The 72,089-nt window shown below is 37.8% G+C and overlaps 2 protein-coding genes across 2 annotated transcripts; one reads left to right on the top strand and one right to left on the bottom strand.

Moving 5' to 3' along the window:
- Positions 1-1,331: 1,331 nt before the first annotated feature.
- LOC114095979 (sperm motility kinase 2B-like) lies at positions 1,332-2,846 on the bottom strand. Its single transcript, XM_027939411.2, has one exon. The coding sequence runs from the start codon at positions 2,844-2,846 to the stop codon at positions 1,332-1,334; it is 1,515 nt and encodes a 504-aa protein (XP_027795212.2).
- Positions 2,847-30,868: 28,022 nt separating this feature from the next.
- On the top strand, positions 30,869-71,840 carry Oprm1 (opioid receptor mu 1). Its single transcript, XM_027939475.3, has 4 exons — positions 30,869-31,255; positions 67,676-68,028; positions 68,803-69,323; positions 71,796-71,840. Exons 1-4 carry the CDS (start codon positions 30,966-30,968, stop codon positions 71,838-71,840), a joined length of 1,209 nt encoding a protein of 402 aa, XP_027795276.2. The 5' UTR covers positions 30,869-30,965.
- Positions 71,841-72,089: the final 249 nt, after the last annotated feature.

Genomic DNA, 72,089 nt, shown 5'->3' with positions numbered 1-72,089 from the left:
TCTGTGCCACTGCTACGTCACGCAGGGCACTGGAGGTCTGCGCAGCTCTGCCTTCCCCCTCCTCTTCCAGCTCTTTATGGCCCTGTGTTGGAGAAGGTGGGGAAGCTGCTTTTGCCAGGGCCCACGTGGGGAGGCCCTGGACTCCTCATGGCCTTGGCTAAGCTCCTTTCTCTGTGTCAGTGTCAAGCTCTGCATTGTGCTGGGGGCACTGAGTCTGGCCACGGTCACCTATGAGAGTGTTGAGCATCTGGAGACCAGGAGCCTGGCCCAGACCCTCGCTGCCAGATGGCCCAGCCAAGCAGAGGAAGGAGAGGTAGGGACAGCGATGTGAGAGCAATGGGCAGGGGTGGGGGCGTCCAATACCCAGGATCAAAGGGGCCACTGAGGAGCCAGCTGAGCACCTGGGTGGCAGGTCTCCTGAGGCCCGCAGAGGTGTCTGCACGTGCACACAGCGACTTTAGGACTTGCTACCTGTCCTGATGCTTATCTACCAGAGGCCCTCTAGTCACCAAGGAAGTGACCAGGCATGCCGTGGACCACTGGAGTCATCAAGAATGCTTCCCAATGGGGCAGTGACAGAGGACCCCGCCATGCCAGGTGGGCACACACGTGCCTGGGTGCACCGTCCCTTGCATCTCTTCTTCCCGGCACTGGCAATGCTTTAACACCGTCCTCCTTTGTCCCTGTGCTGAGTCCCTTCATCCCTGCCCAGGACCCCTCAGGCAGGCCCGCCCTGCCCGGGGTCCCATCTCCCTTCCCTGCACACAGTATCATGAAGATGATGCCATAGAACACTGAGGTGGCCCAGGCCTTCTCAGAGGTGGGAGAATGCCACCCACCCTGTGGACAATGCTCAGGTAGTGACTCCTCCTGGCCAAGGTCACCAAGTAAAAGTCATGTCTACACTGGCTCAAGGGGAGAGACTCCCTCTACACAGGGACAAGGAGAGCCAATCTGTCGAACGAACTCAAAGCACATGAATGCTTAATACTGATTCAAGGACAGTGAGTCCCTATCTACACTGCAGAGGGAGGCACAGAGGTCCAGGCCTTGGAGAGGATGGCTGATGGGCCCCTGCCCTCAGCCTGAGGCCCTACCTTTCTTTTCATCAGCCTACAATTTAATCTTTGGAACAAAAGGTTAGGATCCAATTTGAAACCAATTTATTAAGAAACATCTGAAAAGAATTGTGGGAGAGGAGAGAGGGGCAGGGCGAAGTGTCCCAGGCAGAAGAGCCTCTGAGGTCTTCCGCAGGTGGGGGCAGAGGAGAGACGGCCGTCCGCTGGCACTGTCTGTCTGTCTGGCTCTCCACTTCCTTGGAGGCAGGCCGTCTATGGGTGTGGCACGTCGCTTCTCTGTGACATTGGAGCCATTTTATTGCTGACACGTGGCACACAGCAGCAGCACAGGGCTCGGACACAGGCAGCGATCCTGCTCCTCACCTGTTTCCAGCCATTGGTGTGGCCAGGGCCTTGCCTCGGGGCTGTGTCCAGGGAGGAGGAGCTGCTGTGTGCCCTGGACCACCAGACGAGGACCCTGGAGGGCTTGGGCCTGGGGAAGCCAGAGTCAGACTGGGAGCAGCTGCGGAGAGTGGGGGCCCCTGCAGGCGGGCAGCGCAGAGGAATGGCAGGCAGGCTGCCACCCCTGATGTCCCTGTGCCCTGGCTGTTGGGCGTCCTCGGGCAGCAGATACTCAGAGGGCAAGGGGAAGGTGCGCAGGGCAGGCTGGCTGGCGCTCCTCTGTGGGAGGACAGGGACATTGGAGAGATTCTCGGGGCGCTGGCGAGGCCTAAGCCACTGAGGCACAGGCTGCCCCTGGAAGGTGCTCCCTACCCCCTGGCCTTGCTGGTGCTTCAGGATGAGGTATGTCGCCATCACCACATCGAACTTCCTCTTGGCCAGAGACACCCAGGTTTGGTAGGGATCAAAACCCAGGTCGAACAGCATGGTCAGGATGGCGGGGTCTGGGCGTGTGGGCAGGGCCTGGCTGGAAGGATGGGGTGCACACGGCTCACCCTGCCGCAGCCAGGGGTGCTGCAGGATCTGCTTCACTGTGGGTCGCTTCTTGGGGTTCAGGACCAGGATCTGGCGGATGAGCCTTCGTGCTTTGACCGGAACAGAGCTGGGCACCTGGAACCTGGCCTGAATGATCCTCATCAGCAACTCCTGAGGGGTGTCCCCCGTGAATGGGTGGCTCCCCGTCAACATACAGTAGAGACTGACGCCCAGGCTCCAGATGTCCGCTGGGGGGCCCTCATACTCTTGATTCAGGACAATTTCTGGGGCGATGTAAGCCAGAGTACCCCAGAAGTCATTCAGTTTCTGCCCGGCTGTGAACCTGCTGCTGAAGCCGAAGTCGATAAGTTTCGCGTGTCCTCTGGCATCCAGCATGATGTTATCTGGCTTCAAGTCCCTGTGGACGATGCCCTTGTCGTGGCAGTGGCCCAGGGCACACACGATCTGCCTGAAGATTCTGCAGGCCTCCTTCTGCTGCATGCCACCAGGGGGGATGTGCTCAAGTAGCTGTCCCCCACGTGTGTACTCCATCACCATGTACAGCTTTTTCCTGGTCCTCATCACCTGAAACAGTTGGATCACGTTGGGGTGCTCCAGGCTCCTCAACATTAGAGGTTCGGAGAGGTCCGAGATGTCCTGCGTCTCCGTCTTCAGGACCTTCACTGCCACATCTGCCCCTGTGAGGCGATGGCGGGCCAGGTAGACCTGACCAAACTCGCCATGCCCAATGGCCCTCAGGACCTCGTACTGGTCCAGGAAGCCTGGCTCCTGGCAGGAGCCCGGCCCCCACAACGCTACTCTAGACTGACTACTCTTGCTAACCATGGACATCCTGAGCAGGAACACCCACTAAGGATGATAACTGGAAAATAAAATAACAAACCAAAACAATAAATCAAAATCAAAAACCAAAACCAGACAAAACAAAAAACCCAAATAAAAAAAGCAATATCTACAGTCCACAACCACCGACCGCCAACCGCCAAACGCACTATCTGTTGTCCGACAGGTCACCACCAAGAGCTTCCTGTACTTGTGGACAAAACCCAGCCTCAGCCACCCCCTTATATACCGGCTGTTTGAGATTCCTCACAATGGCTCCTTGTGAGGTCAGAGCTAGAAATGGCCCAATCATGGCTGGCCATAGCCCCAGTGGTCCTCTCCCTCTGGGGCCTCCAGAACTTTTTCCATTTTCAGAATAAGAATAGAAAAGGACTCCAGATGTTTTTTTTTTTTTTTGCTCCAGTGGGGTGTGGAGATTGATGTTTGCTTGTTTAGAAATCAACATTTGTACACTAGCTCAATGGACTTGTCATTTCAAGTCTCCAAATTTCTACTGACTTTGGGCTTTGGAAGACCTTGTCCTACCTGCACTCAAGGCATTCAGTTCCTTTCTCTTTGTGGAATTACCGTCAAAAGTGCGGTAGCCCCTCATCCACCTTGTGATACCACAACTGAATGCTCTGTCCCCTGAGACACTCTAGCGCTCAGTCTTCACACCTATGGGGTTGGGAGGGAGGAAGGCGTCCTCATCATTTCCTCAGATGGTCCTCATAAGACCTCCTCTTAGAAGCCCTGGAATGCAAGAGACTTGATAGATTCAAAGTGATAAAGGACAAAACGTGGAAGCCAAGAATCCTACCACAGGCTAAAGTGTCCTTCCCAAAGAAGGAAGAAATGGAGGCGTTCCTGAGGACTGGGTTCCCTCATGCTGCTGGAGCAAAATACCTTAGACTGGGCAATTTATTTGTGGGACTTTACTTCTCCTGGTTCTGTAGACTGGCAAGTTCAAGATCAAAGCACTTTGTTGATGAATCCACACATGATGGGAGGGGCAGAGCATTTAACTGAATCCCTCAATCACCTTTCTTTTACTTTTGGTAGGGGGGACATCCTGGTGATTGAAATCAGGGCCTCACACTTATCAGGAAGTGCTGTACCACTGAGGTACATGCCCACCTCCCCAGAGAAGCGATGGTTTTGGACTCAAGTAGAAAACAAACCTGGAGGTCACACATTATAATCACTCTTATTCCTGGTTTGTCAGTTAGAAAATATGCAGTGCTGCCCCTTTGTCCAAGGAAACCTGGCCAAATGAGTCCTATGGTCTTCACAGTCACATAAATTCATGCATGGATGTCGACTCCCGAATTCCTGATGTCTACCTTGCTGAGCACAAGTGGAACATGGTCAGTGCCAAGCTCGGCACCTTGCTTTGTCTCTATATCACTGATCTTGGTGGCTTCTTCCACCTTGGGATATAGAGCTCCATCTTTATCCTCCATAGTGCACCGTGACCCCTGTGATGGCATCCGCTCTGTTTAGACAATTTCCACCAAAGTCTTTTCGGCAAAAGATTCATAATAAACTTGATTCTCTTCACTGGTGTAAGATACAGAACAGTTGACAGAGACCCCAGATGCACACAGGGGCCATAGCCATCAGCTCTGTCTGTCCAGCCCTTTTTATTTTTCATTTTGGGACAGGGTCTCACTAAGTTACTAAGGGCCTCACTAAGTTGCCGAGACTAGATTTGAACTTGGGATCCTCCTGCCAGAGCCTTCTAAGACCTTGGGATAACAGCCAGGCACCACCACAGCCGGCCAGAACTGTGTCGTAAAGTGGATGAGTTGGTGTTGCTGATGACCTGGTATTTGTTTGTTTATCCAGACATTCGCACTTTTCTCCCTTCATTTGTCCTTTAAGTGGTATCTTCGAGGCTCATATATGTCAGGTTCATTCAGTTCTCTGTGACTGATGCCATACGGCACAATAAATAGAAAATAGGACTTCAACCCAAGAGGAGTTTGTAGCATAGCTGAAGGACGGAGATACCGAGCAATGCGACAGTAAAGCGAAACACTTAGCCACAAAGGCAAAAATTACAACAGCACACATCAGTTTGTGAAAAGGTTTTTTAAAAGTTCACTGCTGCACATTGGAACACCTGGAATGATTACTGGCCCCAAGCATGCACTGCTTCTCACAGGACAATGAAGCATACTTCTGTCTCCACTGTCACTGAAAGGTTATTCCCTGCACATAGTTAGAGATGTTACCAGCTATAGTTATTCCGTTGGTGAACTTCTGAACCAGTTTTTGATCTAAGAATTGCTATCAGCCTGTCTCACCTTAATGAACTCTGGTTACAGAATGTACTTTAACACTTGGCTCATCCCGCAGCCAAACAGGCTCACATGCTTAACACTAATGGTCAGAAAGAGCAGCCAAGTTCTCTTTATCATTGACTTCAGAAAAAAAATCTAATAATCCAGGCTACCTTGCAGACAACCAGGGCAGCCTCTCCTATAGAATATCTGCCTCAAGGTATTTTTTAATATGTCTAAGTAGGAGTCTAAACTACAGAAAGAGAGGAAGGCCCATTTCTAAAGCAGCATAGTCAATGATGTATTGGTTTGGAAACAGACTGATATTGCCCATTGACAGCCAGGTGACATGTTTATTCATTTTTTGAAAGCCAACAAGAAAATCTATCTATCATCTCAGTAGCAGGAAGAACTGTCCTTCCACAGAGCAACTAGTGTCTGTTCTCTGTGAAATACCTAACTGCTTGGGTTATCCTTGGAAGGAAAGGAGGAAAAATAAGCATCATATCCCTAAGCTACTGCCCTATGTTCACCAGAACCTACCTGATTAAAGGGGACATGAGAGTGACCCTAGACTGGAATGTCCATATAAACATTATGTTGAAGGACACTGACTGTTCTCATGTGTGTTGGGAATTAATGCAAGTTAGTCTTATTTGTCAAAAGCTCTTTTCTTGCATGCCAAGTTCCTTGGGAGACCAGTTATACAATGAGATAAAAGCAAGCTGAGCTGAACCCACCCTATAAATCTCCACCAGCAGCAGCACCCTCCCCACCACAGAAACTGGTATGGATCAGAGCACCAGAGAGAGGGAAGTGTTCTTCCAGCCTGCCACCAGCAGACAAAGTGTGATGGAAGAATAGAGGCACTACTGTGGCAAAGCACCTGAAGGCACCCTGTGAAACAGAGGTGTACCTGTGCAGTCCACTGGAAGTGGGGTTTGGGCAGTCTGTCTGTCTGTCACCTCTGGATGTTCCCTGTCAGCATTTCTTAATAAATCCTATGTCTCGCGTCTCATCTCTGAGCATCTTCTTTGGTCTCCTGGCAACCTATCTCACTCACCCTAGCACAACTGGCTTTGGCTAGTACACTACTGCTGCTCCCCTTTCAGCAAGTGTGTCACGTTTTACAGTTGTGAAGTTTTGTGACAACTGGCCTGGGTCACAGAATCCAGGCATGTGGTCGGACATTATTCTGGATGTCTCTATGAAGGTTTTAGATGCAAGTAATGTTTGAATAGGTGAGCTGTGAGTCACGGAGAATGGCAGGCCTCATTCTCAGCTGAAGGACTGAGTAGAACCTTCTCGTAAGAGAGGACACGTTCAAGGACTATGACATTAGCTCTTCCCTGGTCTACTTCCTACTGGGCCACTCTACAGATTTTCCAGCCTCCATAATCAGAGGATCCATATATGTGTAGAGAGAGCAATATTAATCATACTGAATTAACCATTGATAGCTAAAGTCCAATTCAGTATAGAAGACAGGCACAATCCCAAACTCACATGGTAAAACAGGGCAGAAAACTTAACGGGAGCACAGGAAAGGTACACAAAGAGAAAACACAAAACAATAGGACTGGCATGATCCAAATGCATCAAAAACAAAAGAGAAGATGAGTAACAAAGAATCCTCTATCTGAATCAACCAGGAAAAAAAAAATGTGAATAAATATACAAAGCAAAAGTCTTCAAGACACTGGGCTTTTGCTAGAAAAGAACTAAGATTCCTGAGTGAGGCAAGACACATAGTGAGCCTACAATTGCCCCAGGTTGGAGCCTTGGGAGTTCTCAGGCTATCGCACAGGAGAGGGAATCAAGACAGAAAATGTGATTTAAGAGATTAAGAATCCAGGAAAAGAAGTTGACTGGAGTTCACTGACCAGAATACCATAGAGGAAAGGTCTGCATATAAAAGGAATCCTGGAATCTGCTGGTTCTCTCTTGAGAATTCAGCATAGTACTGAACAAAACATGTGTAAGGAAATGGTTGGAGGCTGAGGGAAAAAACACTCAAATCAGTCAGAGGGAACAATACCTGACACTCACGCAGTGCACAAGAATAACACCTGTTCCTACGGGCCAGACTGGGAAATATCGGATTTTATGCGGCATTGGGTAGAAAATTCAGGAGGTTCTCTAACCTGATATTCAAAACCTCACAAAAGTACGTAGTTTGGTATGCACCTTTGGAAAGGGAAATTATGTTCCTACGATTTTATTTATCTTCTTAAAACTTAATCTTTCCTTTCATTGAACTCCTTTATTACTTTTGTTTTACTGCCGTTATTTTCTTTGATGTGTATTATTTTATTCTCCTCCCCACACGCCTGTTTTTTTTTTTTTTTTTTTTTTTTTTTGCTTACTCTGGATTTCATTTATTTTTCTATTTCTAGTATCTTAACGTGATAACCAAAGTCATTAATTTAAGGATCTTTTTCACTTTGGAACTTTAATGCTACAAATTTCCCTCCAACTACTGCTTTAGCTACTGCATGTAAGTTTTTAAGTGTTTTGATTGTTTTCATTCGCTTTGAAATATTTTTCACTTCTACTCATGAATTCTTCTTTTTCTTGTAGGCTATTTAGAAGATCACTAAGGTTCCAGAAATACTTCTTTTGATTATTATTTTCTACTTCAATTCTACTGTATTCAAAAAACTTACCTTGCATGACTCAAACCTTTTAAAATCATTGAGATTTATTTTATGTTCTAGAATATCCTGAACATATCCACATTAACTTATAAAAATATATAATTTGGTCATGTGCAGAGCAGTTTTTATACATGTCAATTAGATGAATGAGAGCATTTAAGTCTTCTACATTATTACTGATTTTCTGTCTACTTGACCTATCAACACTAAGTATTGAAATATTAAGCTGTAATTGTGAATTTGTAGTTCTTTCCATTTTCTTTTAGTGTTTATTCATATATTTTAGGTACTTTGAGTAAATGCATAAATATTTAGGATCACATGCTTTCTTAGTGATGTGGTCCCTATGTTTCATGAAATGGCTCTCTTTATTGATGGCAATGTTATTATTCTAAAATCCACTTTTTTGATATTAAAACAGCCATCTCAGATTTATTTTCATTACCGTTAACATGAAAAACTTTTCCAGCACTTCACTATTAATTATTTTCTGTTTTATTTTTCATATTTCTTTATTTTTTCTTATCCTCTTTTCCTTTGGGGATTCTAGTATATTTATCAGGCTGCTGTAGGATGTAGGATGCTATCTTCATTTTGTTCATTCTTTTTCTCTCTGAATTTCACTTTAAATGGTTTCCATTGCTAAATCTATAAGTTCACTAACTTTCTTTTCTGCAGTATCTAAAATGTTGTTAACCTTATCCAGTGTATTCGATACTTCAGTCCTTGTAGTTTTCATCTCAAGCAATTGATACAGGGACATATTTTTTCCATGTCTCTCCCTAATATTCTCCATCTTTCTCCTCACTTCTTGGGCACATTGATTATAATTACAAAACTATTTTAACATCCTTGTCTGCTAATTATATCATGTGTATTATTTTGCATTGGCTTTGATTGATTTGATTTTTTCTTCATTATTGATCCAATTTTGCCACTCCTTTGGAATAGCTGGTAATGTTCTGTTAGTTTAGGCCAACGTTAAAGAATTCACCTTGTTAGGGCTGGGTTGTGGCTCAGAGGTAGAGTGCTCAACTAGAATGCATGAGGCACAGGGTTCGATCCTCAGCATCACATAAAAATAAAGATATTGTGTCCACCTATAACTAAAAAATTAAAATGAAAATGAAAGAATTTCACCTTGTTAAGAGCTGAATAGTTTTATATTTCTATAAACATCCTTAACCTCTTTTCTGGTATACTCACAAGTTACTTGAAATAGTATGATCCTCCTGGGCTTTGCTTTTAAGCTTTGTTAGGCAGGACCAGGGCACTTCATATTGTACTAAGGTTAATTTTCCCCTCCACTGAGGTGAAAGACTCATATACTTCTCGTAATGTCCCATGAATGACGAGGCCTTCCACACGGGTGGACTAGGAACTATTCTCAACCCTCATTCAAGTACTGCTGGCTCAAATTCTTTCCAGGGGTTCTTCATCTGCCCTCAGACAATTTGCATGCATGTGCTTATCAGTAGGCACCTGAAGACTCAAGGGAGACCCACACAGCTCTCTGTGAGCAGCACTCTCCTCTCTGGCCCTGCCCTGACAACTCCAGCTGCGTTAGCCCTGTGGCCCCTCAGCTCTCTCCTCCATTGGTTCTGTCTGGGTTTTGCCTCCCTGTGTGGCTTCCTGGGAATTCCTGGAGGAAGCTGGGACAATGTTCAGGATCACCCTATGTGCCTCCCATCTGCCAGGAACCATGGTGTTTTGCTGCCTGATGTCCAAAATCTTGAAAACTGCTCACATATACTTTTAGTGTTTTTGTTTGTTTGTTTGTTTTTTAATAAGGGTCTAGTTCCTATGTTTCCATCTCTACTGGAAACAGAAGTTCCTGGATTGAGATTTTAAATTTACAAAATGCTGAACCTGAGTTTTAAAAAAAAGCTAAATTGACATTGTATACTCTGATTCTGGCAAAGTATTTAATTATTTGTAAAAGAAGCTAAATGATTAGTAAGCATGATAAGAATTAGCATTTCCTTGGCATTTTTCTCAATGCACAACAAATGGAAAAGAAGTATTTCTCCACAAGAGCCATCTTAACCTGCCTCTACTTCTATTTCCTAAACTGCTATGATCTATTAATCTTCCATCAGCCACATCAAAGGGAGAACATTTCACCAACATAGGGCCTAGAAAGCCCTTATTTCTTATGAATGTCTTTTTCTGCCCTGAGAACCATATAGAGGATCACTCTGGGAATCAGTGGAGGATCAGAGAATATGAACAGTGCTCAGTTGTGTTTCTTTTTTACTGTTTCTTTATGGACTTCATATTGTACTTGGATTGAACTTCATAGAGGTTCTAATAAATGTAAACCCTGGGAGCTCATAAAGCATGTCCTGAACTCCACAACTGCGTTTGTTCTTTATATTCTTCTGCCCAAAGGAATGCTGGCACACACTGTATCTCAAAACAATTTTCAACTGCATTTAGCTTATGTATTATTTAGTAAATATTTATTGAGCGTGTACTATGTCAAGTCACTGTGTAAGACACCAAGTATATAATGCATGAAAGAAAAAATAGTATTCTCTATGCTAATAAAATATGTAACTTAATGAACACATAGGAAACACACGTGGAAAAATGAGTACGTGTTTAAATACAAATTGTGTTCATTTCTTTCAAGAAATGAGGCTTGAATAAGGGGCTATATTAGACAATAAAACAGACCATCAATTTTGCAAATCTATGGAAGTCCTGTTGAAGATCGTATGTATAAAGTCACCTGCCAAGTATGGAGATTTCTTGGAAAGCTGGGAATGGAGCCACCATTTGACCCAGCTATTCCCCTTCTCGGTCTATTCCCTAAAGACCTAAAAAGAGCATGCTACAGGGACACTGCTACATCGATGTTCATAGCAGCACAATTCACAATAGCTAGACTGTGGAACCAACCTAGATGCCCTTCAATGGATGAATGGATAAAAAAAATGTGGCATTTATACACAATGGAGTATTACTCTGCATTAAAAAATGACAAAATCATAGAATTTACAGGGAAATGGATGGCATTAGAGCAGATTATGCTAAGTGAAGCTAGCCAATCCCTAAAAAACAAATGTCAAATGTCTTCTTTGATATAAGGAGAGTAGCTAAGAACAGAGTAGGGTCGAAGAGCATGAGAAGAAGATTAACATTAAACAGGGATGAGAGGTGGGAGGGAAAGGGAGAGAGAAGGGAAAATGCATGGAAATGGAAGGAGACCCTCAGAGGTATACAAAAGTACATACAAGAGGAAGTGAGGGGAAGGGGAAAAATAATACAAGGGGGACAAACGAATGTCAGTAAAGGGGGCAGAGAGAGAAGAGGGGAGGGGAGGGGAGGGGAGGGGAGGGGAGGGGAGGGGGGATAGTAGAGGATAGGAAAGACAGCAGAATACAACAGACACTAGTATGGCAATATGTAAATCAATGGATGTGTAACTGATGTGATTCTGCAATCTGTATATGGGGTAAAAATGGGAGCTCATAACCCACTTGAATCAAATTGTGAAATATGATATATCAAGAACTATGTAATGTTTTGAACAGCCAACAATAAAAAAAAAAAAAATAAAAAAAAAATAAAGTCACCTGCCAAATGAAAGGAACCAGTCAGAGGAATAGCACAAGGGGGAGTAGGTAGAGATATCTGTTTGTGTTGTGACAATAACACAAGAACTGGTGTTTTGCAGAAAAGAAGAAGAGCTAGATGAGTTTGGAAAGCCACACAGTCCAAGGGTCTGAGAATAACAGTCACTGGACAATCTAAAGCAGGGACCAGCAGTAGGATGCTACGTGTGCTCCAGATGGACACTGCACTGGATGGTAGCTAGAGTGGGAGCAAAGACAATGGCACTGGAGCGCGTGGTGCTGGTGGTGGCAGGAAGGAGGAAGGGTGATGACGATGATTTGGGACAGAGGTTCCTTTATGGATGGATGAGTCGGGATAAGAGGTGGAAGAAGCGGCTCAACTCTTAAGATTCTGATTTGGCAACTAAATGAACAATGGTTTCACTTAGTGAGATAGGAAAGTGCCAAATGAGAAAAAAATGTTTCAGAGATGAAATCAGTTCAGTTTGGTACCTCTGAAGTTCGGGAGGCCCAACTAGGAGTTTTGAAAATAAAGACGTTAACTGGTCAACTGAATAAAGAGAGGGAAACATGAGGTCGAGGAAGGGGTTTGTAAAGGCAGATGATTTTTTAGTTTGCGTTTTAGTTAGCTATTTCACTGCTGTGACTAAAGGACCTGACCAGAACAACTGTACAGGAGGAAAGTTTGATTTAGGGCTCACAGTTTCAGAGATCTCAGTCCATAGACAGCCAGCTCCATCGTGGCAGAAGAGTATAGAAGCAGCTCACATGATGATCAGGAAGCAGAGAGAGAGAAACCACTCATAAGATACAAATATATGCCCCAAAGTCATGCCCCAATTCCCATCTCCTCCTGCCACAGCTTACTACTTCAGTTATCACTCAGTTAATCCCTACCAGGGCATTGATCCACTGACTGGAATAAGACTCTCACAACCCAACCATTTCTCCTCTGAACCTTCTTATATTGTCTCACACATGAGCTCTTGGGGAATACCTCACATCCAAACCATAACAATATTCTTATGTATCTTTCCTCCCATTTCTTCCTGAAGTAGACTTGGATAATTTGCCATGATACAATTTGGGGTTTATAAATAAATAAGAAGGACCAGCCCTTGGATCTTGTCAAGGTTTGGACGTGGGGTGTCCCCCAAAAGGCCATGCATGAGATAGTACAAGAAGGCTCAGAGAAAAAATAATTGGGTTGCAAAAGCTTTAACCCAATCAGTGAACTAATCACCGGATGAAATTAATTGAGTGGTAATTGAAGGAAGATGAGGTATGGTTGGAGGATTTGGGGCATTGGGGGTGTGCCTCCCTTCACCACTGTCTTCCACCATGATGTTCTACCTCACCTTGAGCCCTGAGGAATGGATCCTGCTATATATGGACTGAGACATCTGAAATCACGAGCCTCAAAAAAAACTTTTCCTCCTCTACAATTGTGTTGGTCTGGTCTTTTAGTCACACCCATGAAAAAAACTGACTAAATCATATCCCATCAAAACCTTTCCTGGAAGCTTGGAGCACAGAACTCTGATATCCTCTCACATTGATACAGAAACATCAGTGCACCTAACAAAGCATGGACCAGGAGATGAGGTTGATTTCTTTGTTGTAGAAATCTTTTCTACTGAATTTGCTGAAAGGGCTACTTGGCACTCCTCTCTTGAATATTATAAATTCTACCTGGTCCCTGTGATGGAGGAGCAGGCAAATGAAGAACAATAAGCACAAAAGTAGTAATTACAATTTGGGGAAGTCAAATGATCATTTTCTCAGTGTTGCTATGGAATAAGTGCTATTTACGCCCTATTATAGTTTTATAGAAGTGTGTTCAGAGTTTCTTTGGTTACGTCTCTATTATATCATACATTTGGGAGTTTGAATGACTTATAAAGAAATCTAGGACTCCTAGCTGTAGAAATTAAATTTTTAAGAAAAGAAACAAAGGGCAGAAGAAAAAGATAAGAAAGCTTGAACACATGGAAATTTCCATAAAAGTGTTGTTTTTTCAGTGTAAATATTAACCATCTCATAACTGCACACTTGTTGTGTACATGAATGTGAATTCACACAGGGTCACATATGCAAAGAGTTTAGGTGCAAGTAACTTCAATTAAATTAATGTAAGTCTCAATTATCTGAGTGCTATAAGAAAAGGCAAAAACTACTATGACCATAATAACATTTAAAATGATTTTAAAGTTTCCCCTTTCACTCACATGTAGACTCTTTCTGAATATTTTTTCCTATTCAAAAAAAAAATCATCTTGGCAGCAATCAGAATAAGAAACAAAACAGCCCCATTTGTTTATTTCTTTCACAGATGGACTATGAATACAGATGGCACTATTGAAATCATGTCACAGAAGTGTTTGCAGAGAAGTTGCAGAGGTTTCATTCAAACATGAAAAAATATTCATTCACAACTGAAAAGAATCATACTTGAGAATTGAGATGAGTCAACCTTCCAAAGAATTCAAGAAATGCTTCAAGTCTGAACTAAATAATTTCTTATTGAACTTCCTCTTCCAAATGTAAAAACTAATTCCAATTCTAGCCCATAAATCATGGTATCTAAAGACCTCGAGAACACAAATGAAGGAAACAACTAGTTGCACTTTTAGCAATTAATTTAACAAATAACTGGTGGATGGGACCAACGGAATTGAGTATGTACAACCATTTCTTCAACAAAAGGCTTACTATGAGCTAAATAATGGAAGTATAGCAGACTAGAGGAGTCTTTAATAAGTGGTTTGAACAGCTGACAAACTTCTGAAATAATCTCAAATGGGTAAGACACAGCAGAAATAAGCATTTGTCTTCTAATTATTGTCATGATGAAATTTTTCCATAACATAAATTATTAAGAATTATTTCTCACAAAGGAATAGTAGGTGGATAATCAACCTTTGTTCTGAATGATGCTAGGATGCATCTGTACCCTAAGAGCTGTTGGGCAGTTTTACTGAAAATAAAAACTTTCAGAGTTTCCAGTTGAGTATCACAATGGTCTTTATGGGGCTATCTTATTTTCCAAGCACACTTATTATCTCTCCAAAGGCTCAAAGTGGCAAAGACTCCACATTCCAGCACTCAAGTGTGAGCCCAGACTAGAGTCTCAGACACAAAGGAAGAATTTTAGCTGTGATTGCTCTGTTCTCAATTATATTTTGATCAATTAAAAAACATTTTTCTTGGCTAGAGATGTGGCTTGGTGATGACCACTTCCTAGCAAGTTTGAGACCCTGGGTTCAATCTCTAGTTAATGCATACACGCACACACACACACACACACACACACACACACAGAGAGAGTCAAATGTTTTGTTTTGCTTTGTTTTGCTTTGCTGAGTTTTTGCACAGCAAAGGGAAAAGGAAATAATGTGGAGAGACTACAGAATATGAGAAAAATTTCCATCAGCTACTCCTCCAACAAAGGATTAATATCCAGAATATATTAAAAACTCAAAAAACTCAACACCAAAAAAACCAAGTAACCTGTTCAACAGATAGGAAAATGAACTGACCAACAATTATATGAAAAAAAGAATATTCTATAGCTTTAGCCATCAGAGCTAGAAAATCTAAACCACACTGAGATTCTTTGTCACTCCAGTCATTTTTAATGATCATTAAGAATACAATAATCACTGCAAGAATTCGGGAGAGAGGAACTCTTATATACTCTCAGTGGACATGCAAATTAGTGCAACCACCATGGAGATCACCACATAGGTAACTCAAAAACCTAAAAAGAGATACTTCAATATCCAGCTCTACCATTTCTTGTTATTTTTCCAAAAAGATTAAAGTCAGCATCTTTTAGAGATCTATGCATACCTATAATTCACAAGACAAGTTATGGGATCAGCCTAGATGTACATTGATATATGAATGGATAAAAACTCGTGTACCTGCACAATGGATTTTTAGTCAACCATAAGTAAAAATGAAATTATGCCATTTTCAGGCAAATGATGGGACTGTAGAACATCATGTTAGGCCACACACACAGAAAGAGAAGCTTTCTCTCATATGTGGAAGCTAGTGGAGAGAGAAGAGGGTAAAAGGGATATTATGAATGTAGAAGGGAAACTAATAGGGCAGAAGAAAGAGATGGGGGAAGGGTGGGAGAAGAGACTCAGGGAAGGAATTAGGAAGTGAAATTGATTATACTAAGCTATATGCATGTACCAGCATGCCACAATAAAACTTATTATCCTGTATAATTAATATGCACCAAAAATTCTTTTCTATCTTTACTGTATTAATTCTTAACACCATTTGGGAATAAAAATAAGTTCAATGGAATATTTTCTAAAAGTTAAGGAACTATAGTATCTAAGTTAGTTTGGATTGCTATATCAGAGTAGCATAGATTGGGTGTTTGAAACAACAAAAAACTATTTATCAGAGTTCTGCAACTCAGAAGTCTGACATCAGAGTGCCAACACAGTCAGGTTCTGATGAGGACCCTCTTTCTGGCCTGCAGATGGCCATCTTCTTGATGAATCTTCACATGGAACAGAGCAGGGAAGGAAGCCCTCTTCCATCTTCTAAGGACACTAATATGATATGAGAACTCACCCTCATGACCTAATTTCCTTCAACGACTCCACCTCTAGGTACCATCACACTAGGGGAAAGGTTTCAATGCATACATAGGAACATTCAGTCTATAACATATGAATGAATTTCTTTAGTAATATTTGTTGCTCCAAGTTCTTGATGATTTAGACCTACAAAAGAGAGGAAGAACAGTTTTCAAGTGGACATTAGATGTGAGTCTCAAACATTTTAATTTCCACCTTTTTAATTGAGCCAATAATCAAGAGAGTAATAATAATGAAAGAAGTTATGTTGAAGTACCAATCACTTGCAGTGGAAACCTTCCACAAAGTAATATAGAAAATTCTAAAGAGAATGTAACTTATTGATTTGCCTTTTGTTCTGTGTGACAGAGAGAAAAAATTGTTTGAAAAATTCTATCACCCAAGCACCCAAAAGAATTAACACGTTAGCAGAACATACAGAAAGAATTTGTGAATGTTTTTGTCCAATAAATGTTTATTAAAACAATTTCATACTAGAGAAAATACCTGCCTTGAATATTACAAGGTAGAAGAAAATGAATACACAAGTAAAATTTAATCAATTAAATAGTGATAAATGTTAAATAGTCTTAGTAAAATAAAGTGTTGAGGGTGTGTCTGTTCATTAGTGCTGCTGCATTCAGCACATGTTCATTGCACGTGAGACTGGGAACAGGCAAGAACCTGATTTTGGCTGAGGTTGGCTGGCTGTGGGTTGATCAAGGCTGACCTCAGCTAAGGTGATAGGGCAACTCTGCTCTAACCCACACATCTCAGTCTCCAGCAGGCTCAGCAGGTTCTCGAGGTGTTGGAAAAGGTGTGAGAGTACTTACAGAAACAGCCCAGGGTTCTTGAGACCTCATATTACATCTTGTGCTTTGTCATTTAAAACTCATTCTATTGGTCGAAAGATGGTGATGTTGCTGAACCTAGAGTTAAATAACAGGGCAGTTCACCCTACCCACTGGGAGAGAATGGTACTGTAAAGAGTATAGACACAGGCAAGAATAAGATATAGGGACATGATGCCTCTACCATAGTGTGGATGCTGCTCTAAAAAGAAAGGTCAATTGGATCATTGATCTTTTGATCTAACTGACAACATGTTCAGGGGGGTAAAGGTATGAGCCACAGAGACACATGGGTATTTCAAGTACTAAGACCAAGAGGCAATATGGAGGAAGTGAGGTGGAGGGGTGGGTAGAAAGAAGACTAGAGAGGATAGCTCAAGGTGCAGGTCTTCTAGGACTTTGTAGGTCACTGAAACAACTGAAATTTAAGATGTAAAGACTTCTAACTATGATGAGAAGGAAAGACATGATTTGATGTTTAAGGAATTTCTTACTATGGACAAAATGCTGGGCAGGCTCATGGTTGTCAAGAAAAATGAAGATCAAGAACCATAGAGAAATACATACCAATAATGAATGGAACTAATAAATTCTACATTCAAGATCATAAAGAAAAGAACTGTATCTATATAGTGCCTTAAACAAAATGTTATGATTTTTCAAGGTAAGGTGATTTACAATTTGCTTATGTGGAATTTACCCAGCTAAGCAGAGACTTCATTCCAAGGTACAACCTTGGATATATTACTGCGAGGCTCATTGAGCACAGATGTCCTATTATTTCTGTTGAATATGCATTTCTAAAGAGTGTTATGGAATTTTTAATTTTAAAGTGAAGCATTTTCACTGCCATGCTCAAAATACATAACCACATACAAAAACTAAACTGAAATACCCCAAAATAAAAAATGTTGCCATGAATAATAATAAGGAAGTTGAATAAAGTCACAGGGGATAAAATGTTGACATAAAAAAAGCAATAGCTTGCATGTACATACGTAGAAGTTATAATGGAAAAGAAAACCACATTTATAATATCAAATATATAATAATAATATAAAACTTCTAGGCTAAATTCTAATATGAATAGGCCATATGTTTAAGAGAAAATCTGTGAAACACTTTCAAATGACACAAAAATAAATTCAAACAAATGAAAATATATTCCATGTACTTAGGAAAGGACTAACATTATAAATATATCCACTCTCCCTAAGGCAATTTAGACAGTTAATAACATACCAATGAAAAATTGTGGGGCTTTCTTTTTTTAAAATTATACAAGTCATCCATAAAGTTAATTTGAAAAAAAGCAAAAATATTAAAAAGAAGTGGGAAAATGAATAATTGTGATAGTGTGGAAATACACTAGAAATCTCAACAATGGAATTTTAGACTTATGTAGCAGAAAAAAAATAGAAATTAATTTGTTATGAGTACATGAAACATGTGTAATAGAGAAAGAAAAAGATGGCATCTCAAGTCTGAAAGAAAACAATGAGCTATTTAGTCTGTGGCATGGAGATAACTGGATAGCCAGATGAAAACAAGATAATAATTAATACTATGGCTTTCAATCTACATGAGCATAAATTCCAAAAAGATCAAAAAGTAGATTCCAAAATATTGTAGTCGTGTAAGTTGGCATAGGTAAATTCTTCTATAACCCATGCTATGGTTTGGAGAAGTATCCCTCAAATGTCCATGTGAGATAGCACAACAAACGTGTACACTGCCACTGTGAGAGTGCTCTAACATATAAATAATGGAGAAAGAGGTTGAGTCTGGGGCAGTTTCTCAACTGGAAATCAGGTGACCAGCCAAATAGGCAGAAAAAGATTCTTTGGCAACAACAACAAAAAATACCGATCATTATTAATTATATCTGGAAATACAAATATAGTTGGAGCTTATTTCTTTAATGACTTTGATCTCATTTATATAATCAAATGCAAATATCCCAATACATCTCTTAGTGGAGTGCTTCATTTGACTACTAACCTGATTATGACACAAAACTTGCTTGTTTTCCTCCCTAGCACTTATTACCACCTGACATTACATCACAAACTAATTTTTCTTCTCTCTGTCCTTCTCTCTGCCTGTCTTTCTGTTTCTCTCCCAACTCCCTTCCCTCCCTCCCTTTACAATGTAAGTGCCACTAAAGCAGAGACTTTGTCTTATTGAATTATTTAATCAAGTACCTGATGCTGCAGCCTAGCACATGGCTGATACCCAATCAATATTCATTAAATAAATGAATGTGTGGATATTATTCATTTATCACAGCCAAAACCTACCTCAGAATTGGTATAGTCACAGGTTTGGGCATGTATTATAACCAAGTGATTAGGATGGACTGCATCTCTTCTGGGCGGTTAATGATACTGTTGCCTAGAGGTACCTGAGATCATGGCAGAATCCATGGGCTAAAGGGAATAGTCTCTGGAGAAATTCCTTCCAACTTCTCATAGAGACCCTTTTACACACCTGAGTAGAAGACTTATGATAGCCCAACTGGGTTTTTCCTGGTAGAGCACCCAACTCAGAGTATGAAACAGTCAATTCCAAAGAAAACAAATGACTTATTCATGCTCATAAATTGTGAGATGAAATGAAGGAAAGAAGTCTGAAGGGGTGGTGAAACATCCTCATATCTCTTCCTCAAGTCCCTATTCAGCTATTTCCCCTACGTGTGACTGTTGATGAAATGATTGGGACATTGGTCTCTGAATTAGAAAAATGGGAACAAAAGTATTTTATATTCAACCAAAATTCAAACTAGACCATGTGAGTGAAGGAGTTCAGTTATTATATGACTGGTCTGCTGTCCCTGGTCTTCTTACCACTCAGTTCACTTAATCCACTAAGTCAGATTCTCAGTCAATCAAACAGCAGAAAGTATCTGTGATCACACACCTGTGAGAGAAACCAAACCCCCTACCCTGAAGGGTAATGTGGCTGTCCGTGGCACTCCCCAGGTAAGTTGCAGATAAAAGGTTCACTAACTTCTCCCAACTTTTGATTTTTATCTACTGTCACCCAGGTGTAAACAGAGATTTTTTTTCCTATAAGGAATGTATCTGTAAGTTTAAAGTTCCTTCTCCTTTTATATCATGCCCCAATAATTTGCATTCTTTTTTTCTGTACCAACTTGTTGACAGTGTGGAAGCCTAAAACCTATTTCTAGTTCTAGTAAATAATAATAATAGATGAAGTCTATTTACATTACACCAGGAGAAAGCATTAAATCTTCTCTTGTAAGTAAAATATCTTTCTCTTATCTAATCTGTAGGCCCAGAAATGAGAACTCAACTTCTATAACACCTACATCCTCAGATCAAGGTAACCTTTCTCTTCATGGTTCTACATCCCTGAAAAATAAAGCATTTTCTACTGGGTGAAAAGCCCACCTCCCTTACAACCATGATTAGATTCTGCACTTATGCACCACACCCTCTGCCCCATTAATATCCCTCTTTTCTCTTTCTGAACACAAAATTTTTCTGCCACAGTGTTTTACTCACTATCTCTCAATTTCTCTTAACAGCATCCCCATCTCCTGTGGTCCAGCTTTCAGCTCCCTTCTCTCATATGGATCTTTGCATCTCCTTCATTGGGCTTTGCTGAGCCCAAGTACCTATTCACACATTTAAAAGGGCTTCCTTTGGGCTTTTATCGTCCCTTAAAACATTTGAAAATAATTAAGATTGACATTTTCTCAGGTAATATACCTGAAATATGATAGCAAATGAAATGTTCCCCTTTAAAAAACAGAATAAGCAGCTTAGAACATAAATATTGAAGTGAAAATTGACTTTCAAATTTGTAATTTTGTATGATTATATATTTATAGAAATATTTGATGCTTCAAGAACCAATCTTAAAATCACCCTAAAAATTTTAAAGGCAAAATTTTTAAAGATTTATCTTCAAACTCTTTCTGATTATTTCTTAAATTATTTCTTAAACCCAAAATAAAATCATACATAAACCTGCTTTGAATGACTTTTTAGTATTTCAGGAAATAAATTCTACCCCCAAAGAATGAAGACTTGCAGATAGATTAAAAAAAACATGCCAATAATTTTAAGGAAGCACACCTCCAGATGGTGTTTTCTAGGAATACTAAGGGCTATTATTGATGACTGTAGCCTCCTGCTAGGAAATATGGAAGAGAACACATACCCCTCCTACAGCATATACTCAAGAACATTCCCTTAAAGAGTAAAGTAATACCTGACATACTGCTTGCTTCTGAGCCTCCCCTCTGTATAAATTTACATTTAAGAAGAAAACATTTTGACATACTTCCAAAGAAGTGTAAATTCTGGTGTTTTTGTTTTGTTTTGTTTTGTTTTTTTGCTTGTTAGGTTCTTAATTTGATTAAGGAGAAAAAAAAAGACAAGCATTGTGGAGATACTTGGATTTCAGAACATTATTTATACCCAGAAAATATAAAAGGATTCAAAAGAGGACTATGTTCCTTTAAGAAGCTAAATTCATTATAACAGAGTATTGTCTAGAGTGAGATCGGAAGGGAGCTTCCTTTAATCCAAAGTCTTACTGTTTGCCTGGTCTCTTTTAATAAAAATGAGGAGAAAGAAAAATACAAGCAATAAAAAAAATACTAGATAATATTAACCAAATATATGAACTCAAGTTTGGGGTTTTTTGTTTGTTTATTTTTAAAGCCAAGGATTGAACTTAGGGGCACTGAGCCACATCCCCACCCCTTTTTTATTTGTTTTGTGGCAGGGTCTCCATAAGTTCCTTAGGGTCTCACTAAGTTACTGAGACTAGCTTTGAACTCAGAGTCCTCTTGTCTCAGCCTTTTGATCTGTTGAGATTACAGGCATACACCACAGCACCAGGCTGCATGCAGTTTTCTCACTGGGAAATTCATTTTTTAATAAATATGTGTGTGTGTGTGTGTGTACACATATGAGAATATGTGTATATATCCTTTAGGGAAACTATTATAGACACATAGATAAATAGGTATGTAATATAGATATATATAATATATCATCTCCCTTTTTTACAAATTTTGTGGGGAAAATATTGTGTATATACCTATATATGTGCATTCATATATGTACATATACACATACATATCCATGCATGTACATATGTATATACATATACACATACATCCATGCATGTACATATATATTCATACATGTATCAAATTTATGTGATATCTCTACTGAAAAGAATAAACATTCTAAGAAAATAAAAAGGATCCAGAGTGGAAAACATTAAAATGTGTTTGCTGCTTTCATTGTTCCTATAAGAAAGGGGTCATGGAGCAAACAAAAAGCAAGGCAAAGTTATGCACAGCTGTGTCCACCTGCAAATGGATGCCGATGAGGGCTAGAATATATAATCCAAAGCAATGGGTGGAAATTCCTGCCACAAAGAATCTAAGTTAATTTTTAGGTTATCAAAGGAGTTCAACTCATGTTTATATTCAAACAATAATAAAAATTCTAAATTCCTACATTAGTTTAATTCAATCAAAAGCTCTGTGAGCAAGGGTTTGTATTCCTTGAAATCTTATTTCAAAAAGGTAATCTCATCTAGTATAAGATAAAGGCCCAAAAGGAGCCACTGGGTACAAATGACAGGGGAGAATTCGCTTAAAGTTGATGTCATTGTGATAATGATAATGGAGACAGGTCAGGCTCATAACTAGTTAGTTCTCAGAACTAACTAACCCTTTGAATGCCACCTGGAAGAGAAAAGATTAAGAAATAGTTTTTGTATATGCCAATGTCTGATCCCTATCCTGGGAAGAAATTTTTTGTGTGGATTTCATGCACAGATCACATTCATAAGGATTGTTTCAGAATATGAATTTAAGAAAGGGTCTGAAACTAAAAAGACAAAAGAAAATTATAGGTATGGAAATATTTTAGTATAAAAAATTAGAAGGTAAATGAAAGGTTTATGGATGAGAAAGTATTTTGTCTGATAAAGTAATATTCTTGTGCTAAAGTTCAAGATGAAAGAGGACAAAACTAAGGATGTAAAGAAGTTGTGAATGTTTAAGTAAGTCGCAGAAGGTTTGCAGACTATACATCTCAAAAAGATTGTGGTTGTTATTAAATTGACTATAATTAGCCCAGTCAGTTAAAGTTATTTGAACTTTAATGTACTGATATGAAGCAAAGTCTGAAACATTGATCTGTTCTTATCTATCAAAAAAACTTTCTTGTTTGTTAAGTTTTATTACTTGGGGAAACTATGTTTAAAGGAATTAGGGTTTTAAAGTCTTAAATGATCACTTTGTAATTGGTTAAACAAACAATTTTAAGTTATAACAATATAGTTGATAATCTAAATATATGTGACTAGATATATGTATTTAAAGTTTACTGGCAAGATAACCAAAGTACTCACTTTTATACAAGGTATCTAATATAGAAGTGCCACACTGTGATTTGAAGACCTGTCTTATATTTGTTTGCTTTGATTAAGTCAATTTTTGATCATTAACACTGTTTCCTAAATGTATGAGAGACATAAAGCTACCCTTTGATTTTTGCTAACTCATGGCAGACCTGTGTTTATTGTTACCATCCATACATTATGTATTCTAAATTATACTTTAAAAGTTAAACTTAGTTAAATTTAAAGCTTAGGCTCTCCTAAGCTTACTTTTGCCAACTAGTTGTTCTCCAAACTAAAATTATCTGAGGCAATAGTCTCAGATTTGTATAGAAATAACAACTTTGGTCGGTATTTGTTCATATCATCTGATGTTTTATAGGTGGGTGAAGTAATCTGTTGTCAATAAGTTATATATACAATTTGGTGTTACTCTTCACATTGGAATTGAAATTTAAATGTATCTTTGGAATGTAAATAAGAGAGCCTGATCTGTTTAAAGATGACATTGTAAAACATGGAAGCATTTTGCCACTTTTTCCACACACATGCACAAAAAAATTAAAAGCTCTCTTAGCATTTGTTTGATTCATTTTTTAGATATAATGTTGTATTTTGTTATTCATCAAGAACCCCACATTACCTGAGATCAAACTCTGCCTCCCACCTTATTACATTTTAGAATGGCTCCAAAACAGGCTAGACTTGAGTTCATTTATAGTTGTGTTCAAAAGATCAAATTCTGTGGTAAAGATAACTATGATCTCAAAATAAACAGGGATATAATATATAACTAAGTAAAGATTTAAGATTATAAAAATCATTTTTCCTGGTTCATAGCTGTTACTCAAAATGAATATTTTGCTCTATTAATTTTATTTTGTATTTTCCTTGTAAACTTTATAACTGTTGCCTGTTAGTATTTTTGCAGAGGTACTGCTTCTAATAAAACAACCTGAATTGTTGCAAGACAATAAGCCATCACCTATAGGACATGTAGGACATAAGGCTGATTTCAAAAATGGAAGTCATACTGTTCCATTGCTGACCATGCTTGTTGGCTCTCCAACAATTAAATGAAAGAGGTATCTGTAAAATTATAGATATTGCAGTTATAACCTGTTACTCCTACTTTAAAACTGGCCTACTGGATGTTTAAGATCAAAAACTTGGAGACGTAAGTCAAGGAAGTAAAAGTGCCAAGGAAAGTGCAGCCAACATTTTGTTCCTTGCCCTCTAAAGTCAGCCAGGACTCAGAGAATGACAGAACCCATCTCTGAAACTTTGATGAGACACCTGATCTGCTGATCAGAGAGATTGAGAGGACCCTAGAGAACAGGAAGCCAACTAGTACACATTCTGCAAAGAGGAGGGTCATTGTAGATGGAAATGTCCCTGATGCTTCTAACAGAAGCCATGAATGATCAGCAGGAATCTGACTCATCATAGTAGATGGCACCACAAATAAAGGAAAGATAAAGGGTCCCAAAGGTTTTGCACACATCCCCAAGGGGGATCTCTGAGGAATCACAGCTGACTCTTAAGAGTAGATAAGAATAGGTCAGTTTTCACCAACTTGGTCTTAAGCACCTGGCAGGAGAGTATAGCCTAAGCAGAGTCCTGTATGGACATTTAAAAGGAAAACAATGTTGTTATTGTTGTGTTTTTTGGGGGGTGGGTACTGGGAATTGAACTTAGCGGCACTCGACCACTGAGCCAAATCCCCAGCCCTATTTTGTAATTTTTTAATTTAGAGACAGGGCCTCACTGAGTTGCTTAGCACCTCAATTTTGCTGAGGCTGACTTTAAACTCATGATCCTCCTGCCTCAACCTCCTGAGCCACTGGTATTACAGGCATGTGTCACCATGCCCAGCAAAAAATATCAATGTTTTTTTTAATTTAACTTAAGATGTACACTGGGTCAGTCTTGCCAAAAGTAAGTAGAGCTGGAGGCTACAGAGGAAGGGTTCCTCTGTAGGAGTGCCTGATAATAATAATCACAAAGAACTCTAGAGTCACAAATTTGTCCTGAGCTAATTTGAGCCTGATCTTCCCAAACCTAAACAAATCTTCCTAACCTCCTACATTGATAAACTTAATCTGTTTTCCACTGACATGACTATGAGTTACTGTCTACATGGTTTTCAGAGACTGGCTAAAATACTAATTGCTTCTGTGCTAATTGTTTACAAAAAAAGTAATGCTTTGCTGTCTTGTTTATTGTTGGATTAGCATGATTCCTGCCCTATGTATACCTTATCCAGTCACTTGCCATCTGACACTGTGAACCTCTGGACTTCTATGATGCTGAATACCCTTGACTCTACACATCCCCCCTGATAGAGAACAAGGAATTTGGGTTATTTCTCCCAACTTTACTCTCTTTTAACAGGAAGCAGCTTGGAGATGTCATTACCCATTTTTCTGTAGAAATGAAATGTGGAAATTGACAGTGGAGAAATGTAACCGTGGTTCACTTTATGCTTTGAATGTAGCCCTTGCTGCTCTGCCACTAAAATAAGTTTAAAATAAGTTTAATAAGTTAAAAATAAGTTTATTTTTAAAATGGAAATATTTCTTTCTCTTCTTCTTTCTCTGATCCTCCCATATCTCTCCACCTTTCTAATCTCAGAGGAAACAGGATTACCTTTCTTCCCCAACCTAGACAGAGTTATCTGTCCTTGAGTACATACCCACCAGAGAAATGAAGTAATCCAGACTTTGAGGATGGCATCAGAAGATCTCAGAAATGGCTATCTCCCAAATTAACAAGTGAATTACAACTGCAACAGAGAACACATGGAATGTAGCCTTTGAACCACCAGTTTAAAAACCCCCTGTTCCTGCTGATGGGCAGAATCACAGCCTCTGGGACAGGAGTCTCCTGGGTTTCACCTTTGCTAGCAAAGTAATAAAATTTCCTTTTCCTTTTTCTCAAAAACAAGGAGGTGAGTAGTCTCAATAATAACATAAAAATGCTGGCAGTTAAGCAATTTTAAATTATTGTCTTACTAAAGATACCTAAAGGAAATTATGTGTTTGGCACAAGTCCACAGATTCTGAGATCTTCCTTACCATATGTCTACTCACTGGGTCTGTACCACTGACCTACCAATTGGTAGCTATAGAATTGACTGAAGCTTTCCTATATTATGAAAGGAAACAATGCTCATAGTCAGAAAATGTTTCTTAAATATCTACTGTGGGCTAAAGAAAAAATGAGCAAAAACAGAGGCAAGAGAGTTTGGCAAGCTCTTTAGTATCAGGTCAGTATATTCATGGGGAGAAAACTATTAGCTCTTCAGTCATTAAGAGAATAAAATGTAAACAGTGAGTATCCAGAGATTCAGTTAGAAAAGGTAGGTCATGAAAGCCCTTCGATATCAGGAGAGTCAACTTCATCCTGCAAATTGTGGAGAGCCAACAAGCATGGTCAGCAATGGAACAGTCTGACTTCCATTTTAGAAATCTCATTTTAGCAACAGTGTATAGGGTAAATGTATGGAGAAGGAGTAGGTCATCCAAGAGCTTACTGCATAATTCTGTATGGACTTTAAAAGTGTAAACTAGAAAAGTGATACCAAGAAGGAGAAGAAATTTAAAAGGCAGAATCAATTATCATAATTGGATGCTGGAATGAAAAAGGAGTGAACACAGTCAATGACTTTATTTGACAAATATTTATATCACCTTACATGTGCTGAGGACTCTTATAAATGCTTTATTAAGAAAAACTCATCGAATACCTATTAAAGCCCTATGAAATAGACACTACTGTAAATAATACTTTAAAGATGAAAAAGACCATCAGCAAGTTAACTAAGTTGTCCATGGTCTTACCAGTTGTTCATGGATAAAACAGGATTTTACCAAGAAATGGAAACTAGAACTTATGGTGGTAACCACTATGCAATGCTGCCTACCTAGCAGTGCCAAGGACAGTTACAGACTCTGGCTTGGGAAATTAGGGGAAAGTAATAGTGTTATGAGAAGTATTGTTGGATAGGAAGGTAACAATAGTTTGGACATGTTGCATTTCCAGTGAAAGTGCATACCTAACTCTTTAAGATCCGAGGCTTTAAATAACAGTCAAAGATACAGATGCTGGGTGTGGTAGCACACACCTAGAATCCCAGTAACTCAAGAAGCTGAGGCAGAAGGATCACATGTTCAAGACCAACCTTAGCAACTTAGCAATGCTCTCTCAAAATAAAAAAATAAAAAGGACTGGGTATGGTGCTCAGTGGCAGAGTGCCTCTGGGTTCAATCCTTAGTAAGTCCCACCTCCCCCCCCCCACACACACACAGAAAATACTAGGCTTAAAAATCCTACAACTCTTTATCTAAATATAAAGAGATAAGAGAATATACTGGGGTAACAGCAAACCTCTACAAATGGAAATTGAAGAACAATACCTAAATGAAAAATGAGGTTCCAAATATTAAGAAAGATATTTAGAACTAAGGATTACTTAAGGTACTTGTTTAAATGCATTACTAAATAAGTTGGTTGAGTGGGGTACCACCTTCAGGTCCTTAAAAGAATCAATTCCTAAAGTCAGTTTTGTATCATTTATGTAATTTAAATAATTCTTCTTGCTAATTTGCTGACTACATACAACAAAATATTTTTTTAAATGCAAAAGTTAAGTTCTTTCATATACTATAGTCCTGAAAAACTCCTTTATCGTTGATGCTTACATTTTTGCTTTACAGAAAAGGAACCAGCTATCAACAAGCATGAGTAATTTAAGTCACAAGAAAGTAAATAGCAGAGCCTGCATTCCAAACTGCCTTTTGATGTAAAGTCCAGGGCTTTTGTCCACTCCCAGATACCTCTCTCTTAGCTTTAACCAGTGGAGGTTGCTGAGGATTTTTTTTTTTTTTTGCTTGTTTTGTTCTTATTTACTTACTTATTTTTTACCATGTAAATGAAAAAAAATGTGGCTATTTTATTTTACTAAATAATTATGCATCAATCCAGTGATCAAGGGTAATATTGTGTCATAATACAATTGCCTTCTCATTGGATGCCCCTTTTTTTCTGGGCTTCAAACCATTGTAATTGTTTCATGCAGAGAACCTATGCTTCTGTTCCTCATTAATAGCTGTTAATCATGTGTTTCCTTAACAGACACTCAAAAAAAATCAGGGCCTAGGTATTAAAATAAGTGTAAGATGATGACAAATGCATGAAGAACAAAAGCCAGTATATTCTGAAACTCAAGGAAGAGGAGTGACTCTTAGCATTTTCCTGGAATCCATCCATGTGATGACTAAAGGCATTGCTTTGAAATTTACTATTTTCATGAATAATGTTTTATAATACAGGCTTGATCCCAATGATCTAGACTGAGAGATAATAGATTATTAGATATTAGATAGATTATTCTTACTTCAAGTAGAAAGTCTGGTATAAGCAAGAAACCTCAACAAAAAAAATCAGATGTTCCTATTATATGGATAAACTATTAAAGTTCAGGGTATTAAAGTTCATGTGGTTAGAATTTAGGTTAGAGTTAACAATTAGGATTATAGTTAATCAACTCATTTATTCAGTCCACCTCATTTATGAAAGACTCAAACTTTCACAAAATTTTAGACCACTCTCATAGGAAATATGCAGTTATGAAGAAAACTAATAAATAACAGAAGCTGGAATTTGAGATCTTTTCATGCTATACATTGATGGTATTAATATATTATTTTTATATAACTTTTCTCTGGGTTTCTCAAAGCTATCTTAGTGCATGTATTTGGAAGAGAAATTAAATGTGTTCTGTATATTCTCAAATGGTATATTGAATAGTTAGGAGATACTGAGACACATACATTAATATAAATTAAGGGAGGACATATGATAATGCCCAGAAAATTTGCCTTAAAAATAAAAGGATAATAATTATCCTCAGTGGACCATGAGAAAGAGCAATAGAAGAAAAACATCAATCTCAGTTGAGAATATATGTTGAAGCCTAAAGTTCAAGTTCTTACTTTGATGAGAAAATTATCACTCTTGAGATGAAGTAACATATTCAAATTTATACAGTCCCCAAATTACAAATCTGTGTCACAAAGTAATTTAACTCCAAGGGTAGGGCTTGCTGCAGAATGCCTGTTTGTCTTTCACACAAAGTTCAGTGTAGACTGGTTCTGGGTTCTCAAGGGACTGGATGGGTGAATAGCAGGTTCAGTGCAAGTGAATGGATACATTACTTCAAAGGAGAATAAGACATTTTTACTAGTCTCTAGGAAATCTCTGAAACATTTTATTGCTGAAATTATACCCTTTCATGCAAATGGATAAAAATATTACTGAACACTGACAAAATGACCTATGATTAATACAGTTTACCTATGAGTTATCCGTTTTTAAGACAAATGCCTAAAAATAATACTGGAATTAAATGTTCCTTTCAAGCATCCATCCTCACTGCTTCACAGTGTACAGATAACTTTCCACAAACAATTGGGAATATTTATTTCCAATGTTTATGTTTAAAAGGTATAGATATGTGCAAAGACAAAAATGTGTAGGAATGAGAGTGAGTTCAGAATTAGTGAATATTAACTTCACAAAATACCTTACTCCTGTTGTACTTATAAGTTTATTTCTAAATAGAAACACCTGTGAACTTAGAAATGAGATATAAATCTAAAAATCCATTAGTGTCCCTCAAGGACCTTGCTGTGGGCCACTTTGGTTCCAGTGACCTATATAACTCCTCCTGGAGTTTCACACTAGAAAACACACTGAAACAATGCAGATTTGTTGAATTGTATCGCCCTTCTTAGAAGCATATGTCTCTCTAGCAAGTCTGTTCCAAACAGGTCTTGAGATTTAAGACATGGAGCATCAACATTCTCTTTAGTGGACCTGGGTTTTGTAACCAGTTCTTGTGCCCCTTTCTCACTAAGACAAAATTGAAGGCAAAAGAGCTTTCACTCTAGGAGACATTGGAGAGTTGGGGGTAAAAGCAACATGTTTCCTCAACAAAGTTTATTTGTTTCTTATTTCTTTTTCAGGAAAAAAAAAAAGATTACTCTTGTTTCAGAAAAGTCTATAAGGTTGGAAATTTAAGGCTCACCATTTTCCTTTTTTCAAATGTGAGGGATTGATGCATTAAGAATATCAAAAAGAGGGGAAATGGAAGTAGAAATGTGAGAACATTGAGGCTTGGGGTGTGAGGGCTGTTAGGATTTTGTGGGACAGTGTCTTTCCTGTCTGATTATAGAGAGAGAGAACGGTGCTGGGAAAATGGAGTGATGTCAGCCCCCTTTCTTATGCTTTACTGCTGCCAAGAAACTCTGTGTCTCTCCCCAGCCTGTCTCCCCAACTCCCTTCTGCATTCTGCCACCGCCCCCCTTAGATGTTAGAAGTGCTTGCAGAGCACCGTGCCCAGGGAAGAGCTGGACTCCCTGAATTGCTTTGCGCAAAATCCACCCCTCTCCTCTCCCTCCTCTCCAGACTCCGCATCCCCCACAGCCCTCCCTCCCCGCGCCTGTCGCTGTGGGGTTGGGGACGTGCCTCTGTGTACTACTAAAGTGGGAGGGGGCAGCAAGCGGAAGATAATGTCAGATGCAGCTTCCCCCTTCTGCCTGACGCTCCCCTCTGGTTCCGCCAGAGTTGGTCCCTGTAAGAAATAGCCGGAGCTGTGGCAGCGGCAAGAGAAAGCGGCTGAGGCGCGTGGAACCCGAAAAGTCCGGGAGCTCCGGGTTACCTCGCGTCCTGGTCCCCAGCAGGCCGTCAGCACCATGAACAGCAGCGCCGTCCCCGCGAACGCCAGCAACTGCAGCTATCCTTTCCCGCGATCGAGTTGCCCCCCAGCACCGAGCACCAGTTCCTGGGTCAACTTGTCCCACTTGGATGGCAACCTGTCTGACCCATGCGGTCCGAACCGCACCGAGCTGGGCGGGAGCGGCGGCCAGTGCCCTCCGTCCGGCAGTCCTTCCATGATCACGGCCATCACCATCATGGCCCTCTACTCCATCGTGTGTGTGGTGGGGCTCTTCGGAAACTTCCTGGTCATGTACGTGATCGTCAGGTAAGGAAGGCTCCGAGCGCAGACTGAAAAAGCAAGCGACACTTGAGCCATAAGGCGGGAGGGTGAGAGGGGAGTTAACAGGGGCACCACCGGTGGACAGAGTGATGCTGTCTGTGTATCCCAAACTATTTTCCTATTTTTCCCTCCCTTGGATCAAGAAAGAGTCCCAAATCCCAAAAGCAGAGAAGTTCCTTTGATAAAAGCTGTTAAAGGTCTAAAAGTGGGGTGGGGGTGCTCTTTGGTAAAGCCCTCTTATACTGAGACAAGGGGGCTCTTGGTACAGTGTCCTATGTATGGTCTGCCCTTCTGCATGAGCTATGGATAAATAAAGTTGGTGAATAATGGGGGTGGAATTCTGAGAAGTTTTTCCCTAATTGAGTTGCCGAATTTTCTCACTTGTTTTAAGAGATGCACCTTGCCAACTTTCCTACACTGGCTGCTTTAGGATGTACTACAGCCCCACCCCTTCTCCCCAGTCATAGTATCCTTCATGTCCTTCTCTCTTCCATCCTGAGGCCACACTAGGGAGAGGGAGTTTCCCTGGCATTTCTTTTTGGTAGGTAGTTGTACTTTGTTGAAGCAAACACGACAGTTGTGTTGCCTAGATGAGTTTGCAGTTGCTAGCTGCAGATCTATTAGAGGAATGATAAATTGCATCTGGAACATATAAGATGGCTCAGAAGAACTGCAGGACAAAACTATTTTTTAATGTCTCCACAAGTTGAAGTGACTAAAAGCAGCAGAAATCAGCATTATAGACTATTATTAGAAAGTTGTTCAAGGTGCTTTGGGGAATAAAAAGAAAGAAAGTGTATTTATCTAATAAAATTATTTCAAAGGAGTTAGTGGTCCATGTTATTTGCCCAGATGTTCCATGTGTGTTTGGCAAAGTGTTTACAATCTCAGTATTGAGACTCTCAATACTTGGATTGATGTTGATTGTGTTGACATTGACGTGTCTATTCAATTCTATATGTGAATGTAAAATACTAACACATTCATTTTTGTTAAAGTAGGTAAATATTTTAACACTTCAAAATGGCTCCAGATTTGAGTTTTTCCTTCCACTTTGGGTTATATGTATATTGTGAACATGGCATTGTCATATTTAGTTACAGTATTTGCTTCATCTATTCAGCAAATACTGCAGATTTAGATGGGACTCTTGAATCATTTATCAGTCTCCCCATTACGCTTTTATCCCCAAGGTGCTGTAAATTGCATGCAATTGAGTCTTTCTACTTTCTTTCTGCTTCTATGTCTAATTTCTTTAATTAATGATTGTTAAAGAGTAAAGCGAATTTTCCTGATCTTTTGATGGGAAATAAGATCAGTAGTGTCTCTGAGAAAAGAGCACCATCTATTGAAAGGAAAGCTAACAACAGATAGAAAAATACAGAGAAAAAAAAGGAAAAGAAAATTCTTTTCAAAGAATTTAGCTTTGAAAACATTTAGCTTCTATAATTCAAAACAAACACTCATATCAGAGACTAAAACAAGTTTTATTCTGCAGTTATGACAATAAAAAGCATAATTAAAGGCCTGTCTTACAAAATAAAATGGGTTTTTTTTTCATTTTTTCCTGAAAAAAAAAAAGATCTTTGTAGAATCATAAGCTAACAGAAATAGAAGGGATGAGAGATCATCTATGATAGATGAGTAATCTGAGGCACAGTATAAATTATTTGTCCAAGAACAGATGTTTCATTAGTTCAATGTCGCTGAATGTCTCTTAGATAACATAATGTTTTATGTTATTATGGTAGCAAATCATGATTTGAGTTAATTCAACAATTAGGTTGACAGAGTAAGTTTAGTTTGCAGTAATAATGTGGGAATAACAAATAACCCCCAAATGTATGTATGCAATCCTGAATAACAAAAACATGAGAAAGAAATTTCTAAAGCATCGAAAAATCATGCCTTTTGAAATACAATCTTTTATTTCTGTTATTACTTCTTGGCATTTTCCTCCCCTTCAGTTTTTGTTTTGCTGTAAAGAGAGAGCCGATAGAGCAGCAATCAGCTGAGAAGTAAGCAGTTTGGTCCCATCCCAGTGTCTAAGAGGTTGCTGGTTGAGTGAGTTTGCTTTAAAGGCATTAGCTGTCACCTATTGTTCACTGGGAGAGACATGGTGACATTGCATCCTCCTGGGAACATGATATTATGCTTTACTCTCTGTACTGAGAGTTCTGACAAAATGCAGTACTATTTGAAGGATCAACCCAAACACCCACCTGTGGCAGGCTGGGTGTTTAATTCCGAGGTCAGATAACCCTCTGGGAATTTGGCAGTGAAACAGCAAAATGGGCAGTTCAGGGACAGATGAAGGGATGGACAAAGCAGCTGAGGACTGGAGGTCTTCGTCCAGTTAGCTGAGGATATTCTACTCAGAGTATCTAGGCCACAGAGTTTTAACTACAAAATGATCAGCTCAGGGATATTATGAGCCCTGCTAAAGGATGGAAATATTTCTCTCTTTTGAAGTATTAAGGAGAAGTGCTCATTTTTTTGACTCCCTAACAGTTAACAAATAATATTGGTTGATTAAGTACGGTTTTCAGGCCAAATTTAGGTAGTATTTATAAGAATAACTTGATATATGGAACGAATCATGAGACTAAGAAGACTATGGAAACAGGTACTGCAGGTACTACAAATGTGGTCAGGCCTCTGTGTTCTGGGTCTCCTAACATCATCACCATTACCACCATCACCACCATCCCACCTTCATCAACAGTATTATTAAATGCTTTGAAAACTTAAATGGACTTTTACATAGTGCTGTTCTAAGTAATGTAAGAGAGGGAAAGGCATAGTGTCCTATGATCTAAAGACTTAAAATCCAGATGTTAAACGAAAGAAGTACTACAAGTAGCCATCCCCTGAAAGTATATTGGGATTTAAAGAGAAAAAAAAAAAAAAAGTTTGCAGGATAATATTTTTTAAAAATGCCACAAAGATTTGGGAAAATGTAAAGATGAAAATAATGTGAAAAGTAGCATTTGTTTTAAATGGGATGACATTACTGACAAGCATCTTAATAAAAAATATCAAAATAATACACAAAGTTTATAGCCAATAGAGATTTTTTATGAACTGAAGATATTATATGAACTATCGAATTAACCATAATTATAAAAACTAATAGAATTCCAGATATGTTGGTGAGATTTTGTTTTCAAAGAGACTTAGCAAAGTACCTTTGAAATTGTTGTGCGCAGACATCTGAAGACAATGGAGGACTAGAAAGTTTTAGATTCCTATGGACTATAGAAACTATTCTTTTTGTAAAATTTCAACAAGGCATGACAAAATGAGCTGGGGGTACAGTGAATACAAAACCCTAGGTTTGGAGGGGGGGAGGATTATCAAATGATATTGCCTTATCTTTCAGATTGATTCTTAATTTGGTTAAATTCTCAATATGAATAGACATCTGAAAATACTATTTAAAGCTATAAAAAAATGTCATTGCTATTTTCCTTTCCTAAAATATATTTCTAATTTCAAAAAAACTTATGATTTTATTATTGATCCATGTACTAAATATTTGGCTCAGGTTTAAATTACCAAAGTATCAGTCACGATTTTTAGAACAAAAGCATAATATTTTAGACTTAATTCATATCAACATGGCCAAGAACATAAGAATAATAATATTTCATTTGATTTAAGGATGTATGTGCACACATGCATATACATGTATATTTGAGTTAATTTAAATGTATGTCACTGAATATATTCACTAGTGAATTTCATAAAATAAAAAGATGATTACTTATTTAAAAATTCAAATATTGATGATATTCTCTTTCACTTTGCAGACCACAAAAATATCTTAATTAGAAGATGGATTATAAAATGAATTTTAAAAAACTCCTAAATAAAATTCTAATTTTAACATAATGGTTAATATCAAAGTATGCCAACTTAATTGCATATCTTTCATTCATCAATGGAAAGCTTCTGATATCTATTACACTTTTAACTTTGCTATTTTCCATAGAGGATATTAATTCTGTAGGGAACACCTCACCCTCTTCCTGGAAGTCTCCTGAATATATTGAGTTGCTTTTATTTTCCTGAATTGGAAACTAACTTTGTCATTTGCATAATTAAGTTTTCTAAATTCTTCTTGCTCTCTCAATTATTTTCTTCCTTAAAAAATTACCTTATATTTTTGAAATGTTTTGAACATAAAACAGTGTTTAATTATATAATGATTCTCCTGTACTGAAAATTATATATTAGCTTGGTATGCCCAAGGCTCTGAGTTCAATCCCAGACCAAATATATAAATATATTTTAATAATTTATGTATAGATTGTATGTATAGTGTTATGATTATATAAATTAATATTATTAATTATATTACATATATATTATTACACAAACTATCAACAATTATGTTAAATATATATATATATATATATATATATATATATATAGAGAGAGAGAGAGAGAGAGAGAGAGAGAGAGAGCTGTTGAAATCTTTTCTTTGCTTTCATTATCCTCCCTCCCATGAGACTGCCACTATTGTGAACTTGGTGGTAATTGTTTATATGCATATTTGTATTATATATCTGTATTTTCACAAACAAATTGTCTTTTTTATACATTCTTATAGCTTTATAATTGGTAGTGTAGTGCACACCAAAGTTACTAAACATAATTTTACTATTTACCCCAAGTAGTTCTAGTTTGATCAAGTTAATGATAGAAGCTGGATATCAAACAGAACGAAAAACCAATGAGCAAACATTCTTGGTTACCATTTCTCCTGAAAACGTTCAACTGACCTAAGAAAAATTGGTTTACAAAGTTCCATTTAATTTGATCTGGTGAAGCCCACTAACTCTCTGCATCAATTTAAGATGCAAAATTCAGAATATAACTAATACATGAAAGCAAACATTTAAATGTTCTCCCATGAGTTAAAAAGAGAAGGGGCAGAAGGAGGAAGAGTGTGTGCCATGCCCTCCACCCTGGGACTATGCTCTTAGGCATACATGCAGCCCTAACCTGAGGCCTCTGTTTACAGGTCTTCTTATTGAGCAGCCATGATGAGGCTCTTGCCAGGTACCTCCAAGGAAATATGGTCAGAGTTCTTGCACATGAATCACTGTGTGAGGGGTTCTAATAAAGGGAGAGATCATTCTGTTCTAGGTGGGTTTCTATCCAGACATGAAAAATGTCAATAATGTCAAGTACTGTTCTTTTTTTTTTTTAATTCAATTAATGAATCACTCATTAGTTGTACGTAAGTAGGTGTCTGAGTCTGCTGCTCCAACAGAACACCATAAACTGCTAGGATAATCTTCACCAACAAATGTCTTACCTGGTGTGGGTCCACCCTGGGTTCACAGGCAGCTATGTTCTTGCTGTGACCTCAAATGGGAAATGTGGCCAGGGAGCTCTCTGGGACCTCTTTTATAAAAGCACTTATTATTAATTAGCTATCTCCATGACCTAATCACCTCCCAAAGGAGACACCTCTAAGTACCATCAGATTGGAGATTAGTTTCCAAAACCTGTATTCTGTGGAGATATAATTGATCTTAAAGTGATACAAATACAACCTTTCAAAAATACTAAGTATTAGTATAATTTGAAGTAATGTCTGAATAAATTAAATTAAACTGATCCACTCATTGTCTTCTTTTTTTTATTTAATCTCTCTTATACTCTTTTTAAATTTTTCTTCTGTTTACTCACATTATTTCTCTACTTTTTTTTCCTATCAAAATTTTTCTTATTTTTCAATTTCCAGTTATAATCTATTCCTTTTGCAGATTCCCCACAGAACTCACAGGACCAACTTTCCTGTAGTGAAACCAAAAATATCTACTACTATTGTGAAAAAATCTTTTCATTTTCTCTAGGCCTTCCAAAATGTCACTCGATAGTCCTTGAAGACTTGAACTACACATATATTCTCATGTTAGCTAAGAAATTCAACAAAATTGACCAACATGATGATGCACCTCTAAAATACAATGTAATTCAAAGTTTTTCGCAATTCAAATTTACCTCAGATGAATCTGTTGTAAATGCTAATTCAGATAATTTTCCCAATTCATTGTTTTGTTCATACCTATTTAGTTTTTTTCTCACTTGTCATGAAAAATAATTCATATTGTGGATTGACGTTACAAATCAGAAACTCAAATACAGACGTATAAATCCATCTGTGCACCCATATATAACTCCATAAACTTTGAATAAGGAATTGATTGTTTATTTTTATAATGGAAACACAGAAAGTAAAAGTTGCAACTTTTGAGCCAACTATTCAATCCTTGAATCTGTTTCATGTGTGTTTCTGTTTAAAGATCCTTATTGAATGTGGGTTGTTGATTTGATGATACTGAACTCAGCATCAATACTATGCGCCTGAATTTCTATTTGAACAAAGCTTATTTCACACACATACTTTCTCTTTAACATGTATTAGGAACACTAGACAGAACTTTAACAATGTGCTCAGGGTTATTATAAACAGTGAAATCACGGACAAAAACACTACAATGCAACAAACCTTGCAAAACCTAGTTTGCAGAAAGGACACTTGTTCCCAGTGTGAGGCGGAACCAGAAGACACAGCATGGCCCTGCTGACTACACCTGGGACCTTGAACACAGAGCAGTTTAAATCTTTCACTGCTTTCACATGTCCACACAAGCCCTTGAATAAATGCAAAAGCCCACAAGTATTATTTTGGAATTCCAAATCATTTTAGTCAAGTCTCAAATACAGAATCCTCATATGATATGGTTTGAATATATACACAACAACTTTCAAGGAAATGTAGGCAACTCTTGGTATCCATGGCACTTTAGTCCAAAGACCCCTGTGGATACCAAAATCCTCAAATGATCAAGTCTCTTACATAAAATGACATAGTATTTGCATAAAACCATGTGCATCCTCCCATATACTTTAAATCATCTTTAGATTAATTATAATATCTATAATGAAGTATAAATGCTATGTGAATATAGTTGTGTTTTATTGTTCAGGCAATAACAAAAAAATCCTGTACATGCTCCATATGGACACAACTTTTTTGCAAATATTTTTGATCTTCAGTTGGTTAATTGCATGGATTTGGAATCACCAGATACAGAAAGCTGGTTGTATTTTTTAAACACAACTGAAGAAGAAAATCAGGAAGTTATTCTTCACATTAAATGTGGCAGCAAATTGATGACTTTGGAAAGTTTTATGTTTTTAATACCATTTATTATAATCAGAAGAAATAGCTTGAAAACCAAATCCTTTCTCCAATGATTCACTCATCAGTTTACCATCAGACACTTGGGCACACCACAAATTTTAAACAGGCATGGAACATTGTGATAAAATTGGAAATTTTATTTCCATATTGAAATAAAATTCTCAAGATTAAGTTGATTCCCTTATTCTAGTTTTTATAGTATACCAACAAGGGCTCTGTCTACAATTTAATGACCCCAGGTCTGCTGATTAGCCTCCTTCCCAAGAATGCACGAATAACTAGGGATTCAATCTGGACCATTAAAATCTATTTTAGGTAGAAAATACTATCATTAGCTAAAGCAAAATTTGAATTTAAATGACTTCAGGGTTAGAATCTCACCTCATTTTACTCCATTTTGAAGTACCTATGACTCACACACATTGGATGAAGAGTGCTCAATATTTCCTATAAAAGTCCAGAAAGTAAATATTTTAGGTTCTTGCAGCCGGATGGTCTCCATCATAGTAACTAAGTCCTGCCTGTCAATCAGAAGCAGACACAGGCAACACATAATGAATGGGCACGAATGCATTCCAGTAAAACTTCGTATGGACACTGAAATTTTAATTTCTGCATAATTTTCAAATATTTTGAAATATTTTACCTTTGATTATTCTCCAACCATTTAAAAATGCAGAACCCTTCTTAGCTGGTAGGTCATAGAAAGAAGCAGTGGGTTAGATTTGAACCACAACCTTTCATTTGCCAAACACAAGTATAGAGGATCCAAAACAAAACTTACGTTCTTGCATGGTCATGGAATAAAAACATAGTATTTTCTTTGGCAATTTTGATTACACGTTGTCTAATGGATAAAGATAAAGAATTTTGTTAAAATGACCTTTCAACAACTTCCAGAATTTTTCAACTTCAGAAAATAAAATACACATATGATGTTAATACAAACCAACAGTTATCATAGATTGCCTGACACAGAATATTGATTTTCTGGAAATTGATGTTAAAGTTGAGGTCTAATAGCAATGACACAGGATTCTTCCTATGTTTTTCCATGACCCTATCTCTAATCCCTAGTTTTTTATTTGGCCCAGATTACTAGCAATGTTCATTATTACCCCTAGCCAAGTATTAGGAAAGAGCATTTCTGAAGAATTTCTCTCTATAGAATATGCTTTGTGCTTATCTCAATTCAGTGCAATTTTCTAGGCTTTCTCACAGTATTTTCCATCTTCAATCATTTGGAAGTTTTCACAAAAAAAAAACTGAAACATCTGCAAATTCTTATTAACTTTTTCGCATATACAAAATATGTCCTCGAAGCCACCTATGTCTGCCCACCAGCCATGCTGCACCCACCACATGCACCCAGGAGGTGAGAGGCAGTTTGTTCTCACTCAATCTCTCTTTATGACATTTCAAACACAAGAGCTCATTGCTTGGGAGATTATTTTATTTTTCTTTCTTTCTGACTTACATAACTAACTTGTTCATATTTTAAACATTTATTTTCTGCAGTTGTCAAAAGATGCCTTGAAAATTATTATTTTCCTATATTTTATAATTCAGACTGTCCAGATGGATCAAAACAAGCTCGAGGGTTGGCCCAAGTGCTCTGAGGATGTGTGTGATCTCTTGGCTTTCTGTTCATGGTTTTGTTTAATGTCTTCACAAAAACTCACCAAAATCTCCTTCCTGCCTGGCTCCACATCTTTAATCCAACCCCCATCCATCCCTGTCTAAATGACTCCTCTTTTGATCAATGGTGCTCAGAGAAAACCGTCTGGCATGTACAGAAATTCTTTAGATGATCCAGATGGCCTTCAGGAAGAAGTTTGCAAGGAAAGCCAAGTTGAAGGAGTTTTAACTGGGTGACATATTATCCACTGAAAAATTCTATCATTCCTAGAATCTCTTAAGTGAGAATCAGATCCAAATTCTAGCAAGGAAACCAGTCTTTATAAAATGAATGATAAACTTTGATATTCCTACCTACTGAAGTATCAGAGTTATGGCGTAAATTTTTAAAGATGCTTAGACACAGAAGGAGGGACTTCCCGCATATGCTGGCGCAGTGGCTGGTCTCTCTCCTGCTTGTACACTATCATGACCTCGGAAACTTAAAAATAAAGCAAGTCAGCCTCAGCTAATTAAATCAGAATCTCTGGGAATAGCTCCTGGGTATAGGTAGGTATAAAATTTTCCCAGTGATTCTAACATGCAACCAATATCCAGAAGCACAGGGTAGGCTTGACCCTATCCATTTTATTGATGAAGAAAAAAATGAGTCCCTGTGAAGGAGATTCAAAAGACATGATGATATATTTTATTGCTCTAAATTTTAAGAAGTTGTTTATAGAACAAGTAGGAAATTGCCTTTCAGAAAAGCCCATGGTCAAGATGTTTTAGACATATTCCTGAATTTGACTCACCAGCTGCCTTCAGAGGAGACGCTGTGGAGTGGATAGGGTAGGAAACCTGGAATGAAAAGAGACGTTTGAATCTCTGCCCATTACTAGTTAGTTATAATAGTCAATGCACACAAACTACCTCATTAGTTAATCCTCACAAAAGGAATAATAGCAATGTTCAATCTCACAGGGATTTAGGTCCAAATTAGACAAGCTATGTAAAAATGGGTGGTAAATTGGAAGTGCCGTATATAGGTAAAGAGTTTTGACTTGGCTCCCAGGTCCTCTTCTCCACTGCACTCAAACATCAGTCACCATATTAATGCACCCAGGACTTTTGCCTTTCCTTAGGTCAGGATTAATATTCATTATATTTAATTATGATTTATTTTTTAGAATCACAGTTTCTACAGTGAAAAATCACAGCACTGTATGTTTTGGGGTGGAGGGGATGGGGTGTGCAGGGGCAGTCCATTGTTTGGTTGTTATTTGGCATTCCCACCAACGCTCTCCAAATGTTCAGGGCCATTCCAAAACCAATCTGTTGGTGGCCACAATGATATGAAGAAATTCTAAGGATGAATAAATGCAATTTATTTGATCCCCTAGTGATAAGTCTTCTTACATTTTCTAATAAATTCAGAAGGAAAGAGATGCAAACCTTTTTTTTTTTATGACAAAACCGCTATCTTCGTTACTTAAATCTTTCACTTCCAAATGGGTGTTGCAGTTAAACTCCTATTTACCCAGCAATGTTGTTTCATTGATTCAGAAGAAGCCACTTATAACAACAGTCTTCTCTGAACTCTGGCTTTGGAAATTTAGGCATTTAAAATTCCACCCCACAACTCATCATCCTGACCTATGGTGAGTCTGATTCTCTAATCAAAGTAAAGTTGGTCAAAAGATGGAACGCACCATGAAAGATGATGAGTGACAACCCTCTGAGTCTACATGTCTGTCTCTTCCTAACACCTTCATAATGGATTTTTCCAGGACTTGCAAAACAATGTCTGCCAACTTCCAAAATCACAGCAATAAACTCTGTGAATAAAACAAGTGCAGAGTGTCAGGGAGAAAAGACACCCCTGAGGCTTCCAGTGCCCTCTGAGAACTAAATCTCTTCCAAGTACAGAAGCTGTGGGGAACAGGAGATCAATAGAAGGGAGGCCTTCTTTGATTCTAAACACTTTCCCACTGAAACACTGGGTTCAGGGCCAGTGAGAGGTTGAGCTTTTTGTGGGGGAGGATGAAATGTTAATTGAAAAATGTTGCCAGCAATACAGCCCAAACATCAGAACCTGATTGTGCTGCCAAGAAGAACAAGGGAAATTATTATCGACAGACAGTATAATTTTATACTTACTCAACCCCCATCAGCTCTGGAAAGAAAACCACAGGTGTCGAATAAAATTAAACATGAGCTTGCTTCTTACAATGTTGGTGATCTAAGTCCGCTAAAATAAGTGGTCCCATTAAAAACAGGCAGCACTAATTGAGATCTTCAGAATAGTCTTTTCCTTCTGATAACAAAAAGCAGCTTAATTAATTTCTTTGTAAAATAAACAAAGCCAATATCTCAGGACTGGAGATACTGCTTAAAATTTCATACAACTTTAAATTTTTCATTATATTGAGTAATTTGATTCTCATTAAATTTTTGTGAGTATAATCAGGGAAGAAATTGTTAACCAGACTAATGCTAAAGAAGACTGAACACATTTGCTACATTTGTTGGGCACTTTCTTATGTGTTCCATATACAGATGTAAGCAGAATAGACATGGCCCTTCCTCCTCCAAATGTTCAGTCTAGTGGAGAAGATGGTTAAGCCATGTCACCAGCTAATAGATGCCAGAGATAGGACTACATCCTTGCTAGAACATTAGGTTCTTCCAACCACAGTATCATAAAAACCCTATTCTCAAGATGGTTGATAGCTCAAGATGTAGTTCATCTTCCTCCATTACCAAGCTCATTAATGGGATCACTCCTCTATCAATCTTTATTCGAGTTCCAAAATTTTGTTAAAGATTTTATTTAGATATCAGAGACTAGACAGGAAAAATTAGTGGAAAGGGCCTTGGTTAATTTTCATAGAAAAATTAAAGAGAGAATATCAACCATAATTTATAAGTATTCTTCTCAAAATCGAAATTGTAAACATTTTACAAATAAGTGTATTTCAATAGAATAATAGAGAGTACTGAATACATGGAACTCATAAGAAACAAATCTCAAAATTTAATCTTTTGGGACATTCATTAATTAGCACATCACTCTATTGAAACAATGGTCAGCCTACTTGTGAATACCCTGCCCCGTGAACACAGGCAGGAGAGGAGAAAAGATCCATCTGGAAAACAGACTTGAAAATTCTGTTTTTTAAATTATTTTATAAGTTTTGTGAAACTTAAGATATAAATGTTAAAGGAAAAAAAAATCAATGCCATCTTTTAAAAAGGGATTCCTATTCTTAACAAAGGAGAAAGAGCCTGCACATAAATAAATGCATCATGTGAGGAGACATTGTCAATGCCACAAAGAATAATGTATACACACAAACCACACCAATGAGCATCCCACAAAAGAGTATTATTCTCTCAGCAACTTAGGAACTTCAAATAATAATACATAAATGAATACATACCCTTGTTTTTAAGTATCTTTTAAATATATTCTACCTTTATTCTTACTTTACACTTGATAGGCCATATCAAAAATTATTCTAACTCTAGTACCATGATAAAAATGTGCTTTGGTGTAGCTGCCATGTTTAATTCACACAGTGGTTTGAAGTTTATATTCAAAGCAAATTGTGTTGGTTAGCATTCTAGTTGAAATAGATGAAGTCATGGAATTTTAAAAAAATAAAAATAATTTCTGAAAGATAATTGGGCAAGAAGTCCTTTGAAAACAGCTGTGGTTTCAGAACAATTACATATCAGGTTGTGTTAACTATCTTTAACACACATGAATAGCATCTGTTGACAATGAAATAAAACCAAAACAAAAGGAACATTCAGTAAATATAGTTATGGGCCTTTACTCTGAAGGCAAATAAACATGAGCCAAATCAAATACGTGATTCCTAAAAATCTGTCTTGGAGAATGTGTCTGCATTATTAAATTAAAAACCCATGATAAACAGCATCATCATCATGGCTATCATCATCATCACCATATCGTTGCCATCATTAGTTTTGGGGAGTTATTGCATGCCAGACTCCACACTAACAATTCTTAAATACACTACCATTTTAAAATTTTTCATCCTAATAACAATGATTTAATGAAAGTGCTAATATTTCCCAACTATTATAGGTGGTAAAAATAGGATTCAGGCAATTTAAGTAGTAAGCCCATATCTGTCTAGCTAATGAATGATGGAACTAATATTCAAATCAAGGTCAATATGACAGTAAAACAGGTTATTCAAAACTGCATGTTTGAGTGTATCACAGTCATTCCAATTTTATATATAAAAAACAATGCAGTAATAAATAATAAAATAAATCAAAGAAAGACCATTTGAATATAGAAAGGGAAGCTGGGGAGGGAGACGAGGAAGGAAAAAGAAAGTGCTAGAATTTGAAATGGAGAAAAGAATGTTATATGCATTTATGAATGTCAAAATGAATCCCACCATGATGTATAGCTCTAACACACTAATAAAAATTATAGCAATAAGAGAAAAAAAGCTTAAAATCTATTGCATCAAGGAAAGATTTTCAAGCCAATTATTGAGAATTCATTTGAAGAGCTGACAGGTATATTATTTACAGCTTCTCTATCTTACTCCCTAACAGGCAATCTGTTATGACTTTTCCTTTATTGATAGACTGCTTCACAGAAATGAGAATGGAGGAAATAGGAAATCTGTCTTCTTACAAGTCTAAATCTAGAGTTTTTTCTTCATATTAGGCTATGACATTTTTAATTGACCCTTTGTCTTGGGCTAACTAGATCTAGGCTTCTAATTGAGTCTGCCTTTCTGCCTGGAAAAATGGAAGTCATTAATTATTTGTGCAGCTTCTAATTACAAAAGCTCAGTGTGATCCAAAGATTCTCTCCTACTCGTAACTATCCCAAACAGCATCATTTCTTGTGCTGTGACAGAGGATGCTAATAATTCATGTCAATAAACTGGTCAGAAGGCAGCCACCATGCAGGGCTGGGTGGTGAGGGCTGAAGATGTAGTCAGGCTCTCTGAGTCCACTATTCAGCCAAGCACTCTGACATTTTCATCTCTCCTTTTACATCAATGATGCATTTCTAGATTATTTGGAAACAGAAAATTTCCACTTTGGAGAATGTAAGCTCCTTGAGGACAGACACTGTATTTTTGCATTTCCACTCTAAGAATCCAATAGAGTAATAAATGCTCAAGGGACAGAAGGCAGCTGAACTGATCTGGTATTGAACTAAGTATAATGTTGCATCTATTTAAGCCCTTATATCTCACAATCCTGTTTCTGGACTATGAAAATATTACTGATCCTCCAGAGCTGATAGCTGAAAGAAACTGGGAATTCTCAAAAGAAAAATTCTTACAGAAGGATTAGCCACCTATTTGGGAACAAAGGTAAATTCTTGTGCTATTTTCCACATTCACACTGAGAGGAGAAAATGAGCCCGTAAAGTATCTGCCATTTTCTCCCCCTACTTCATGGTCCCAATGAGTACAAATGGGAGAGGGCTCTGAAGAGATAATAGTGATTGACAAAAATTGAATCTGCAGAAATCATGAAGAATCAGTCTGAAAGAAGGGGAAAATTCACTCAAGGATTTTTCTAAAGCATCCACCCGATTAAATTTGAAGAAAGATTTTCTATTCCATGCTCTTGCCTTTGTGGTGAGCAAAACACCAGATGGACAGGCTGGGAGCGAGTTGGCTGGAATTATTTCCAAGAGAAAGTCACGGGGCATGTCTGTGCCACTACAGAGCATAAACAGACATCAAAAGTACTTGAAATCTTCCTTTCTCACTCCTGCCTCTTACCCATAACTGTTTTTTCGCTTCTCAAATGGTGGGTGGAGTCACTTGGGAAACGTATGAAAACATAACCTTCAAATCCCAGGCTCATCCTTCCCACAGACTATTCTAGTTCATTCCACATTCCATGGCTGAGAGGCAGATTGGAGAAAATGTGGTATCTGGGGATATTTTCATTAAATGGGATTCTGCTTTATTGCATCAGTATGATAGACTGAAAACTGACAAATATTGAGGAAAGAGTACTTGGTTGTGAATTTTTCCCCCTGAAAAAAATTAGTAGATTTATGCCTCACCAGGAGAAGGAAGATGGGAGTGATGTGCATTAAAGAGGGATAATAGAAAAGGGATTCTTCCCTAGGAAATGGGAAGACAGAAGTGGCAAAATAATGTGTGACTACAGAATTCAGATTCATCTGAGAGATAATATCACACAGGAGGCTACACTAGGTGATGAAGGAACTTTCAAGCCTCTACTATGCACCAACCATTTCACAAACCTCTAAACCTGCAAAATTTAAAACAAGAAAAGAAATCCTTCCCTTACAGAAGGAAAAGGTACTGGCAGAAAAGTGTACTAAAATATCATAATCAGAGAAATGGGTATTAAAATGTGTGCATTCAAATATATTTAACAGAGGTTTAGTGTGTCTCTCGTAAATGAACAATGACAAGCTAATCAGAGAAACTAGATTTACATTTGTGTCTGGAAAAACAACATAAATGGGCTTATTTGGAGTTGATCCGGCTTCCTGCCATCCTACAGACAAAATTGGCATACTGGGTCAGACATATGACCCCAAGAAGCAAACAGAATATCTCTGGGCCTTCTCCATGTAATAAAAACAAATTTTAATAATTGAAAAATTTATAAAATGTAGTTTAGCTACTCTTCTCAGCCTTTGCTTATCTCCCCCCAAACTTGGAATAATATCTAATAAACAAGTTAGAAATAACTTGGTTCTGATCTTTCAACAAACTGCTCACAGGCAGCAGAACCTATCTCACTTGAGAGCCAGTGCCCACCAAAAATGAAAGTAGGAAGGATATTTAGATAAATATCTGACTCAGTGTAGGCACTAAGAAGATTTCATGGGAAACAAAAGTAATTATAAAAATGTTTACTTTATGAAAATGAAAAGCATGCCCATAATATTTAAGATGATTTATTGTGTACATAAAGTGCAGTAAAAATTTTATCTTTCACTAGAAGTTGTGAAGTTTATAACTTTAGCCACAAAACCCAGATATTAAGTATACCAAGATGTTCTCAGAGTTTGTTCATGTTAACAGGGATTTATATTTTAGTTTTATATAGTTCAGTATTTTTTCAAATTTTCAAAAATGAACGTGCAATGATATAAGGAGGAAAAGAACACAATTAGTTACATGAAAATAAATAAAAGGGGAATTTCAAAATATTAGTTGATACTAAAAGGACATAAAATATTGCACTGGATAGCTTTTCTACAAAATATAAATCAAGGTCATGTTTGAAGTTTTCCCATTAAAAACAGAGTTACATACTTTAATTTGTGACTAAAAACTTTGTTAGTGCCAAATGAGTTCATTCCAACTTGGAAGACAGCTCTATATTGATTTAATAACCCTTATTGCACCATCAGACTAAAATTTCAGTCTTTAAAAACTAATGGGACCTATTTGCATTGCTAAATTACTAGTTTATACATGAATTATAATTTTTCCTAACAAATGCTATTGAATTCACCACAAGGGAAGGAAAATATCTTCCAAAAAATGTCTCTGTTTAAAAGTACTTAGAAAAAGATCTCAATTAAGTTGTTTCTGTTTCCTAGAAAAATCTCAGGTCAGTAGGAGAGTTCATTTATAAAGGATTGTATAATTCTTGGATGAAAAACAGTCCTCATCAATACATAATTATGAATAAATCAAGATCTGCAGGGACTAATTGCATTACTTTTATTTTTCTTTTGACTGGACCTGAAAGATTTCAGAAAGCTCCTGTTGAAAGCATTCATGCAATGCCAAAATATTTATGTATCAACAGGTACCACGGCACGCACACATAAAAAAGGATAAGAAGGTAATTCTCAATCATTTCTGCAAAAGGAATTTGAAATTAAGTCATCCTGGATTTTAATTAAAACTCTCTGGCAAAACTTAGCAGCAATGAGAACATTTTTATTTCAATTTCACCCCCCTGCTCATCTATCCTGATACATAATTATTATCGTGTGTTATTATTAAATACTGCACATGGCTGTAACTTCAGGACACACAGCACACACACACACACACACACACACACATACGTGCCCATGCACAAATTAAACATCTTGATTACCCATCTATTTTGCTTGCATAGCAACAAACACCATCTATTTTAACGTGCAATGTTAAACATTCTTGGTTTTGAAAATTGTTCTGAGCTTCAGTTATTTTCTTTTTAAAATAGAAATTATAATCAGTTGTCTTAGCTACTGCTAGGGTTTGAGAACATAAATTTGTGCAAATGTACGGAGAGAAGTTTGTATACTTAACTGTATTTTAAAAAACTATCATGGAGCTCATGTCTCACACAGCACATATGTTGCAGCGATTTCAATATAGTAATAACGAGCAAAACCTGGTTACAGATATGCATTTAAATTTTGTCTTTGCTATTGCTTCTTTTCTTTTCACACAAACACCTCTGTTATTGGAGTAAAATATACACGATGTAACATTTGCCATTGTGAACATTTTTAACACAGTGTCTGTTGGCCTTAAGTGCACTCATTATCACCAGTGCCCCCATCATCACCACCACAAATGGAACTCACTTCATCTTCCAAAATGAAAACTGTTCCCTCAAACAGTAATTCCCATTCTTCTCACAGTCCCTTGCAATCACCATTTTACTTTCTGCAGATTTGATTTTGACTAGCCTGTGTACCTCATGTAAGTGGGATCATTGCATCTTTATTTTTCAGTCATAAGTTTATTTCCTTTCAGCATAATGTCCTCAAGATTCATCTTCACTGGGGTATATGTCAGAATTCCCCTTCTTTTAAAGGCTGAATGATGTCCTACTACATGTCCATTCCACATTTTACTCATCCACTCATCCAGTTCCGGACTAGTGAGTTCCACGAGCCAGCAGTTGTGAATAATGCTGCCACAAACATGGGTGTGTATATATTCCATGTATTCCTTTCAATTTCTTTGGACCTACACCCAGAACTGCAATAAATGGATCTTATGATAATTCTGTTTTTAATTTTTTAAGGAACTTTTCCACAGCAGTATTTTTCACGACCACCAATAGTGCAGAGGAACTTCACATTCTTCACATTCACAGCAACAATTGATTTTTTTCTGTTTAACAGTTATGAGATAGTTTTAATGTTGATTTAATTTTCATTTGCCTAATGTTGGGTGGTATTGAGAGCTTATTGGTCATTCTCATTCTTCTTTGGATGAACATCTATTCAAATCCTTTGTTCATTTTTAAATAGTGTTTTGTGTCACTGAGTTTTAGGAGATCTTTTAACATGCTCTGGATATTAAGTCATTATCGAATAAATGATTTATAAGCACTTTCTCCATTCTGTAAGACTTATTATCACTACTTTGAAATTTCCTTGGAAGCACAAAACTTTTAACTTTTAAAAGTTCACTTCTTGTCTATTTTTGCTTTTGTTGCCAATACCTTTGGTGTCACCTCCAAGGATTCTTCATCAGTTCCAATGCCATGAAGGTTTGCCCTATGAATTCTTCTAAGAGTTTTATCATTTAGATCTAATAGTTAGAGCTCTAATCAACTTTGAGTTAATTTCTACAGAACATGTTAAGTAAGGATTCCACTTCAGTATACATATGTGAATATCTAGTTTTCCCAGTACCAGATGTTGACTGTCATTTTCCCCACTGAATAATAGTGGAACCCTTGTTGAAAATCACAAGGACACACAAGGACTTATTTTCTTCCTTTCTTTTTTAAAATTTGTTTATTCATTCTATTTATTTGTACATGAGAGCATAATGCATTTCAATTCGTCATACACAAATGAAGAGCATATTTCAATTCTCTGGTTGTACACAATGTGGAAACGCACCATTTGTGGAATCATTCATGTACCTAGGATAGTGACGTCCATCTCATTTTACCATCTTTCCTATCCTCATAACCCCCTCCACCCTCCCCTTTGCCCAATCCAAAGTTCCTCCATTCTTCCCATGCCCTCCCCATCATAGATCAGCATCCACTAATCAGAGAAAACATTTGGCCTTTAGATTTTTGGAGATTGGCTTACTTCACTTAGTATAATATTCTCCAATTCCAACCATTTACCTGCAAATGCCATAATTTTATTCTCTTTTAATGCTGAGTAATATTCCATTGTGTTTTTATACCACAATTTCTTTATCCATTCATCTATTGATGGGCATCTATGTTGGTTCCACAGTTTAACTATTGTAAATTCAGCTGCTATAAACATTGTGTGGCTGTGTCACTACAGTATGCTGATTTTAAATCCTTTAGATATAGACCAAGGAGTGGGAAAGCTGGGTCAAATGGTGAATCCATTCTAAGTTTTCTGAGGAATCTCTACACTGCTTTCCAAAGTGGCTGCACCAATTTGTAGTACTACAAGCAACATATGAGTGTACCTTTTCCCCCACATCCTCTTCAACAATTGTTGTTGCTTATATTCATGATAACTGCCATTCTGACTGTGGTGAAATGAAATCTTAGAATAGTTTTGATTTGCATTTCTCTAATTACTAAAGATATTGAATACTTTTCATATATTTGTTGATTGCTTATATATATTCTTCTGAGAAGTGTCTGTTCAGTTCATTAGCCTATTTATGGATTGGGTTGTTTGTTTTTTTAGTATTAAGTTTTTTTGTGTTCTCTATATATCCTGGAGATTAGAGCTCTATCTGATGTACATGTGATAAAAATTTGTTTCCATACTGTAGGCTCTCTCTTCACCTCAATGATTGTCTCTTTTGCTAAGAATAAGTGTTTGAGTTTGAATCAATTCCATTTATTGATTCTTGATTTTATTTCTTGTGCTTTGAGGCTCTTGTTAAGGAAGTCAGGGCCTAATCTGACATGATGAAGATTTGAACCTACTTTTTCTTCTATTAGATTCAGGGTCTGTGGTCTAATTCCTAAGTCCTTGATCCACTTTGAGTTGAGTTTGTGCATAGTGAGAGATAAAGGTTTAATTTATTTTTGCTACATATGGATTTCCAGTTTTCCCAGCACCATTTGTTGAAGAGGCTATCCTTTCTTCAATGTATGTTTTTGGCACCTTTGTCTAATATGAGAAAACTGAATTTATATGGGTTGGTCTCTGTGTCCTCTATTCTGTACCATTGGTCTATTTTGGTGCTAATACCATGCTGTTTTTGTTACTATTTCTCTGTAACATAGTTTAAGTTCTGGTATTGTGATGCCTCCTGCTTCACTTTTCTTGCTAAGGATTGGTTTGGCTATTCTATATCTCTTATTTTTCCAAATGAATTTCATGATCACATTTTCGAGTTCTATGAAGAATGAAATTGAGATTTTAATAGGAATTGCATTAAATCTGTATAACAGTTTTGGTAGTATGGCCATTTTGACAAAAGTAACTGCCTATCCAAGAGCATGGGAGATCTTTCCATCTTCTAAGGTCTTCTTCAATTTCCTTCTTTGGTAGTCTGTAGTTTTCATTGTAGAGGTCTTTCTCTTCTTTTGTTAGATTGATTCTCAAGTATTTTATATTTTTTGAGGCTATTTTGTTATTTTTTTAAAATTTTTATTAATTTTTTATATATGACAGTGGAATGTGTTACTATTTATATTACACATATAGAGCACGATTTTTCATATCTCTGGTTGTACACAAAGTATGTTCACACCAATTCGTGTCTTCATATAGGTACTTTGGATAATGATGTCCATCACACTTCACCATCATTTCTAACCCCCTGCCCGCTTCCTTCCCCTCCAACCCCTCTGCCCTATCTAGAGTTTGTCTATTCCTCCCATGCTCCCCTTCCCTACCCCACTATGAATCAGCCTCCTTATATCAGAGAAACCATTTGGCATTTGGTTTTGTTGTTGTTGTTGTTTGGTTTTGGGTTTTTTTTTTGGGGGGGGGTGGATAACCTCACTTAGCATTATCTTCTTCAACTCCATTCACTTACCTGCAAATGCCATGATCTTATTCTCTTTTATTACTGAGTAATATTCCATTGTGTATACATGCCACATTGTTTTTATCCATCTGTATGGTGTAGTTTTCCTAATTTCTCTTTCAGTAGATCCATCATTTATGTATAGAAATGCAACGGATTTATGGGTGTTGGTTTTATATTCAGCTACTTTGCTGAATTCATTTATTAGTTCTAGACATTTTCTGGTGGAATTTTTTGGATCTTCTAAATATAGAATCATGTCATCAGCAAACAGTGATAGTTTGACTTCTTCTTTTCCTATTCATAATCCCTTTAATTTTTTTTTGTCTGATTGACAAAACAAAAAGTTGGTTCTTTGAAAAAATAAATAAAATTGATAACTTCTTAGCCACACTAATAAAGAAAAACAGAAAACTCAAATTACTAAAATTCATAATGAAAAAGGAAATATCACAACCGACATTACTGAAATACAGAAGATAATTAGAAATTTTTTCAAAAATTTATACTTCAATAAAAAAGAAAACCTCGATGACATCGACAAATTTATAGAAACATAAGATCTACCCAAACTGAATCAGAAGGACATAGACAATTAAACAGATCAATTTCAAGCAAAGAATAGAAGATGCCAAGCAGGAAAAGCCCAGGACCAGACAGATTCTCAGCCAAGACCTTTCAAGAAGAACTAATACCAATACTCCTCAAATTATTCCATGAAATAGAAAAGGATGGAATCCTTTCAACTCATTCTATGAGGCTAGAATCACCCCAGTACCAAAACCAGACAAAGAGACATCAAGGAAAGAAAACTTCAGACCAATATCCCTGATGAACATAGACACAAAAATTCTCAATAAAATTCTGGCCAATCCCATACAAAAACATATTGAAAAGGTCGTAAGTACACCATGATCAAGTGGGGTTCATGCCTGGGATGCAAGGTTGGCTCAACATATGGAAATCATTAAAAGTATTTCATCACATCAATAGACTTAAAGATAAGAAACATATGATTATTTCAATAGATGCTGAAAAAAGCATTCAATAAAATACAGCACCTCTTCATGTTCAAAACATTAGAAAAATTAGGAATAGTAGGAACATACCTCAACATTTGAAAAGCCATCTGTGCTAAGCCCAGGGCCAACATCATTCTCAATGGAGAAAAATTGGAAGCATTCACTCTAAAAACTGGAACAAGACAGGGATACCCTCTTTCACCACTTCTATTCAACATTGTCTTGAGATTCTAGCCAAAGCAATCAGACAAGACAAAAGAAATTAAAGGTTTATTTTCATTACTCCATTCTATTCCATTCACCTATATACCTGTTTTCATTCTGGTACCACACTGTTTTGATTGCTTTAGCTCTGAATAAGCTTGAAAACAGAAAGCATACAGCCACCAGATTTGTTCTTTGTCAAGGTCATTTTGGCTATCCTGCGTGCCTGAAGATTCTATGTCAGTTCCTTAAAATTCCATGTGAATTCTATGATGATTTGTCTGTTTCTGAAAAACTTCATTGATATTTGGATAATTATCCCATTGATTTTATAGGCTAATTTGAATATTATTGACATCTTATAATATTACTTCTCCAATCCATAAATAAGGGAGACTTTCCATTTATTTGTCTTTCAGAGATGTTTTATAGTTTCTTTGTGTAAGTCTTCCACATTCTTGGTTAATTCTTAAGTTTTATTCTTTTGGATACTATTGTAAATTGGACTGTTTTCCTAATTTTCTTTTCTGCTTGTTGATTGTTAGAGAAGTGTGGGAACGCAGCTGATTTTCTCATGGTGACCTTTTAGGCCACTACTGTGCTAAATTTGTTTATCAGCACTAGCAGGGGCTTTTTGTGAAATCTTTGGGGGTTTCCGCATGCTGCAAACCTTTTTCATCTGCAAACAAATCATTTTACTTCTTTTTGTCCAATTTGGATGCATTTTATTTCTTTATTTGGCCTCTTTTCTCTGGTTAGGATTTGCCATATTATATGGAATAGAAGTAGAAAAAAAAATAGATATCCTTGCCTTATTCCTGATTTTAGAAGAAAAGCTTTCACCATTCAGCATTGAATGTGGTGTTTGCTATGGGAATTTCATATAGAGCTTTTAATATGTTGAGGTACTTTCCTTATATTCCTATTGTGTAGAATGTTTTACAATGAAAGGGAGTTGAATTATTAAAATGCTTTTTTCTGCCTTAAATGAGATTATCACGTTTTTCCTTCATGTTTTTCAGTGTATGATCAGAGGAGCTGTCAGTCATCAGAACATAGTCTATGATATTTGGTGTCTAGGGTTCTTATTGCCTACCCTGACTCTTCAAAAGCTATGTGCAAGCTGGTCCTTCAGCTTATGCCTACCACCAGTCTAAGGGTGGGAGTTGGGAAGCTGCTAGCCTGCTAAGGGCTGCACGGACCAAAATTAACTACAGTTAACTACCCAAATGTTCCTCTGGAAGTTGTAAGCTTTCAATGTGCTCTGAAGTTCCAAAATATTTACATAAGACAGATTATGCCACTGTGATTGTTATCTAGGTGGGGGAGAGAGATACTTGGTGCTTCCTACTCAGCCATCTGCATAGATTCCTTGCCACCATCATTCCTGAGCCAGTTATTTAGTCCCCATGAATCTTGGTTTGTTCATCCACAAAAGAAGTGATAATATGTATCTCATAAATTTGAAACAGAAATTAAGAAGGAAAATTTAAGTCAGCTCCTTAGAGCAATGCCTAACAAAGTAAGCAGTCAACAAATGTCGCCTGTGATTATAATGCTCAAAAAATCCAGCATTCATCTCCATTATCATTTAGGTCATTCTAGTGACAACTTTAATGGTAATACAATCACCTTATGGTTATGGGAATAGAGGCTCAGCCACTCAGCTAGTGTCACAGACAGTGTTCAGAACTATGTATTCTCATTTCAAACCCAATGTTCTTCCCATTAGACTATACCAGAGTGTTTTATTCCTAACTTGATTAAGAAACCAAATTAGAGGAAATTAACAAAATCAGGGTAGTTTTTATTACTCCCTGTCTCTGGGTTCATAACACTTGAATGGGGTTGGTCTTGATCTTAGAGTGCAGTTAGTATGACTCAGGCAATGTTTCCACCTTCAAAGGTAGGTTTTTCTTCTTCAGTCTCCCAATATTTAATATTTTATTTAATGGACTATTAGAAAGTCACTGTAAAATGTAAAATATCCCCCAAAGGTATCAAAATTTCCCCCTGTAAATATAATCTGTTGATCCTGAATGAGCAAGCAGGTCTTCATTTAAACAACATCTCCTTCCTTCTCTCTCCCTTTGCTATGGGAATTTCATCAAATTTCCTGTGATGACTTCTAGGGCTAGAGCCCATCAGCTAACACTTGACAGGATGGAATGCATCATCCTCGAGCATGTTCTGTACCTAGCTCCCAGCACAGCACAGGGTCATCAGCTCTGAAAGAGAAGAGCAATTCTGAAAAAAAGTGAAATAGTACATAACACTAGCTTCTATAACCCCCATGTCTACCACAGAAAGACCTTGGGAGGTCTAGGTGCTAAGATGCCAATCAAACAGCAGCTTCTGGACCTGTCACGCCCCTCAGTGGCCTGTACCTGTGGGTGACCATCACTAGAAAATTCCTAATGCTTCACTCCAATTGTAAACTTAGTTGGCCTGCTGATGCTGGTACCTCCTGATCCTCATTGTTTTCTCCAAGTACACTCTACCATTGATACTCACCAGCCAAAACCCACAAGGAATATGTCCATAGTCAAGGGGGAAAATAGGTTTACTGAGCTCATTGAAGAAAGGAAGACAGAGAGCCACGGGGATTTAAGTATATGTTTGATGATCTAGAACAGAATTGAAGGAAGCAAAGTTCTATCTAGATGGGGCGCTGTCCCAAACAAGGGTAACTTGATGAATGGTCATCAACAACTTCTTATCTAGGTCTAATTAGAAGACTAATTAGTATTTATGGTCGTGGCTTATTGCCTCTGTTGCAGGCCTACTCATAAAGTCGACTTGTTCTGTCTTGCCACATCACAGCTATGGAGAATCCCCTGTATATTCTATGGAAAGGAACAACACAGACTGACTGTCAGCAATTAGGTTTTCTTTTTCTATTACTCAACCTCACTGCCATTATATGTCTTCTCATAGTCTCCTCTGGCATAGAGAAGGGATAAAAATAAGGATCCACGCGGCAGTGGTAAAATGACAAGGGATGGGAAGGTATGATTCTTCCTATAGGAGAAAAGTCTTTTAGGACTATGTGGTGATTAGGAATATCATAATTCAAGAGAGAATAATGCAAGTTTCAGGGTCAGGAGAACATCATGGCCATCAGGTAGTGATGCAGGTAGGAAAGGGCAGGCTGAATGGAATGGAGTTCTGCAGTGCAGATGATGCTTATAGACTATGTGACCAAGCACATGAGACTACTGCCATTGTTACATACACTGTATAGCACTACGATTTCAAGTGCAAGCAAACAATAGTTGAAATATATTCTCAAGTTCATTAATAACACAAGATTTGCCTTGGTTCACTCTTCAAACTAAATGCTTATTTAAAGTGGATACAATCTTTCACTTTTAAGAAAACTCTGCTCTTGGCCCCTCAAAGTCCAAAATACCTTAAAAATTATTTTTGAAGGAACATAAATTAATGTATTAGTGATGCCTATATATAAATTTATAAAAATGATAAAATAAATTCTTATTGGATGGTGTGGCATTTTACAGGGCACTCATGAAGGTTACACCTGTTTACACTGCCAATGTTTGAACCAATGAAGAGATGACAATACACCATCTTTAAATAATTTGGGAAATATCTCATAATGAAAATTCTTCAACTGATAGAGCCACCATATGACTCAGCTATACCACTCCTCAATATTTATCCTAAATAAGCAAAGTCAGCATTCCATAGTGATACCTGCATACCCATCTTTATACAGTGCAATTCCCAGTAGCCAAACTATGGAACCAGGTGTTCATCAATGCATGAACAGGTAAAAAAAAATGTGATATATATATATATATATATATATATATATATATATATATATATATATACACATATATATATATATATACATACACACACACACACACACCCTGGAGTGTTATGTCCAATTCAACCATAAAGAAAAATGAAATTTTGTTATTTGCAGAAAAATGGATGGAACTAGATACCATTATGTTAAATGAAATAAGCCAAATGCAGAAGGTCAAGTGTTGTATTTTTTTCTCTTATACATGGAATCTAGAGAGAAAACGGTAAAAGAAAGGTGAGGATCTCATGAAAATCAAAGGGAGATCAATGGAGGCAAAGAACCAGGGGATAGGAGCTGGAGAGGCAGCAGGGAAATGCTGGAGAGAGATACTGGCCAGGTTATAGTGTTATATCATGTGTGTGCATGAATAAGTGACAATGAATTCCATCATTGTGTATTACTCTAATGCACCAATAGAAAATGTGGGGGAAAAGAAAATGTCTCAGCAAAAACTAATCTATGGTATCTCTACATTTTTGAGAAACACAAGTGATAAATGCAATGCATTATTATTTTAGGCAATGAATGCATTTGGCTATGAGTGAAAAAGAAAAAGAGAAGACAAAATGAACTAGTAGATGGACAAGAAATATCAGCTTTTCTATTGACACATATCTTGCTGGTGTATGTGGCTTAGGTGTGCATGATAAAGGCTTCCCAATTCTAATCCCAGAGTGAAATACACTAACCCACCTGTCACAAGCCTGGACCACAGGTAGGAATACAGCCACTGAACCGGGTGACTCAGGTAGCCCTCTATTATCAGAAAAGGAGAGTCCTCTGTGGTCTCCTAAGGACAGCCCAGAGAAAGACTTTCCCTCAGAACGTGAGAACAGACAACATCCATTCTAGCATGGTTAGGAATGTTGAAAAAAATGAACACTGTAAATGCAGTCAGCAGAAACATCACATAAACTGAGGCATACTACACAAAAAATCATAACTCAAATCTGTGATGATTAAAATGGAAATTCCACAAGATGATATTGCTAACTAAAAAATTAAACTCAAAAATAATATATAAAGTACAGCCATATTTGAGTTCAGAATATTAACCGTGCAGCACTGCATATTTTCTGTAAGTACATAGATATGTTTACAATTATTTACAAATGCAAAATAACAAACCAGATTCACAAAGAATGTGTGCGTGTTTTGGAGGAAAAGATCCACATGATATTGGACTTGGGTCTTTAGTTTTATTTGGAGCTTGTATCATAAATTAATTAAAATTAAACTTTAAGGTTGGATTTAAAAAAAGAATAACGATACTTGTTTTTCGAGAATTACATGTGTTAAGGAGATATGGTAAACATCTAACAAAAATGCAAAGCAGATTTAATGGAAGGAAGAAGAGCAGAAGTAGGAAGAAGAAGAGAAGAAAGAAGAACAAGAACAAGAACAAGCAGCAGTAGTGGCAGTGATCACAGAAGCAATATTAGGAGAACAGTGCAGAGGAATGACACAGGAATTATCAAGAGACCTCAAGAAAAAAAAATCGTATTTGAATTGGCTCATTCATGATATTTTATTCTAGTTAAATTTTGGATCAGCCTCCCATTTCATATCCTAGGACTTGTCATCATCAGTAACTCCAAAATTCCCCCTTGAGAATGGCCCCCTTCAGTCCAGCCCCACCTCCTTTGCAGACCCTCTTCTGATGCCCCCCTCCCAACAGCCATTTCGTCATCCTAACCTCTAGTTTTGTTAACTACAAACCTCAAATGAACCCTTAATACTGCCCAACAAATGCTTCTTTGACCAATGTATTTTCCTGTCCTCCTCCCTTTTCGACACCCCTCTTCCTTGCTTTACCATCTCCTTTCATTGATGCTCTAGGGAGTGTCTTCATTTACTCATTTGACCAATGTTTTTTGTGTGTCTCCACAATAGGATCCAAGACAGTGAGTATGGATTCTTTTTAGAAGCTTTGCTGGGGGGAAAAAAATGAACAGAAATGGGAATCACAAAACAGACAATAAAGTCAAGAGAGGGCTTTCAATAATATATATATATATATATATATATATGCAAAGAAGTAGTTTTCTGGACCGTACATTTAGCCTTGTTGCCATTGATAACCAACAATGACCAACCACTCAAACCACCTGTGCCGTGAATCCCATCTATTTTCAGTCTCTCAAGGCATCACTCATACTAGTATCCTCAGTTTTTCCTGGTTCATCAATTTCCCACCATTACATTATTATTCAATAGCATACATACATTTCTAGTATATATCAACTCATGTGTCAGATTTGTCTCTTGAAATCACAGTTATCCCTATCTCTCCTCGGGCAAAAATACCTTGAAAGTTTTCTAGAGCATCCAATTCCAGGTACTCACTCCTCATTTGATTTTTAACTCAAATCTATTTATCATTAAACCCACCACACCATAGAACTTGTCACGGTCATTAATGGTGTGCATTTTGCTAAAGTCCAGGGACCTATCTCTATCCTTGTGTCACACAATATCTCTGCAACATTCAGCACACTCGACCACCCAGGACTTCATGAGACTCTTTCCTCTTTGGCTTCCTTGATCCCAGCTCTGGGCTTCTTATTACATTTTCTGGCTGTTCCTTTGTTACTTCACCTGGGCCCTCCCCTCTCCATTACATACTTTCTCCTTAAGTGTTCTTTTTTTCTTTTTCTTTTTCTGTTTTTGGTACCAGGGATTGAACCCAGGAGTGCTCAACCACTGAGCCACATCCCCAGAACTTTTTTTTTTTTATGTTATTTAGAGACAGAGTCTGACTAAGTTGTTGAGGGCCTCTCTGAATTGCTGAGGCTGTATTTTCTCCTTAAGCATCCTTCCACATTTATAATGAGAAAACGTCTCAAGATGTCCTGGATGCATTCAGCACAGCCATCGTTTTTTAAAGGAAGATAAAAATGCTTGGCGCTCTGGCCTTGGCTTAGCTACACAGTGGGCAGAGTTTTTCTGGGATAACCTATTTGCAACATTATTGGCAAAGCACTTTCAGGAATATGCATGGTTCACAATAGACTATAGAAGGTGTGTTTCAGTTTTAGATGGAGTCTGGAGAAATTGTGGGGGCAGAGGGGTGCTGTGAATACTTGTGGCTCTCTGGGCCTCAGGGCCTTTGCCCCAAAATACAGTGATTAGACAAGAGGTCTAGACAGTCACTTGGATCCTCCCTCTCAAGTTGGTTTCATTTTTTTTTTTTTAATTTGACCATGGCTTGTCAAGGTCAAAAAAATAGTCCATTTTTCTTTTTACTTCAGAAGTTGCTGATACCCCAAGAAATATCTGTTTAGTTTTACCACGATAAATTTTTTTGGAAAAAAAAATCTTATTCCTTTCTTTACTCAGTTCCATTCAACCAGCATTTATTTGCTGATACTATTCTTGTGCTGGGTTTTGTTGCCCAACAGATAAGAACCCTTTGTTTTTGTTTGCTTTGATGTTCTATTTATGCTGCTGTTTGTTCTACTTATATGGACTGCTGACATCACTGCCAAAATATGATCATCACCAAACAGGATGTTGGTACCATATTATCACCAAAAGTATATCTGAAGCCTTGTGTTTATTGAATTAAGTTGAAAAGAAAGTTTTATGGACAGTCTATGCTTTCTAATATTTATCATCTACAGCATACATTTGAGCTTCAAAAAGCTGCTATAAAAATTTTCTGATATCAGTGTTGGTATTTAAAAAAAAAAACTTCTGTCAATACTGCTGGCATTGTTTTATCATATGTTTTAAAAACATCACATTCTTTACTGTTCCTGAAATATTAAAGAAATATTCAGGAAGATGCCATTATCTGAAGTTGCTAATAATGTACACTTGATTATTTTTATGTGTAAAACTTTCATATCCTAAAATATATTTCCTTTTCTCTTAGAAGTTCTAATTTTGAAAGCTGTATCTGAGTTCTAAAAGACAGGTCTTTAGAATAAAAGCAAAACATGGTTATCCATGAACCACAAAGCTCTATCTCCAGAAATGAATACTCTGATGCTGTTTTCAAAGTCATTTAAACCAAAAAATAATAATCTATATATTTACAAAAAAGCCTAAAGTCACAGATAAGAACATTTCATGCACTTATAACTATTTGTATCCATCAGAGAATGTAACATAGTAATGCCTTTCTATAATATACAAATATCACAGAATACAGAAATCAAAGTGACAAAACATGATTATTCATATCAATTTCTAATGAGGCAAGTGCTAGTCATGTCCTGATGTAAAATTTTCAGAAAGTAAATAAAACAGGAAATTGGCTCTTCAAAGAACAGTTTTTTGGGGTCTTGGGGCCTAATGGGCAGAGTTTTTCCTAAACTTCCTTCCCCATGTCCAAGAGGAGTGGTATATTGAAATGTGGACATGTGCCCTCCCCAGCCTCCACCCAACTTCCAATTCCATAAAGAGGGCATCACAAAAGGTATACAGTAAAATAAGAGAATTGAAGAAAAAAGGCAAACAGAAACCAAAAGAGAATTGAGTGGTGAAATTAGCAGGAGAGTTAGTATGACAGCAGTGTGCACCATTAGATTCTTCACAATTATTCAGAGGAGACAAATTTTGCTGATTTTTTCAAGTACAAAAATGAAAATGTGATCAATTGTTCATTGTACATTTTCCAGGTATAAAGCTCATCTTTACTCCAAAAAAGCACAACATTCCCCTGCTCTGTCTGAAAGATAATTTTCTCATGACTTGTCAAAAATAGACATGGAAGGAAGAAAGTAGAGAAAATAGGGAGAGAAAAAAAATTGAAAAGGATGTAGATAAAGAGAGGAACACTCGACTAAGAAGACTATCGATCATCCACTCTGGTGACACACAGAGGACAGCTAGTTGACCTCTGCAAGGTGGTTCCTCTGCGTCTCGTTTTCTGGAAGGCTCTACTTTCTTCCCTTCTGAGGCAAACTAGCAACTTTCTTCTTTTTGGAGGCAAACGGGCAAGCAATAACCACTTTCCTTCTGCGTGGCTCAGGTGTGTGAAGCCACTACTCTGGTGTTGACCTTTGCTGGTGTCAGCTCCTTGTGCTCAGTGAACACGTGACACCACTTTGAAGTAAATATAAATGAAATCTGTCAGAACATTTTACAGCAAACTGCGAAATCCTCCCTTCCCCCCCTTCACTGAGTTAGTGAGAGCACAACAGAAAATAACAAACTAATATATGGTCTCTTTCTGTATTAATAGAAAATGAGAGTATTATATCATTAGTTACTTTTGGATTTATTATTTTGGGGTCCCCCCACACACACACACGTGCATCACACACACACTCACACACACTGCGCACAGACACAGAGATACCTGGGATATAATATGGAGAAATCAGAAAGGTACTCATTTGAGCACATTCTTCAGGAATGTCCCTAAAATGTAGGACAAGCACTTTATTAAAATGGATTTCGCCAACTAATCATGAGAATTAAAAAGATACTCCAGAGAGGGCTTTCGGCATCAAAAATATGGTTTTCTATGAGAGGTAAGTGGACATAAAAGTCATGGCAGCAATTTGCCTGTCCAAGTACAATGCAGAATATATAAAAGAGGCTCATTGAACCCTTAGTAAATGAAATATCTTTCTTTTTCACTCAACTAGGTAAAAATGTAAAAGGGCAGAAAAAGCACAAGGAGACAATCTCGGATATCCTAGTGGGCTGAAATGTAGTTGACCATGATGGGTGTGGTTTGGTATAAAACTAACAAGCTGGATTCTCAATTATATTCTCCCTCTTCTAGGCTCCCTTTGTTAGTTTTGTTATTGAACTGAGATAGACTCACCAAAATTAGGAGAATTAGTTCAAAAACAAAACAAAATTAAAATGTCCATTGGTAAGACCACATAATTTATTCAGTGGAATTTCATTTGGTAAAAGTTGGTCAAAAATCAATGAATTTTTAGAAAGTAGGAATAGTTTTAAGAGATTGTATGAAGAATGAACGTGATGATAGATAGGAATGATTTGATAAACACATAAAAAGGATGGACATCTCCAAGCGTTCTGGTGAGCTTCCAATGAAAGAGGGTTCGCGAAGCCTCTTTCCAACATGGCACCTGTACTCTGTACAATCACTGGATCAAACATTGAAGGTCCTAAGAAGAACCCAAGGTTGGTTTTTTGTTTTTTAAGAATTATTTGGTAATTATTTGGGGTTCATAGAACAAAAAAGTTAATCATCTAAAACAAACTTAAAGAAATATCTATTATAAAAAATTTTAGTGACTAAAAAGTAGCCTGGGCCACTGCTTAGAAGGCCAAGTTCAAGCGGTATAGTGGGAGCAGCCAATGCCAGGAAGGCTCTGGGAGTAGCACAATACTTTCCAAGAGGGGAGGAGTGGGCACAGAGGATGGAAATCTCCAATGGTTCTACTCAGACCCACTCGGGTAAGATGAACACAAAATCCTATGCCCACTTGCTGACACCAAGTGTATACCCTTAGGACAATTTCTAATGGGTCTTCATCATGCATCTAACTTCCCAGGGACAACATTCCCACCACCACATCAGAGCAGAGCAGAACAAGAAGCCTGTGTGTGTTGAATGCCGTTTCCCCTTGTCCAATTAGACTATCTCAGATAAAAACCTTTGGGTGTGTGCTGAAGGCAACTGAAACTCCTAAACCTCCCGTCTTGTATAATTCTCTCTCTCTCACCTATTTAGAAAACAGCTTAGCTTTCTTTAATATATTGCTAAGACTCAAAGCATGTGTAATTGGGATCAGTATGCTGACTATCTTTAGAGGAAGGCTCTATGGATAACTTGAGAAAAATCAGCATTGTTCCTATAAAATGATCACTGAAATAGTTTCAATAAATATTCACTTTGTATTATTTTATTTTTAATTAACAGATAAAATTATATATATATTATATACAATATGACATTTTGAAATACATTTGCATTGTAGAATGTCTAAATTAAGCTGATCAACATACGCACTCACTCACTTTTCCTTTCATCATGGGCCCTATCCTAATTTTGTTTCATAAACACCTCATTCCAGAAGAAGAATTGATTTTTATTAAATTGAAATAAGCATACATTTTGAAGACCTCAGGCTCAGACAAGCCAAAAGAGAAGGTTCAAAGTCTGATGAATCAAAAAAAAAAAAAATGACCCTAAAGAGCCCAATTATTTAACATAAAACATTCTATTGAAGATCAGATGTGAAATGTGAGGGCTTCTCAATAGGACGCACACAAGTCAATTGTGGTTGATGATGCAGCTGAGTGTGCCTTTGGATCAGACAGGTCTACAATCAGTAGTAAATCTAGCAAGAGTGATTTATTTTACTTATTTATTTTTGCTTTTGGGAAGAACCATCTGTTTATAAACAAAATAAAAAATGTTTAAACTTCTTAAATTTCAAGAAATCTCAGTTGCTTTAAAAGCTTAAAATCAGATTTAATTTTGGTTTCTGCTTATTTGTGTGTCTTGAATGATCTTGTCTAAATTATCTTTTTAGATTTGCCTATTTATAGCCCTCACTGAAATCACTTTGATGTATATCATCAAGTTAAATGGCTTTCCCTACCTTTGCCCATTAAAATACTTTAAGGAAGTAATATTTCTAAAGTAACTTACAAAATAAAACAAAACAAAACCCCAAACTGAAAATCAGAAGCCCCTCAGATGGTAAAGGCAACTTTCCATCCATGTATTGCAGCATAGATACAAGATCTGAGTCTTAGAGCTCAAGAAATAATTCCAAGCTCTTACCCCATAGGAGGTTCATGCAATCCATTATAATTTGAGTTCCTGGTGTTCACTGCAACCGAAATGCTTTCCTCGAACACAGAATTAAGACCTTAAACCAATGGGTCTACCACCTTGGGTTAAATGAGTTAGATTTTTAACCTCATATGACTTAAAAACAGTAAGCACCAGCTAAAGTTTAAAAGAATTCAGTGTATTGTGCAAATAAAAAGTCTAAGGAAGACTTGGCTTCAAGTATGGAATTCTCTTTAGTTCTTTCAATTCTCTATCTTCTGGGTTGAGTCCATTTGCAGTTAGGCTTTTCCAGCAACTACACACCATATCTCCTATCAGGTTTGAGCCCTGTGGGAAAAACTCACATACTCTTTCTCTAGAAACCACTTCAGAAAAGTCTTGTTAGTTTTTTTATTAGTACATTTTCCATGACTGTGACAAAAATGGGTAAAATATAAAGAAAAAAAGTTTATTTAGTTCACAATTTTGGAGACTAAAATTCCAAACAGCATAGAGTTAGCTGTTGTGGTGTCTTCTAAATGCATCACATCATGGCAAATGGCTATATGACCCAAAGGAAAGGTCAGTTATGCTCATTTTTAACATCTCTCTCTCTCTCAAAAACTAACTAGAGAACTACCTTTATTCTTTTTGAAGCAAAACCTCAATTATTTAATTACTTCTCACAGACTGTATCTCTTAAAAGTCCCACTGCCATTGAACATCACTGCACTGGGGACCAAGCTTCAGATACATGAACCCTTGGGCAGCAAACCACATCCAAACCATAATAGCTCAGCTGAGACATGACGCGACCACTCACTGTTGCTGTATTCACTCAATGTCTTCCCACCTGCACTAGTAATAGAACCTGTTACAAAGCACATGGTCTGAGAATGGGAGAGTGCTCCCTCCAGAGAGAAATGGAGTTTCTGTCACTGAATCGTGGTAAATAGAGGTTGACTGTAAAACAGAATAGATATTCAGTATTTGCAAGACATGTCTCCACCATTCTACATAATTTTCTATTGCAAATGTACCTGCTTAGCTTTCTAGTTGGTAGTTCTACTTTCTGCAGGCTTTGAAGACATAATACTTACAGATACTTAGCCAGAAAGGGGGGAAAAGCATATGACTATATTAAGATTTGTACATGAATGTTCATAACAGTTGATATATAATAGCCAAAAGCCATACACAAGTCAATTCCCATTAGTAGATGAATGGATAAAGAAGTTGTGGTACAGCCATTCAATGGAGTGCTTCTTAGAACTAAAAGGGGTGAACCCCTGGTGCATGTAACAACATGGTTGAACCTCAGAATAGTTACACAAAGTCAAGGAAGATTTTTTTAAAAAGAACACATATTGAATAATATTTGCTGAGAAATTCTATAAAATGCAAATGTATCTATAAGTGATTTGTTTGGAAACTGTGGTGAGGGTTGAGAAGGGGAAGGGTAAGATGAAGAGATTTAAGAATTGCAGAGGAGTGCTGGGTTTGTTGGCTCAGTGGTAGAGTGCTTGCCTGGCACATGCATGGCACTGGGTTTGATTCTCAGCACCACATATAAACAAACAAATAAATAAACAAAGTATACAATTTGATGTTTAAAAAAAGAGTTTCAGAGGAAACTTTTGGGAGCTGTTATGCTAAATAACTGGATCAGGGGATGGCATCATTTTCTTTAAAGGACAAGATACTAAATATTTTACACTTTGAAGTCCCCATGATCTGTGTTACAATTATTCATCTGCTATTGTAGCATCAAACCAACTATAGATAAAATAGTACACAGAAATAGGTGTAAGTGAATTTCAATAATCTATTTATGAAAAGAGGCAATGGCCCAATTGGATCTACAACCTATAGTTTTCTGATCCCTGATTTTGATTATGGTGGTTTTACAGGTGTGTACATATGTCAAAACCTATCAAATTTTATACTTTGTCTATGTGTCACTAATCATATATCAATTACAATTCAATACAACTATTTAAAAAATAAAAACAAAACAAATTTGGGTTCCCTATCATCAGCTGGATGAAGCATAATCTTTTACCATGGCACACACATCTGTGCACATCCAGACCTCCATATTCCTGCTGAAATATTCCTCTTCCTGGCGAAAGTTCACCCTCCTGCAGTGCCCAGCACACACATCATGCCATTTCAACTCCACCTCTTTGTTAGGGTTCTCACTATTTCCTCTCTTCCTAAGATGACTTCCTCCCACCAACTTTCTAATTCATTTTCTTACACTTCAGATTAATCCCAGGCATGTGCACATCCAGGATGTCTTCCCTTCTACTCGTCTGATTTCCTTAGCCTGTGCTCTGCGGGATGCTCATTTCCATTCCCCATGATGGCCTGTGTGTGTGTGTGTATGTGCACTTGTGCTGCGTATGTATGTGTATACACAATACTCTTGTACTAGCGCAGTGTTCAATAATTTTAACTATATATATGCAAAATGTTCTGTTAAATATTTAGAATTATTGTTCAGTCTCTGCCTCTACAACTTGAAAGAAAGCTCTGTGTCAATTACACCTATGGCAGGGACCACCACATTTAAAACAAACAAACAAACAAAGAAACCCTGCCAATGAAATCAGCATGTTTGCTATTATTATAACCACTTTGCAGATAAGAAAACTGATAGAGAAATTTTGTATTTAGCCCAAAGGCACAAGAAAGCAGTTAAGCTAGTACCTAAAGTGTTGCATCTGTAATCTCAAATGTTCTCCACTAATCCATGCAATCATCTTGCTGGACGCTCACCTGACTTTCAGGCTGGCATCTACACTGACTGTCACTGCTTTCCTTTCATCTCCCAGATACACCAAAATGAAGACTGCCACCAATATCTACATTTTCAACCTTGCTCTGGCAGATGCCCTGGCAACCAGCACCCTGCCCTTCCAGAGTGTCAATTACCTAATGGGAACGTGGCCGTTTGGCACCATCCTTTGCAAGATCGTGATCTCCATCGATTACTACAACATGTTCACCAGCATATTCACCCTCTGCACCATGAGTGTGGATCGCTACATCGCAGTCTGCCACCCAGTCAAGGCCCTGGATTTCCGTACTCCCCGAAATGCCAAAATTGTCAACATCTGCAACTGGATTCTCTCTTCTGCCATTGGTCTGCCTGTGATGTTCATGGCAACAACAAAATACAGGCAGGGTAAGTGGAGTCGCATGCCTGAAGGGTGGAGGGCTAATAGTTTGATATGTTGGCAGTGCCATGGGCCAAGTAGAATGGATGGAGTGGCCCAATGTCTTCCTCCAATTATTATTTTTAATTATTCTTTCTAACAAAATTCCTTTGAGGAGGGAAGCCCCCCTGTAATTTTAAGCCTACTATACATCTTAAAGAGAATATAATCTATTTGTTTCTGATTTCTCTGGGCTTACTTTATCAAAGTGGGAAGTAAATATGAAACTAGCTCTCCCAAAAGTATTCCACTGAGGCTTGTTTTAGAATTTCAGGCAGTTGCCTACATGACAAATTTGTCTTTTTAGACCAAACAGAAAAATAATGACCTATCTTCCTCAAAGTGGAATGAAAATATCCATTTGCTAGAACTTCCTAGAAACTTTAGACAATGCTCATATTTTTTACATCAATGCAAATCCCACCAAGTGTCTAGTTTCTGGTGAAAGGTCCATAATCACTCACTTAATGAATGCATAATATGCCCAAAGCAGACCACAAAATGGGAAATTTGCAGAAAGAAACCCCCCAAAATTAACTTTCCCTGAAAATCAGCAGAGTTGAGTTTCTTCCACATTTCTTTCAATCTATCCTTGGTGGCTTGCTTAGTGATAGCCTCAACCAGGTTCTGCCTCAACCTAGCCCTGATCAAGGCTGTAAACGCATGCACAGAATGGCAGTATTAAAATGTGATGATAGACCTCGATATTGAGCTAAATTTTTCTTAAACCGCTTTTCTTCCAGGTTCCATAGACTGCACCCTGACCTTCTCTCACCCGACCTGGTACTGGGAGAACCTGCTGAAGATCTGTGTTTTCATCTTTGCCTTCATCATGCCCGTGCTCATCATCACAGTGTGTTATGGACTGATGATCCTGCGCCTCAAGAGTGTCCGCATGCTCTCGGGCTCCAAAGAAAAGGACAGGAACCTGCGGCGCATCACCAGGATGGTGCTGGTGGTGGTGGCAGTGTTCATCGTCTGCTGGACGCCCATCCACATTTACGTCATCATCAAGGCCTTGATCACCATCCCAGAAACCACATTCCAGACGGTCTCCTGGCACTTCTGCATTGCTCTGGGTTACACAAACAGCTGCCTGAACCCAGTCCTTTATGCATTTCTGGATGAAAACTTCAAACGATGCTTCAGAGAATTCTGTATCCCAACCTCTTCCACCATCGAGCAACAAAACTCCACTCGAATCCGTCAGAACACTAGAGACCACCCCTCCACAGCCAATACGGTGGATAGGACTAACCATCAGGTAGGCGCTTTCTGGCTGGGTATACCTCCTGGGGTGATGTAAACATGATAGCTCTTGGTACTGGTCCAAGATTGTGGTGCCTTAGGACATCAGTAACCAGGGGGAGGATAGAGGGAGGAGGGAACACAATGGGATCATGGTTGCAGAGAGGAGCTTTGTGGTAGAATGTGCTCGGGGTGTGTTTGTATATGCTCATTTAGGCTAAGAGGTATGCCAACCAGAAACCCATAAACTGCTAAAAATCACTATCTTCCTGGCCTTTGCTTCTCTGCAAAATTAATGACCTTTCCATATTGTGGAAGTGATCCTGATCTAGAAATCTGTCTCATTTTCCCCAGAAATATTCTATATTGCAAAGATCCTTCCAGTATCCCTGTTGCTTCTCAAAAACTAGTCCTGCTGGGTTCTGTGGGTGAAAAGCCTTGTCCACACGGCCAGGGACACAAAATATTCCAGAAAAGCAGTGTCACAACAAAAGAGAAAAAATGGCCAACTCCCACTCTTGTTAGTAGATGTTAATATCTGAACTCTAGAAAAAATACAAAACATATTACCTAATTGTTAGAATTAAGTTAATTGTGTAACACTAGTCAAACCAGTCAGGAATTAACATTTGAAAGAGTGACTGTATTTTGGAGATATATTCTTAGGCCCAGGAGATGACAAGATGGGGTTGGCACAGAAGATTCAAAATTTACACACAGTATTGGAATCAGTAACAAGGAAAGAGAAAAAGCTGTCTCCAAGAGAGTATCCCCTTGTTAAGTCACTGCTTTGCAAAAGTTGACCTCTGACCTATAAAGTCGATCAAACACATAACTAAAATACTCATAAATTCATTTAAATAAATAAATGTTTCAAAAATCCCATCCAAATCACCCCCGCATCTGAAACTCACAGCAGGTATAACTTTGTAACCCAGAACTCAAATTCAAACTTCTGGTCAAGTAAATATCTGGGTCAGAACTTTGGATAAAGTTCCTAGATTGAAGGGGCAGGGCTTGTGGGGAAGGAAGCAAGGTCTAGGAGGAGTCAGAGGGAGGCCTTGGCAGCCCTGGGCTCAGCTCTCCCTCTCACTGTCTCCTCACGACCCTCCTTGGGTCCCCATTATTGCCACTCAGGCTAACCCAGGCTCACCCTTCTAATGGACCCCAGGACTTATGTAATGAGGCCCAGCTAGATCTGCTCAAAGGACATTAATCCTCATACCCTGATAGGAAAGATGCTAAAATGAACCCAAGAACTGGCACCCTGGAGAGCGTGCCGTAGCGGTGCAGAACCACCCCCAGCCAGAAGGAAATTATTAACTTATCATGTCTCACTTTTAATTCCATCTCAGAAATAAAAGCCAGAAAGAAATGGTTTTCTACTCTGCTTCTCTTCTCTCATTTTTCCACATCAAGACCTCTAAACCTGCTCCTTTTTCTAAGCAATTCTCCTTTTCAGTGGTTCTCAAAATCTTATGAGTCACTTGGAAGGATTTGGGGTCTCTGATTATGGGGATAACATATAAAACAATTAGTCTCAAGCTAGGGTTAAGATGATTTGCTTTAGAGTACTATATTTTGTTGGGGCAAAGGATGTCAACTAGAAAGTGCTGGCTCCTTCTCCCTTAGTGCCTACACCTACCCCCTCTTTCAAACCCTTCAGGGCCGAGCTGCTTGGTAAAGTACCCCAGGCCTCTGCTGGGCCTCGGCCACCTCACTGGCCTTGTTCACATGGAAACCGCTCCCAGCCCAACGCTCCCCTTGACTTCCTTCCAAATTCAGCTTTTCTCATAGGCTTGATTCTTGCACAGCAGACTGCAGCTAACTGGAGAAGTTCTGTTTAAGTAACTAAAAGGTTTGCTTTAAAAATACATCCAATTAAAACTTATCTTCACTGCTGCCTCTGGGAAGCAGTATCATTATCAGATAACAGCAGAAACACATTAGCCCCGGAATTGGCCATTTCCCAAATGCCCAGCTGGGAGATCTGGAAAGAGAGGAGAGGCTGCCAGGAAAAGAGGAAGACACCCTGACATATTTGAAAATCAAGATAAATCAAAGATCCCTTTCACTGATCTCGACTGATATGTCACCATTCGAACGAAGGCAGTTACACGCAGACAACTAGAACCATATGTAAGCCCATAGTGATAGTTTCAGGGCCACATTGACATAATTAGATTTGAAGGAGAAATCAGAGACATCACGGTCTTGCCTCTAGGATTTATTTGATTTGTTGTACCCACTCAGAATCTGATAACAGGTGTTTGGTCTTTGTTGTGGATCTTTTTGTCTGTTTGTTTGACATCATGAGCCGTCATGCAAGGAAACAAAGCTCGTTGGATTTGCGTTAACTTTTCAGTTGCATGTTACAAGTTTGCAGTGGTTACACAGGTTTATGTTCTGTGTTTGTATTTTCTCCAAGAAATACATTATGCTATATATGTCATGTTTCAAACACATTAGTCGACTTCATATTCTGCAGATCAGAGGTCCAATATCAAACCTTCCCAGGGTGTCTGTTTTCTGACAACTATATACTGTGGCCACGTCTATTCAGCGCAAAGTGAAGTGGCGATGTGGCAGTTATCAAGGTAATTTGATAAGACATATGAGAAAATGCTATGCCCCAAATAAACTTGGAGTCAGACTTATGTAGGTAAAGGCATCTCTGTAAGTTTATGCTGCCTAACAAATCATTCCAACCTTGAAGCACCCCCTTGTCTTGATTACAGTTGTGACGCATGAGTCACTTGGGCCAGGCTTGCCTGGACTGCCC

The sequence above is a fragment of the Marmota flaviventris genome, chromosome 6 (genome assembly GCF_047511675.1).
Source record: "Marmota flaviventris isolate mMarFla1 chromosome 6, mMarFla1.hap1, whole genome shotgun sequence".
In the NCBI taxonomy this organism is placed as follows: Eukaryota; Metazoa; Chordata; class Mammalia; order Rodentia; family Sciuridae; genus Marmota; species Marmota flaviventris.
Note: the sequence above shows the minus strand (reverse complement) of the source record. Positions and strands in the feature narration are given on the sequence as shown.

Bases quoted from the DNA above. Each gene is read 5' to 3' on its own strand.
- LOC114095979 (XM_027939411.2), bottom strand. From the start codon at position 2,846: ATGTCCATGGTTAGCAAGAGTAGTCAGTCTAGAGTAGCGTTGTGGGGG.
- Oprm1 (XM_027939475.3), top strand. From the start codon at position 30,966: ATGAACAGCAGCGCCGTCCCCGCGAACGCCAGCAACTGCAGCTATCCT. The intron at 68,029-68,802 runs GTAAGTGGAGTC...CTTTTCTTCCAG, and splicing joins AACAACAAAATACAGGCAGG to GTTCCATAGACTGCACCCTG. The intron at 69,324-71,795 runs GTAGGCGCTTTC...CATATTCTGCAG, and splicing joins TGGATAGGACTAACCATCAG to ATCAGAGGTCCAATATCAAA.